Source organism: Tasmannia lanceolata, unplaced genomic scaffold (assembly GCF_043159265.1).
Source record: "Tasmannia lanceolata isolate RefF3 unplaced genomic scaffold, GAP_Taslan_0.1 ptg000037l, whole genome shotgun sequence".
In the NCBI taxonomy this organism is placed as follows: Eukaryota; Viridiplantae; Streptophyta; class Magnoliopsida; order Canellales; family Winteraceae; genus Tasmannia; species Tasmannia lanceolata.
The window spans coordinates 3,144,826-3,216,914 of NW_027518714.1; the positions used below are offsets into that span (position 1 = coordinate 3,144,826).

Sequence of the window (72,089 nt, forward strand, 5' to 3'; positions counted from 1 at the left end):
TATATTTGTCTGTTGTCTTTGTTTTTACCCAAATAGAGACTGATTTTCTTATTTGAAAACAAAATAAAGAGGACAATTTAGGATTTCTCTTGTGTAATTAGAAGAGAGAAAAAGAGAGACTATTGTTAATTTTAGGAGGAAACATAAGTATTTGAGATTTATGGTAAAACATTATAAGGGCATTTGGATAGATGTAATCAAGCACCAACATCAATATCCATTGTATTGAGAGAGATAGAGAGTGAGAGAGGTTGCAGGTTGTAGGATTTGGGATTAATCTTTGTGGGCAATTTCTACTATGGTTATGATTATGATGGTTGATTTATCAAAATGCACATCCAATAAGAATCATGTTTTGCTAACTATGATCGGGACCGTTGATCTTTGGACCATTGTGAGCCAACCCACATGATCTTCGCCCTACGCTAAGCAGAAGTTGCACATCCATCCATAAGATTAAGTTAACAATAGTCGAAAATTTAGCTTCTTTTAGAGAAATTCTAAACGAGGCCTAATAGATGAAACGGATCAAGGTAGGCTCAGACATTTGTTATCCGATTGGATCAACGGGATCAATCACCTCGTTAGGATTTTGACCCTAAAACCTCAACAACTAACTGCCAATCAGCCGTTGGGACATGTGTAATTGGGACCGTTGATCTGGTGGGCGATCATTACCTATATGGTCTTGGTCCAATATTGACTGGAGAACTCATCCATAAGATAAAATCCTAAAAAGGGAAATGTTATCAGCACCACTGTATTTTGATGAGGGCACTCCTCACTTTATTAAAAGTACTGTATGGCCTGCCCTATAGGATGATCCAAACCGTCCATTAGATGGGCCACAGACTAAATAGGTTGTGCCCCAAAAATTATTTCCACAGGTTGATCCTAACCCTCCAATCTAGAGAGTGTTAGGACTTAGGGTCAACCTATGAAAATGATTTTTGGGGCATAACCTATTTAGGCTGTGGCCCATCTAATGGACGGTTTGGATCTTTTTATAGTGTGGGCCATACTGTACTTCTAATAAAGTGATGAGTGCCCTCATCAATACACACTATTGCTGATAACATTTCCCTAACAACGCTTTTGCTTAAATAATCCTATACGATGTCTGGTAAACGAAAGGGTAAAATTTATCCCATCAAATTGGAGCCGATGATAAGATGTCAGGTACCCAACCTCTATGCCGGAAGCCATAGGATTGATAGAACGCGTTGGGCTTAGCCCTTTAAACTTGTGTTATAACATGCTGGGTCTCATCCAGTCTCATATCTTTCCAGAGCCCTACTTTGTGGCAGCTTTCACTCTTGGTATTTTTATTTCTATGTAGCCCTTTCCACATATCACTAATTCCGAAGCGATACACTCTCCGTTAACTTCACTTTTACGGCTTTTACTCTGGGTTTTTACCAAGTAATCCTCTCCACAAGTCAACCCATCGTGGTGGCTGCTTTGACACCAAATCTTATGTACCTTAAGCAATACACCAAAACCCCAGGACTAATCGAATGCGTTAAGCTAGACCCTTTAAACATGTCACGTATATCTAGCTGAGTCCCACTAGTCACATTCCTACACAGGCCTCCACTTGGGACCATAACATAATAGGCCGGACTTCGAGTTCACCGAACTGATCAACGACTATATCACGTCCATTTGGCACACACCTGACCCAGTACACATGGGTGTTAGAATGTGTTGGAAAGATCTGGCTGTTGGATTGTTGAGTGGTAGGGATTGTGTTTTTAGTGTTTTCCTCACATACCTGACACAAGCGTGTCTTGATATCATTTCCTATGTAAATATGATAATGAGTGCGCCCTAACGGAAGAGGAACGAGAGGCAAAGATCACCCAAGGGCAGTTTTAATAGAGTAAATGACCATCCTGTCCTTGATTTTAAAAAAAAGGGAGGCCCAGTGCACGCGGCTCCCGCCATTGCGGGGTCAGGGAAGAGCTAGATGTACTCAGTCTTACCCCTGCTTTGCAGAAAGGCTGCTTCCGTGACTTGAACTTGTGACCACCATGTCACAATGGAGCTACCTTACCGTTGCGCCAAGGTTCGCCCTCTACCGTCCCTGATACATTGCTAAAACATTTACCAGAGAAGGAAATGATATTCTCAATTGCTTGGCAAAAATCTTAAATCTAACGTTAACGGGTATTGAGGTCATTTAATAACACTAGGTTGGCCCTTCAAAAGTGCACGTTTGATTTTATTATTAAATTACGCATTTTATTATTAAATTCGCTCTATCACGTGGACCCCAGTTGCATTTTACATCTATCACACGGGACCGCCAGAAAGAAGGTTCTTGATCGACGATCGTGTATTTCTGTCACGTGGGGCCACTTAAACTTGCCACACCAAGAGGTGGTATTCTTATTCTGCCCCAGTTGGATGAAATTTTTATTAGAATTTTTCAATTAAAATTTTATTTTTATTTTTATTATTTTTTGCTCATTTTGTTTAAGGGAGAATGGGAATGGGAATGGGAATAAGATGTCAATCCAGATTCCTGATTCGGCAATCCAAATGCAGCCTATGCTTATTCAAGATAACCCACAGTAAGGTCCACCAATTAAAGAAACAACAATGAAATATTAAGTAGCACACTAGTGAAATAAAGACTAAACCCTTTTTATTTATTTCTTCCTAAAGAGGAATAACAATGGCAAGAAGAAGGGTTGTAGAGGTAAGTAGTAGAGAAAATCTTATTTATCGCAGCAACAAGCAAGGGGTGTGCCCGGACTGGGTGCAAGACAGTGGCCTCCCTTAAATCCCTGGCTTTGGCAATGCTGGTTACAATTAGTGTACCAACCGCATGGGCCTAGGCAGGCCGGATATGCATTCACGTTCACGTCCCTTGCTTAGGCTGCATCCACAACATCTCCTATGTTAATAGCTTATAATCTTATAAGTTATAACAGCATTTTGTACATTCATAGAGATTGTAATCCATTGTTTGAGCTTATAAAATCCAAGATTGTAATCTTGGATTATGAAATCCATGTATCCAAACAGCCCCTAGTGTGGTAAAATCTTTAGAGAGAGAATTGTAGGTGGTATGATTTCTTGGAGACATGATGGGTGAATTATCAAAATGCACATCCATTGAAAAAACAAATAGTGAAGAGTGAAAAAGGTTATGCATATGGCAAAGTAATTTTACCTGAAGACAGAAGGAAAGAGACCAATACAATTGCCATGAAAAATTTCTTCGCCAAGGATAATCCCCCCTTAGCCATTTCTCACCGTTGCTACTTTCCTTTCTTGGTTTTGTGGTGGGTTGGAGTGATACTAAAACGTTTTATTTATAGTCTCTACCAAGATCTTCAAACTCTCTTTCTTGGCAAATTTGGATTTTGTTACTTTACGAAGAAATCAATGGATAGATTTTTTAAATCTTTGGTCATTAATGTTCCTGATTTTTTTGTATTTCTCTAGATTTTGTCCTGATTCTTTTTAGGCTCAGGTGGAGAAGATTAGAAAATAAGTAAATTTAAAAGAAGAGTCTGACTACGAGGATGATCCCAATCAACATTTGAGTCCCACAGAGGGGACATGTGTGTAATCAGAACCATTGATATTTGAACCTTCGTGAGGCAACCCAAATGATATTGGCCCTATGCCAAGCAGACGTTGCACATCCCATCCATAAGATTAATAAGCTAACATTACTCAAAACTTTAGCATCTTTTAGAGGAACCCTAGACAAGGCCTAATAGATCAAAGGGCTAGGATCAAGGTAGGCCAAAGGTAATGGGTCAAACATTTGTAATCCGATCGGATCAATGAGATCAATCACCTCCATGTGTGGCTCGAAAGTGTTCGTTAGGGTTTTGACCCTAAAACCCTAACAACTGAACATCGATCAGCCTACGTTGGGCCGTGTAATCGGAACGGTTGATCTGGTGGACAATTATGAGATGACCATCATGGTCTTGGTCCAAAATTGACTCGAGAACTCTTCTGTATAATTAAAAGAGCCTGAGAAACACTTATGGTTAAATAGTCATAAATGGCGTCTAGTAAACGAAAGGGTAATGTATATCCCACTCCCATCAAGGTGGAGACAATGATAATATGTTAGGTGCCTAACAATATGCCAGGAAGCCCTAGGATTGATGGAACGTGTTAGGCTAAGCCCTTTAAACTTCTATTATAACAGGCTAGATATCATCATGAGTTGGCTTTTCCGGTTGAGATAGAATGAGCACTGTGAACTATCTGCTTCAAAAAGATAGTGGATCGAACCGAAACCAACGTCTATCAGCTTTGCATATTGGGATCCACAGAACTTTGCGCGGAGTTGTTCGCGTTGGAGGGCCCTCCCATACGCGGGAAGGGGGCCCCACTACTTCTTCATTCAGGGGGGGGGTCAGGGGGGGACTAGCCTCATTACTTCCCACTGGGCGAGGGCTCATATCTAGGCCGGCCCCTACTTTAGACTGCAACGTTTAACCATGCTTTTGCATTTGCCATCATCGGCAGCCCATACGCAGACCCTTCAACACATCACTCCTTCCAAAGTGGTCCACTGTATGTTAAATTCACTTTTACGGTTTTTACTCAGTTTTTTACTAGTTAGTCCTCTCCACAAGTCACCCCTTCTGTAACTTGAACCCATGACGTGGTGACTGCTCTTTCTTACTAGATAGTCCTCTCCACATGCCACCCCTTCCATGACTAGAACCCGAGATGTTGTGGCTGCTCTAATACCAAATGTTATGTAACTTACCAATACACCAAAATCCCTAAGGCTGATGGAATGTGTTAGGGTAGGCTCTTTAAAAATGTCCCATATGAGACTTGGTCCCACTGGTCACATAGGCAGGCCTCCACTTAGGATCGTAACATTATAGGCGGGACTTGAGTCACAGCAACAACTAGATTATGTCCATTTGGCACATATTCGACACACATAAGACCCGTAGTGAGTGTTGAGTCATGCAAATGATTTGAATACTACGAATTTTTTTATAATGCAAAATCCTTCGATAAAATTTGAAGTGGTAATCAATATGAAAAAGAACTGAGAAGAATTTCTTGAGAAAATAACAAGTTTTTTGTACTCCATTTATACTTAATCTTATAGTAGATTAATCTTCAAATTAAATGCAAATTATTGGAAATAAACTTAAATCTTGTGTAAGATTTGCAACTTGAGAAAGACATTGGACGTAAAGCTGAAGACGCACCTAACCATCCTTCCATGATTTTTACAGCAGTTTTTTTGAGAAAAATTGTATAAATTAAGTTGAAGTGATAAGAGAATTTTTTTTGAATATTTTCCCTGGCAGTTCATTCTCGAATCCAAATTTTGTAATTATGCACCTGAACAAGTTTAACCTTTTATCAGTGCCACATTTCATCACATGGCAAATATTTTTTTTTATGATTAATAATATCCAAAAAAAAATTCATGAACTTGAGCATAATTCTTAATAAATTATTGATTTAAAATCCAAACTGAACTCTATTACAAGCCTTCCTCCGAGATAATAGAAAAAAAAGTAGCAGGATAAAATCAGCAGCCCCTGTGTGGCTCAAGTCGGATGTTCACCATCTTGATGATTAAAGGCCACAAGAGATCAAGCGATCACATCTCACTGGAAATGGAAATTCATAGTTTGGAACATTGCAAACAGTAGATGAATATCGAAAGATGACTTTTGGCTGACCTGCATTGATGCCTCCGGTTAAGCAATGTAAGCTGAAAAGATTTAAACGTGCATTTTGGGTCAGGTTTGGTCCCCGAACTTACAGTAAAAGCACACCCCGAATTTCCAAAATCCGACCCGAGTAGCACCCCTCTAAAAGATGTGGCTGACACATAAAGAGGGGTCATGAGGTGTAGTTTTCTCACATCTTTTTCAAAGTGTGGCTCATTGAAATTACTACTTAGATACCGAGTGGTCACAGGTTCGAGTCACGGAAACAGCCTCTCTGGAAAGCAGGGGTAAGGCTGCGTACATCTAGCCCTCTCCAGACCCCGCAATGGCGGGACCCTCGTGCACTGGGCCGCCCTTTATACCGAGTGCAAGCAAACTTAAAAGCTGACTCGGAACTCACCCAAATCGACTCAGTATGAGTCATGGTGGTGACTAATGACAATGGGATCAAATGACTCGAACCTGTGATTTTATGGCAGTGGCTTCATACTGAATCCAGAATCAATACTCAACTCAACTCAAGTCAACTAAGCCTTTGTCCCACACTAGTTGGGGTGAATCCAGAATCAATATGAATCCAAAATACATTTTTTATGAAATCGGTGATATTCTCAATAAACCAGGTGGAACTGAACTAGAGTAGTTGGAAATTTATCTCACAACTACCACACACTAAATAAAAGAAAATTAGATTCAGTAGTCGTAATGACAGCAAAGAAAGGTTTCAAGGCTTCTTACCAGATGGAAACTATGCACCCCGCAGATACTCCAGCTCCTTGGTATTCTCTAAGAGCAACTGTTAATAAAAACAAAACATGAATAAAGATTGACAAGGTGGGTGGAAATTGCATGCTTGTAAAGGATCCAAATAAGTTTTGTTCATAGAATGCAGAGAAACATTGTAAGGGTAAAAAGAGGAGAATCTTCAGCCATAGGTTGATGGGTTTAAGAAATGTCAAAAAATCAAACTGGTCTCAGATCAGAACCTAACGGGATTTGAAGTTTCTTACATCTTGAATGTAACGGGCTATCGCCTTGCATCCTTCAGTTGCAAGTTGCATAACATTTTCAAAGATATCCAAGGGTAGTTTGGCATCCATCTGACATTCGAAGAGAATTTATCAAGAAATTTGAAAAAAAAAAAAAAAAAAACCCCAATTAGTTAAAAAGTTGAAAGAAAAAGGCAAAGTATAAAGAGCAACGCTATTCTACATCCAAAATTTGGTAGAGAAATAGTATGTCTGCTAAAGAGTAAATAAGACAAATACAGATGTGTACAGTAAATAATTGTGACTGTAACATGCTCAGCTAGAGCCCTCAAAAATAGAATAAGACAGCAAAACATCAGGCTAGATTACCATTAAAAAAACATCTCTAGATCTCGAAATGGGATTGTAAATCATACACTTTTTAAAAATTTCACACTATTTTTTTTTTATATGAAATGAATAGATGGGGTTGTGCCTGTAACTCAATGGTTGAGGCTTTGTATCTCAACCTTGAGGTCGCAGGTTCGATCCCAGGTTACCTACCAAAAAAATGAATAGATTTATACAAATACTCAGATAATATGGGGAAATAGGACATGGGTAATATTCCACACATATTTTCACACAATATATTGAATCCATGGTGTTTGTAATAAAAAATAATCCATCCAACTAGTTTGGAATAAAAAGTAATCTACTCATAATATAACCAATTCTTTCAAAAGTAATCTAACCAATACTTATGAATGTAATTGATAGCATGGTTACAATGTTCAAATTTGGGAATAAATCGGTAAATCAAATGTTTGGAAAGTATAAAAAGGGCTTGGGAAAAAATTTCCGAAAGTATTGTTCTATATTTACAAAATATATATCTACCATAGGTATACTTATTTTTTCAAAGTCTATAGGTATACTTATTTGTCTAAATAAGACAACAAAAAGCATGGAATAATGGTTTAGTGCATGTCTTTGTTAGACTAGGCTGTGAGTTCAATTTTCAGTATAATGTCTTTATCATTGGTTTTAAAACTTTCATGAGTTTTACAAACAAAACAATATATGAGAATTTGATGGATTATTTATAAGAAAGCATTGCAAGAATTTTGGAATTATTAAAAAAATCAAAAAAAAAAAAAAGAATTTTGGAATTATTACGGATTTTTTAAAGTTTCAAATGGAGTGCCAAATTCGGTATTTTTTCAAGATTTTTCATTTATTCAGAGAATTTTATAACTATGGTTGATAGGATGCGTTTACCAACAAATCCATAAGATGAGCTACACCCAGTGACAGGTGCCAGTCACTGGGCACATCCCAGCTTGGAAAAATATAGGCCTCCTAAATCCCTATTAACACCCACCAAACTGCCAGATTCAGACATGATGTTAGCTGAGTTCATGACCTTAACCAGTGTCATTATGTGGGATGCGTAAATTATGGGAATGCTCCATATTCTTGAGAAAAAACTACAGTAATTAGTACGCATCTTGTAGGGAAGTTGCCCAATCTTTGATGTGAAAAAGAAACAATTGGATAAAACCGTGCTTATAATGATCGGAATAGTAACATAACCACTAACAGCAGCTTAATTGCCTTCGAAGTTCAGTATCTACAGGGAACCATACAGAAAGAAAGAGAGTAAAACAATTGTTCACTTAGTGACTGGATTTTACGAAGACAACACTAACTGGTTCTTCACTGACTAAATATGGAAGATAACTACACTTAACCTAATCCAGATGACAGACTGTAATTTCCTGCAATCATTTCCATTCAGTTTGATTCCGAATTAAAATTTTGAAGTTCATAACAAAAATGAGATAGAAATCAAAACCCAACTTATCTTCTATTATCACAAAGCAACATAGAGATGATTATTGATTTGAAACCTGAAGAAGTGTCACTTTATCCAACTTTGCCAGGATTCCGACTGTGACATCTGGACCTCCAGCACTATCTTCTACGTAGTTTAGATCTGCTCATATAACAGACAATAGCAATAACTTTGTACTAAGAACATCTAAAACCTTCTATCTAATAACCCATTACGAGAAAACTATAAAAAAGCACGAGAGTTACCAAGCAAAGGAGTGCTGTTTAGATAACCAGCACTACAGGAAGTGATGAGATCTCGCATTGGAATTCCAGCATCTGCAAGGGCCAATGTTGCGGCATTGATGCAGGCAGATCTCGTTCCTGCAATAGAACAGTTGATTTCATAAGTTAGGAGGTATCAGTAAGGGGGAAAAAACAAAGCTACAACAACAATAATCAAACATGCAGACAACAGAAATCCAAACAGGTAAAAAAAAAGTACATTTCTATCTAGCAAGATCCTCCTCTTGTCAGAGCATGGTGGACTATGAGAGTTGAGTCATGCTCGGAATACATAGATAATGCATGTAATGTAAGTACTTGGATGCATACTAAGACATGTATTTACTTGCGCACATGCGCATATATCTACACATCCTTCTCAGAGAACCGTGAAGATCGACATTCACCCAGCATACATGCATAATGACAGCATTTACATACATATGCAGTAGTTCAATAATTTACATGCTGACGTACTTAATAGATATATAAAATCTGTGCATACTAAATGTTTTGGGATAAAGAAAGAGCACTACCACTTTGCCTTAATAGTGGATGCCTTAATAGTCGCGGTTTACCAAATTACGTAGTCCACCACAATCACCAGTCTGTAAACATGACAAGTGTATGATGATGGAAGTGGTCAACTACTCAACTGAGGGTGGGGGTAGCTGTTCAAAAATATCTCACTGAACATATGATAGTAGCCATCCAATTAGTGGTCCAAAAAGGGGCAGTTCAAACAAAATTGGCCATTCACCCAGATTCAACAAGAAACAGTCCATTGATCAGATGGTTAAGAATTGTCTCATTGGTGCAATAGATTGAAGGCCATCTCTGGTGTGATATTTGGAAGGGGCCATCCCTGGCAAGCCACACCAGATAACCAGTTCCAAACATCCAATCATCAACACATGCCAAATGTGCAGTCAAGATTGGGGCACCCAACTTGAATTGGTAGTACGAAATACAAAGACTAGCATATAGAGATGGCGAGAGGGAGAGAGATCCATTTCATTCCCAAAATATACAGAACTCCAACCCATGTACACCCTCTCTCTCATGATTCTTTTTTTTTTTAAACTAACTACCTCTCAAGAGAGTTACGTCTGAGGAGCTGTCATCTTTTTAAAAACGTAAGGGAGGATTTCCATGTTTCTCAAAAGTGCAGGGCATGGACCGTGTGTGTGTGTTCAGAGAGAGAGAGAGAGAGAGAGAGAGAGAGAGAGAGAGAGAGAGACCAAAGTTTCATATGAGACAAAGCAGGGGCATTTGAGAACCTATGCATTTTGCAAAGAGCTTCTGCTTACCTCCATCAGCTTGAAGAACTTGGACAAATATGTCGATCTGCAAGACACATTAAAGGTATTAAAACAAAAAAGATCACCCGCACATACAACGAAAAAATGAGGAAGCCCATACACGGAATCTAAACAGTTATGAACACAAAACCTGAGAGCGAGGCATTAGATGTGTCAAGATGCATGCTTCCATTGTTTGGCGAATGGCTAGGGATATTTCTGTGGATCGCCTGCCAAACAGAAATTTGAATCCATAATACATTTCAATACAATCACATTACTAAGATGCATTTATGCTCAAAACAAACCCAAGTTCAGATGCCTAAACCATGACACGTTATTACTGTTACCTCAGACAAGAAAGGATGGGTAACATAATCACAGACCCTGAATATAACTTAAAGCACTGATAGGTAACATAATCACAGACCCTGTTGTGATTTTTAATATAACATAAAGAATTAATTACAGAAGACATAAAGACCCTTGTTTAGGGTGACTACGACAAATGATCCTATATATAAGATGAATGACGAACAACCTTGGTGCATCCCATCTCACAATAGCCTTTCTGGAGCCATTGAAGAGCAAATGCGAGTACTCTGAAGTATTTCCAATCCAAGTTTAAAAGGGGCATCATTTCCTAGATACAGAGAAATGTAGAGAATCTGACCACTAAAAACTACTTGTTTTCTGCAGCTTTTAGAGGATTTGACATAATTTTTGTTTTAATGGGAACATAAATCTTAATTTTGAAGGCAACAGGTGGTTTCAGGGAGGAAAGAATAAAACTTCTTGGTTAGTTAACATGTGGTACACTATGCTTCTGGACTGGGTTGTAAATGAATCATTTTCTGCTCTAGAAAGCTTTAGTTTTTATTTTGTTTCTGTATATATCTCAAGTGTTGTGCAATGGAGTTTAGAAAATTGTTTTATCCAGCATAATGGTTGCAAGTGTCAATGGTCAAATCATCTCTACAAATTGTGCAAGGATTCTGGTTGTTTCATGAAGTCACCTACGTTACAGGTCTTTCTTCTTTTTTTTATCTAAATCACGAAGGTATTTTTCAAACTTATAGTGTACCACTCTTGGCTCCCTAGATACATTTCAAGACAATAGTACCATGCAGATACATTATCAAATGCTCCGAACTTGTTGAACCCTCATCCTTGATGTCAGCTCTTCTTCACCAAATGCTACCAACTCCGAGTCTCAAATTTTACCCAGCTTTGTTGGATGTTTATCATCTAGAATTACAGTATTTGATTCCTTTCAAGAGATGGCGCATCATTTGATTCCTTTCAAGAGATGGCACATCTTCTTTACCAGTTATCGAGTGCCCTAATCATGCCTCTTTAGATGGTCCTTTCAGCAAAGGCCTTTTCCTTGAAGAAATCCTACACAAACTATCATGGGCTTCTTTCTCTGCCTTAATTTTCTTTCTCCCTTTGATATTATCAATCATCTTCCATTAATAGAAAAAACGGCCTTTCCATGGAAAAAATGACCTGAATCTATTAAGTATTTAAATATATTCTGTGCCATACTAAGGTACAGTGGTACACTAGTAACACATTGATAAATTGTCATATACTATGCGAGAAGCTTGGGCATATGACCCTGCGACAGTCCCGAATTTCCAAAATGATGTTAGGCCACGTTTGGATACCCATAAGATTTAGATTTGGATTTCTGACATTTGCAGTTGAGATTTGGAACTGGATCAGATTGTTAGATTTCCAAATCAGCTACAACAGTGAAAAAAAAAATCCGATTTGCAAATCTGTTCAGCAAGACATTATTTGGAAATCAATATTTTTGGCAATTACCTTCACCCTCGCTGCTCCTCGACCTTGCTGCTGCAGCAGCCAGACGTCCCTCCCTCGTACAACATGAGCATGAGGATGATTGACGTATTTTGCATCCAAAACTCAAATCTAAATCCAAAACAAAAACATGAGTTATCCAAACGTGGCCTAATTTAAAGAGTTTCCAAGGAACCATAACTTCACCACTTGCCCAAGCAATAAAGTTGGAAGAGTATCCCTCCACTAGCTCTATTCATGACATTATGTGGACCAATCATTCGGCAACCAGATTCCAGACGTATTTGACAGAATCTGTCCACTAAAGATATATTCATAGGAAATCCGTAACTATTTCTAATGGCTGGGCTAACTAAATCCATAACAATCCCTCCCCCCCCCCCCCCCCCCAAAACAATCACGTGATGATACCTGAAAATCTCATGTTTTTTTTACCGACCTTCTGATTATTTTTAACTTTTGTAATTGAATGTTTACAGCTTGTCGAGTGTTGGAAGTTGTAACAGTCACTGAGAAGTGTAAAATAAAGGGAGGAATGAATATCAAAACAAAAGAGTAAGCCAGGCAAAAATGTTAAAAGAAGACAACGTTTACCAATGAGACACGTAAGATTCGGATCCATACTCAAAGCTAGTCAAAATTTTGTTTTGATACCAGGCATTTTGGCCATCAATTATTTTCTCATGTTTTTAACATTTTGGAGCTTCATTAGAATGGCTACATTTACAAAAGCGGCATTTTAAGAGTATGGTTTTAAAATCTCCTTAATCAGGATTCAGGAAGACAATCATCTATTCAAATTTTCAATCAAAATCCATAACAAGTGTGGGTGGAAGAAGGAAAACCTGTCACCCTTTGGTTTTCGCCTACGATCTCCAGTGCTGAAATCAGCAATGCTATATTCACAACGTACCTGCATACAAAATTAGCACAAAAGAGACAAAAGAAGAAATATGAGAAAATACTATCATTTTTTAGTGACAATGGTGAGAGAATCTTCATAGCATAGAAATGAAAAAAATAACTAGATACTGATATTAAGGACATTACCAGTGCCTGGTCATTAATTTGTCGGCCTTTATTCTGAACCTATCAAACACATAGAATTTCGATTTAGTCTAAGTGCTACATAAATTAGTCAAAGTACTCGTTATGCTAAACTCTGATAATACATAAAATGCAAACAAAATTGAATGCCTTATCCTGCATTCATGAACTATATGTGAGCATATGCTATACACCTCTATAATGAACAACCTATCATATTAAGGATACATTTTTAGGGAGATGATATTTTCACCCCCTCTGCGGTACCACCCCCACCCCCCATAACGTGAACAGCGGGCAACTTTAACGTTTTTTGACGTCAAATCACATTAAAAGGGGGGCAGATGCGTACTGCAGGGGGGTGAAAATATCATCGCCCTATTTTTAATGTTGAGCAATTGAACCCACACATCAATGTATTTTCCCACTGGGGAACATTTTGAATAGTTTGGGAAAAATAACGACTTGGAATTATATTGAAGAAAACAATCCAATTGCAAAATATGATGATTTTTTTTTTTTTGAATGGCTCAAAATATAATCATGTTATACACTACTACTATGTATTTCCTATTTAATTACCTGAAGATGAAGCACCACTACTTGATTCAAATGGTTCTCAAAAACTCCAGATCCCGGCCTGGGAGCCCCTTTCGCCTTTGGTACTTCAGTAGATCTTCAAAAAAAGGCGCTACTTCAATGCAGCCTTAACTACAACTACATTACGCAAGCCCCACCAATACCTACCTATAGAGTAGAGTCAAAGTACCAGTGACGGTGACTTTCTAGGTTTATGGATGAAGTAAGCTAAACTCCATCAAACTCCTCACTCGTGGAAGAACTGGGCCGTAATAGCGAAGCGAACTCTTTACATAACATAAAGTGAGTCAACTTGCTCGGTGGGAATAAAGCTTCTCTTTGGACTCCGGATTCGATCGATACCAGCCAACAGACAAGTAGCACCTAGGTGACTCCTCTCTCTCTTAGGTACTCTACTCTCTCTCTATGCTCGACTAATTCGATTGTCAGTGAGTTGTATTCCTAACAACAACCCCTCTCATAAGACATGACATTGCTTTCTCCAAAAAGGAAGCAGATGATCCCTCTCACGCTTTTTTTTTCTTTTTGTGTGTGCATGAATGTATTGTGTGCATGCATGTATTGACAAATAAATCCCTTGACCCTTCATTAGCCAAATAATCTGCAAGAGAGTTCGCCTCTCTGAATGTGGGACTACTCAACATTTCCACTATAAACAAAATGAACACAATTCCAGGCACATAAAGGGCAGATCATGCAATGGCCATCCCAATTGCAATGAGAAAGTTCTCATAAGTCATATCTACACTGTATAATATATACATGGAAAATCTTCTACGAGAATTTGGTCAATAAACATTGACCAACTGAAACCACGCTGCAGGAAAAAATACCAATGAGCTAGAGTTTTGAACAGTTATGCAATGGAGGCAACTGGCAAGCATGGATTCAGGTATGATTCCACACACACACACACACACACACACACACACACACACAGACAAGAATTTGGTCAGTAAACTTTGACCAACTGAAACCACGCTGCAGAAAAAAATACCAGTGTCTTCTCACATTGTGCTATGCTTGGAATAAAAACACATCTATGAGAAGCAATAAAATAAAAGAAAAAAGAAAAAAGAGAGAATTGAATACGGAAATAACAAAAACAGATGGTGAAATATAAAAAAAGAAAAACCAGCAACCAAATCTCTGACAGGGATTTCAAAATCTATTGCAAAATTGAAAGCCCTAATCTAAGAAGAAAACAAAAACATGAAGAAACCAAATCTCTAAAGAAAAGTGAAGAAATATAGCAGACAACCAAATCTCTGAAGAAACCCGAAAACCTAATAAAGAAAATTGCAAGCCTGAAGAGATAAAGCAGGCAGCGTAATCTAGGGAAAAAACTAAAACTAAAACCCAAAAGCTATTTGCAAAAGCCCTAAACTTATTGCGAAAACAAGAAGAAAACAGAAAATATAAACCTATTGCAAACTATTAAAATATAATAGATTAAATAACGGCTTCTCCAACAGCTTAAGCTTTTGGAGTAATTGGTTGTTTCACAAAAACCATCTGAAAAAACCATGAAGAAAGGAGAAAAGCGCATTCTCCATCCATGGAATGAAAAAAAAATGAAAAATGAAAACCAGACATACCTATGATGTGAGGGGGCTTTTCCCTGAGCTTGAGTTGTGTAGAGAGAAGAGGAGCCATCCGAATGTAAAACCAATTACTTTTGTGAAAAATCTCTTTTAAAGCACCTTAACAAGTGCCCTCTAAGTAAAACAATTTTTCAGCTAAGGAGATTTTACTCTTTTTATATGATGAAAGGCCTTAGCATGCGTTTGGATCACCGGAATCAGGAATCGATATCAGTATCAGATTCCAATCCAGTTCCAATCCCCTCTGTAAACGGATGACGATTCTAATTCTAGTGATTGTGTAAGCACTGGAATTTATCCAGGAATCATTCATGATTCCGATTCTAGCGTTTGGTATCGTCCAGACCAACTTTGGAATGGAATCAAATTTTCAATCAATGATACTTGTTTTTTTTTTCACTAAAATGTGAAACCATATATATTAATAAGACATTGACGCTACAAAAATGTCACTGCTAAGATAACAATAAAAAAAATGTCCACTAGAATCGTTAAAGATGAAACAACAAAAGTTATTAAAGCAGTAAGGGTGAATCAATTGATCACTTGTTTTTGCACTATAAAGTAGTAAGGGTTATATGGGGATTAATCTTAGTAAGTTTTGGCATCTACTGGGTATTCCCTCAATCAATCCCTCGTCTTTTGGAATGTTGGGATTTTGTCCCTGGAAAAAAAAAGGGAAGGTGTTGTGGAGAATCTGCCTATTAGCCCTATGGTGGTCAGTTAAATGTTGATGGTACATCTTTTGGAAACCCGGGTCCTTCAGGTTTTGGTGGTCTTTTGAGGAATCATGAAGGTGTTGTGGAATGGGATTTCTCAGGTCCAAACGGGATATGTGACTCGTCAGAGGCTGAAGTGAAAGCAGCGTTTTATGGTATTCTTCACCTAGAAAGGAATGTTCTGGATAAGGTGATTGTGGAAGGGGATTCATCTAATGCTGTTAGATGGCTCTCTGGCATCGTTCCTCCTCCATGGAGATTTCTTAGCCTTATTGACGAAATTTCTGATTGGGTGTCGGGGTCGGAGATATCTTTTGTCCACGTTAGAAGATCAGCGAATGAAGAAGCATATGCTTTAGCGAAATCAGGGGTTAATAGGCAGGAGTTGGAGTAGTTCGATTATTTATCGCCTTAATTGTAATTGTCTTTTATTTGTTTTTTTTCTTTTTCCTCCTTTTCCTATCTGTAATCTGTGGACCATCTCGGTTCCACTTTTTCTCTTAATATATATCGCCATTTCAAAAAAAAACAAAAGTTATTAAAAGAAATAAAAGACTTAACTACCAAACTAGCATCCAACTGAAATATAATAGGTCAAAATCTATATTTGACCAAAACCACTTTCCCAGTTTTGCAACACATTTGAAGCGCAGGATCAACCTCTAAATGTGTTACTTACATTCATTGATTTAGAGGGAAAAAATACCTCATAGTGACATTTTCACGTTTTGATTGAACCGTTCGAAATTGGAATAGTAGTTTCCTCATTATCTTTCAAATTGGTAGTTGATTTGCCTTGTTAATTTATGTGAAGGATTAGACAGCTATTCCCTAAATTTCATTAGAAATTCAGTGTTGCAAATAATTAGATCCCAGTGCTACACCAGCCCTTGCACAGAGGAAATGGATTCTGTCTGAAAAAAATTCGTGGAAGTGTCTGAACCGGAGCAAAACCTTCCTACTGAGCTTCAGCTAGTAGTTAGGTGTGGAGAGTGACAACAGGTAGCCTTGTACAACATAATTCCTTGTTGTTAAAATTGAAAGTCACACTCCTTGAATGGAAAAAAAGGTCCACTTATGAACAGCTGTTGGAGAAGAACTCTAAACTGATGGAACAACCTAAGAGGTCACATGACTTGAGTATAAGCTTCAATGACAGTTCATTTCAGGGGTTGTCGGTAATGGAACTACTTAAAGTGATCAATAGCCATCTAATCACAGTTGAGTTGAACCATTGCTAATTGTCGGATTGCCCTCTCTTTCAGAAAGACCCAACCACCTTAGCAGCTCACGAAAATTCCTTAAGCTACCCTAACAAGACTAGAGGTCAGCACCTCAGATATTTTCCATCCCAAAAACCACCACAAGGCCTAAAATCCTCAGGCTCAAGTGCTCAGCTTGTATATGGTTTTGTACTCAAAAACACAATTTCAGCTATCCAGCCCATGCATACCATCAATTGTGATGCAAGTAACTATGATTCAGTCAAACACAATTGCAGCTAAATGGAACAGGATAAGAACAATTGTAAACATAATTCATTCAGCACAAGGAAATCCATCTCATAGAACTTCTCAACAGAACTAAGCAACACCTCTATCCTCATATAGGTACGTTTTTTTTTTATTCAGTTTATCCTCTATATAGGCGAAAAATAAACCAAGGTAAGAAAAAAAATTATAAAGAGTTATCATCCTCAACATCAATATTATGTGCTGATGTTGACAAATCCATTCTAAACTACAAGCCAACCAAACCCCAACATAGAAATCAAAACCAGGAAAAGCAAATGAAAAAATAGTAAACCAAAGACTAATCAACATAACCTCTAATTAACTCATTCTAAAATGTAATGAATGTAACCCAACTCTAAAAAATTATAATAAGAAGAAAATAAAAAACGAGAAAGCAAGAAAGAAATGAACCAAGAAAAGTTGCCTCTCTGGGTTTCGAGCAGAAACACACACACACACACAGAGGGAGAGAGAGAGAGAGAGAGAGAGAGAGAGAGAGAGAGAGGCATACCTGGGTACCATGGTTTTGAGTCGCAGTTGAGACCCACCAAAGACCAGGGAAAGATGTCGATAGAAAAGGAAGAGAGGAGAGGAGGGATGTTTGAGAGAGATGTTAAACGCAAAACCGAGTATCGCCGGTTTTTTCTCTTTAGACTTGATTCCGAGAATCGGAATAACACCCCCTTGGGCGGTTAACAAAAGGCGCCACGGGAATCAAAAATACATTCCCATTCCACTTGGCAAACAAAGTCAAACGCCGGAATCGCCTAAATCGGTATCAGATACCGATACCGATTCCCAATTCGGGCGATCCAAGGGTGCCCTAGGTAAATGATATTCCCACTAATGGGGGGATTTTATCGGTCAGAGGGGGAATCATTTCCCAAGGCCTTATAGTCCATTATTTTTCAACCATGAATCAAAATCCACTCCAATAGGACGATGCTAAGAATTTATTAGGGGTGCAACTCGAGTCGGGGTGGATCGGGTTGAGGCCAACCCTGACCCAGCCCGAGATAGCATTCCCTAAACCCTAATCCGACCCAACCCGAGATAGCATTCCCTAAACTCAACCTTAACCCTACCCTTTTAACCGCATGAAATCGGGTCGGGTTGTCGGGTAGGGTTCGGGGTCACTAAGAGCCAAACAAAAAACGCAATAATTCAAAGAAAATAAAGATAAAATAAGAGGAAGGAGGTCGCCGAGTCGGGCTCGGGTTGCGAAGGCCTCAACCCTAACCCGAGATAGCATTCCCTAAACCTCTCAACCTTAACCCTACCCTTTTAACCGCATGAAATCGGGTCGGGTTGTCGGGTAGGGTTCGGGGTCACTAAGAGCCAAACAAAAAACGCAATAATTCAAAGAAAATAAAGATAAAATAAGAGGAAGGAGGTCGCCGAGTCGGGCTCAGGTCGGGTTGCGAAGGCCTCAACCCTAACCCAACCCAAAATGAAATCGGGTTGACTTTTCCCAATCCATCTTGCGGAAATGCCAATCCAACTCGACCCAAAATCAGGTTGAAACCATCGGGTTCGGGTTCATCCCGACCCAAGTTGCACCCCTTAATTTATATGGTGGACAGTTATGCATGCACGTGCAGCGCAAAAAGGCAGTGGCGCCCACACTGTTTGGATGATCTAAACCATTCATTTGTTGTGCCATGAATTAGATAGTGTGTGATTAGAAAATCTTCTCCATAGGATCATCCTAACCCTGCAATCCGTGGAGGCTTCTATATTGTGCCGCCCATTTTAAACCTCAAAAAACGGAGGGTTAGGATAATCCAATGGATAAGATTTTATGGGCACACCCTATGTACGTCATAGCCCGACAAAACGAATTGTTTAGATCACCCAAACAATGTGGGGCCCATTCAATTAATCTCTAGGCTGCACGTGTATGCTCAGCCGTCCACTGAATAATTTCTTGACGATGCAACCCTCCGATTGATTTTAGGCACGGGGAATGATATTTGTGCCACCCCATACCACCATGTTCCAATAATTTTGTGCCCTCATTAGTTAATAAGGATTAAGGACTGTTAAAAATCCTGAAAACCATACGAACTGTCAATGATAAAAGCATTTCAACAAAACTAAGTACCATTATCAAAACTGAGGATTGTAGTAACACGAAAACTAAGTGTCTATTCAATTAATCTCTCGGTTGAAAAGTAGTTTTCTCATTTTAAGCATGTCTGGAGAATGATACTCTGAAATGAGCATCATGGGCTCGACTGGCCCACCCACACGATGTCAATTCGGTCCAAGTCCTTCGTCTCGATGGCCCACCAAGAAGTGGAAAAAATACATTGTTTCCATGTAAGATCAATCAATGTCACTTAGCTTTTTACGAGTAAGACTCATAAACTATTTCATTATTTTATTTCTATAAGCTAACATATGGTCAACGGCGTTCTTAATTAAATATTAGTTTGTAAAAAGGATGTTGTCTTACCTTGGAGAGGAGAATCAATTGATAAGTGGGCTCACTCTAGTACTACGGAAAGGGAAGTGATATATTTGCACCTTCCCAGCAATTTATACTCATTTCTTCTAGGCAGATTACTGTCGATTTCCCTCTCATGCAGAAATCCCTTCCTAATTCTTGAATGTGATTCAATTACATTTGTATCGGCATATGAATTCTTAACCATAACTTGGGTGAAAACTTTAGAAGATTTCAGATTTGTTTCGGTATATGAATTGTGGCATGGTTGGAAAGAGATCTGTTAGGCATCTAGTAGCAATCCCAAAGTTATCCAAGCCTGAGCCCCTCCTTCCCATGGGATTCTCAGATTTAACCTTGATGGCTCAAGTTTGAGTCCGGGGCCAGCGGGTATTGGAGGTCTTTTAAGGAATGAAGGAGTTGTAATTTGGGCTTTCAACGGTCCTATTGGTGTGGCCGACGCTAATGAGGCGGATGTTCGTGCTATCCATCATGGCATCAAGTTGCCTCATAATACAGATCTTAATAAGATGGTCGTGGAAGGGGATTCACTCAATGTTATTAGGTGGCTAAAAGGATCTCGTCCTGCTCCTTGGAGATTCGGAGCTCTTTTTGATGAAATTCAGGATTGAATTGGATCTTCCTTGATTTCCTTCATTCATGTCAGGCGGTCAGCGAATGGAGAGGCTGACAATCTAGCTAGAGAGGATATATTTAGGGAGAGTATTGAGTTCTTTGATTTTCTTCCTCCCTAGTTGCTTTATTTTCTGTATTTTTTTCCAGATCTTGTTCCTTTCTTTTTTTGTACTCTCCGGGTCCTCCTCGGTCCCGTTTTCAATGAATTTTCACTTGCCATTCAAAAAAAAATTCTTTAGTACTGTCAAGCTTCCATGCAACATGAAAAATTTTGGTAAATCAGAAGGTGTGTTCTCCCCCATTTACCAACAAAGATTTTAAGACAATTGTTAGGGACTACAAGGATCTCTTCCTACATAGTTTGGTACTCTTCTACCTTTTAAGAAACCTGCAACTGCTTAGCAATCTTATTAATCGAGTATATCAAGTAGCGAACATGGGAAATGGAAGCTTTTGACCCCAGCTGGTTGGCTTACCCTGATAAGTTTACACTAGGAAGTACGCCTAAATCATTAGCAGCATTGGTAAAATTCCAAGGAAGTTTTTTGCTTTGGTTGAAATTAATAAAAAAAAACACTTTCTTTGGACCAATAGTGGCCAAGATAAACGAAAGCAATTGGTCAGTTTGAATCAGGATTGCAAACTTATCAGAGTCAATTGGGTTTACGAAAAATGGAGGATGTCAATACCGCCTTTTAGCGGAGCTATGATGGAGGACATTTCCAGATGAGGATAGCCCTTGACCAAAGGAGATTAAGAGATGCTAGACAGACCAAACATAGGATAAGATCTTTCTGATTAACCATTTTTTTATTTTTCCATATGCCAGGTGGAACATTTGGGAAGAGCAGGATAGACATATCTAAATAATCACTGTCCAGACAGCTAAAAGGGTATATCCATACAAGTATGCCAATCCTGCCCAGGTAGCTAAAAGGACATTTCAGAACATCAAGGAATTTTGTTAATTTAATACTTAAAATGAGTATGTGCCTCTTCAGAAGGTTCCATATGGTATAGGACATGTACTAGAATGAAATTGCAAATACCTCACAAGGTTGGCACAAGTTGAATTGGTGCCTAGAGTAGGAAAACCTAGAAAACAGGTAAGAAATATTAGAGATGATGGGGTTGGTTTATTAAGAAGGCTATTGATGCCCATATCAGCTCAATCTAATGCCATTGCAGAGGTCATGGCTCTGTTGCACGGAATTTAACTTGCAGGAATAATAGTTTACGCATATTAGTCATATATGACTCCTTGCTACCATAGCTTAGTTGAATCAAGAGAGTTCAGGGTCATAGGGTAGTGCCATTCTTAGGTATTGCAGACAAATGTGGAATTGTTACACAAAAGTAGAAAGATCAACATATTTTAGGAGGGGCAGTTGTTCAGCAAATTCGGAAGCTGGACAAGCAATATTAACTTTCAATAAGAAAATTTGGAATGAATCCCGCCCAAGACCTCTTGAGGATTTGTTGAAAAGAGATATAAACGGAATCCTTGCTATTAGAATCCATGTTATTTAGTTTTAGTTTGTTTTGTTTTCTAAACTAAAAATGTGTGTGTGTGTGTGTGTGTGAGAGAGAGAGAGAGAGAGAGAGAGAGAGATAAGAGTCGAACTACATCCAAATAACTCCCAAACGGAAGATAGTGGAGCAGAAAAGGAGCAGCCAATTCCTAGTCCTTGTGATGAAACAAGAATTCGAAGAATTGTAAAGACAGACTAATTCGACAAAATGTATAGACAAACCAATTCAAATTCCTACCTCTCTAGGCCCATATACTGCAGCAATGACTTTGGTGTTTCCCATCTCAAAAACAGCAGATCTGCACTTAAAAAATCCAGAAATTAAATCAAAACTGATTTATCAAAAAGGACATCATACTAATATTAAATAAAAGGTGTTAACTTACCAAATTCTCCAAAAGCTTAAGCTATTGGAGGAAGGAGTTATTTATCTTTTATACTTTAACACTTCCCCGCACGTGTGGCCCACTTGGCAAACACGTGGCACATGTGGTCCCACTTTGGGCCGACCATCGCATGTGGATTTTTGCTATCCGGGAGGTTTGAACTTGAGACCTTTGGCTCTGATACCATGTTAACTTACCAAGTTCTCCAAAAGCTTAAGCTATTGGAGAAAGGCGTTATTTATCTTTTATACCTTAACAAAAGGAAAAAGAAAAAGATAAAGATAAAGATAAAATACCCATCTGCCTTAGCCACGGCACCAATCTCTGCGCGAATCTGCCTCAACTGAAATTTGTGGGGCAATTTATTTATTATTTATTTTTATTTTTATTTTTATTTTATTTTTTGGGGGGGGGGAATCAATTAGAATAACAAAATGCCGTTGAGATGGAAAAACAGTTGAGAAATAGCAAGAAAAAACAGTTGAAAGAGTTACTTCCGCGGGTCGACGACCATCTAAGCGTAGACCTTCTGGGCTCACGTACTCCATCTCAGAGAGAGTGTGTGAGGGTTTTGGTGGAGACTGGTGGAGAAGGAAGCTGCCTAGCTTATACTAAAGTGGGGAGCGCACCTCAGCCGTCCAATGACGGATGGCTAAGATTGTCTTCTTTAAACAGAGTCTGTATAAAAAAGGGAAAATGGCAATCAAATCAATGACAATAACCCGATCCCAGGTCATCAATGGCCAATAATAAAGTAAATAACATCCATAGCAGTCAATATTAATATGTAATATTAACATACAATAGTAACAACCATTAAGAACAAATTAATAAAGCTACTGAAAATTTTCTCCAAATAAACATCCTTAGCAGTCAAATATTAAAAAAAAAAAAGCACTGAAGTTTTCCTCAAACTCGAAAACTCACACTCAAAATATAGCAATACACCATTTTGCATCTTTTTGTTTTAAAATTCCTCATCTTTGATTGATAGATTGAATAATATCGTTGGAGGATGTTAGGAGAGAATCATCTTGGAAATATTGTGTTGAGGAGAGCAGGAATACATTGGATTCGTTGCATGTATCATTCTAGTCAAATGCAAGTTCTAAATTTGTCTTCTCACATTGTGCTATGCTCGGAATAAAAACACATCTATGAGAAGCAATAAAATAAAATAAAAAAGAAAAAAAGAGACAATTGATTACGGAAATAACAAAAACAGATGGTGAAATATTAAAAAACAAAAAAAGAAGAACCAGCAACCAAATCTCTGACAGGGATTTCAAAATCTATTACAAAATTGAAATCCCTAATCTAAGAAGAAAACAAAAAACACGAAGAAACCAAATCTCTAAAGAAAAGTGAAGAAATATAGCAGACAACCAAATCTCTAAAGAAACCCGAAAACCTGATAAAGAAAATTGCAAGCCTAAAGAGATAAAGAAGGCAGCGTAATCTAGGGAAAAAACTAAAACTAAAACCCAAAAGCTATTTGCAAAAGCCCTAAACTTATTGCAAAAAACAAGAAGAAAATAGAAAACCTAAACCTATTGCAAACTATTAAAATATAATAGATTAAATAATGCCTGCTCGAACAGCTTAAGCTTTTGGAGTAATTGGTTGTTTCACAAAAACCATCTGAAAAAAAACATGAAGAGAAGAGAAAAGCGCATTCTCCATCCATGGAATGAAAAAAAATGAAAAATGAAAACCGGACATACCTATGATGTGAGGGGGCTTTTCCCTGAGCTTGAGTTGTGTAGAGAGAAGAGGAGCAGTTGTGGACCCCGATCCTGAGGACGGTGAGCGAGGGACGCGAGATTCCCTGTCAATCCTCTAAGATCTCCACAATGTGAAGGAGAGCTCTACCAAGGAACTCTCGAAATGATGTCACTCACAGCATGGGTGGCGATGTATATGTATGAGACACCTCTTGATCCAGAGACAGGAGCCTCGAAACCAAGATGTACCTAAAATAACTCAGAGTCGCCATCCAGGGGAGTCGGCTCTGGAGCCCCATAAAAATGCTCTGTCGCAACAGATAACCAGATATGCGAAGGTCCGTGCCTGGTGACGAATAAGAAAGATCCGAAGAGCACCCCCAATTCGCCCGAGTGCAAGCACTTGGTCTCTTGTGCCATTTTAATTAACTTTGAAGAGTTTTTGGCGAAAATCATGTGAAATGGGAATGAGTATTCCCAAGAAAACGTCTATCTAAGCATGCATGACCCGGGGGATAGGCAAAAGAAAATAAACATCCAAATCCTAACTCATCGCATCTAATCCTAACTCATCGCATCTAATCCTAACTCATCACATCTAGGAAAGCAGTAATGCCCGCATGCACAGCTACAGCTAAGCAAGCAATATTGCAGATATGATAAGCGGGAAAGCACTAAATAGCTACAACTAAGCATATGATCATAATAAGTAAGCAGATAAATACTACAGCTAAGCATGTAAATAAGCATGTGAAACTATATAAGAGACGAGCTAAAAAATGCAAGGAAAGAAAGGAATAAGAAAATCGACGGTATGCGAGAACCAAAAATGCCAGGAGAAAGAAAAGGGGACATACGATAGACTCAGGGAGCGATTCTAAAAGAATCAAGCTCGGCGATTATAATCCGCTGAAGATCGGACAAGTCTCGCGGTCGTCATAGCCTATCGTTGGGCTCGGCGAGGACAATCCCTGTGAAGGGGCCACGCTTCATCATCGCCCGTCCCAAAACCCGATAAAACGTCGGAAAACCGATGAAAACCGGAAAACCACGATCAAAATCGGAAATGGAATGTCTCTCCCTTCCTCTGTTTGAGTTCTCCTCCTTCTCTCTGTTTCCCTTTTTTCCTTGCAAATGAGAAGAGCTCCCACAAACCCTAATTCGTTGGGCTTTTTAACCTAAGGCTTCGTTCACTTGTTTTCTATGGAAAGGAAAGGAATCTGACGTGGCAGAAAGGAAAGGAAAGGAAAAGGAATCCTGTGCCTGTTCACTTGCGCAGGAAAATCTGAGAAATCCAGAGAAAAGGTTTCCTAAGCCTTTTCACTTGCCAAATAAACTGTATTGGGAAAATTAAACAGAAAAGTCACATTAAACCATATTTCATAATCTGACATACTTACAGGCCTACAAATTGAAAAGTATAAACACAAGAAATTATTTCATAGTCTGAGCAACATCAAACTACCAGGACATTATAACCGACCACACAAGAAAAGCAGAAAAAAACAAAAAAGCTCTACAAAACAAGCTGTAAAAGATCAAATTAGTACCCTAAACCAACAAAACAAGCTGGGGTTTTTTATGAAAACTAAAACAAAATGTACAACACCCATCCACCCACATATCACCAACACCCATCCACCCACAACCAAGCCATTATATCAGAACCCAACAACCAAGCCACCCACAAAAATGTACAACACCGATCCAATAACTGAAACCAAAATCGGTGAATTAACCACAAAATCTGCAACCCCATTGCAAATACCCCAAAAAATCCGAACCCAAATGTAGAAAAAGACCAAAAAAAACTTCAAAATCAGTTAAATAAGATCAACACCCACAAGTACCAGTGAAACAAAACACCCACAACCACATAGAAAAGATGAAATAGAAACCCAAAAACACAAAAAAATGGAAATCAGGCCCTAAACCCTAATACATGGGTCCGTTCTCAACAAAAATGAAACCCTAATCACAAACAAAAACTGGTAATAATGCTTGAATTGAATGACAAAAAATCTCTTCAAATCCGACCAAATGAAAGGGAAAAACCCAAATCCGATTTCGAGATGAGATCTGAACCAAATATGGTTCAAAAACCAAACACAAAACCCTACATTTTGAGATCTGCCAATTTTGAGATGAAAAACAGTAAAAAAAAATACAACCCTAAAGAGAGAGAGACAGAGAGAGGGAGAAGGGAGAGAGGGTTACCTAGCCGGAAAATGACACCTTTCCGTTCACAGAGTTCGCCGAAGGCGAGACACAGATGGATCTAAAACCTCAAAAAAAGCTACGAGTGAGAGAGAGAGAGAGAGAGAGAGAGAGAGCGAGAGAGAGAGAGCGAGAGAGAGAGAGCGAGAGAGGAGGGAGAAAGAGGTACCTTGCCGGACGGGAAGGAGGTTGCCGGAGTCGATGAGAATGGCAGAGGCTAGGGTTTCTGCTTGTGAAAAAAGTTGTGCCCGATGTATTTTCCTCCGCGGGAAAAGAACTGAAATCGCGCCTATTTGGAAGGAAATGAAGTCTCGTGTTAGCGATAAAACAGAAATTCCACGTATTTCTTTTCACATTAGCACATAGATAAATATACTTTCTTGAGCGAGCAAGTGAACATCCAATTGTAGGGTTTCTCAGGGGAAAAAAAAACGCACTATTCTTTTCTTTTCTCACCGCAGGAGTGCCCAAGGCTTCACTTCTTTTCCCCGGAAAGGAAAGGAAAGGATTTCGTTTTCCTTTTCTTTCCCGGTCACATGGAAGAAGGGAAAGGAATGAAGAGGAAAAGGCTTCGTTTTCCATGGAAAGCTTCTTTCCGATATATTTAATCGGAAAGCAAATCTCAAGTAACAGGGAGAGTCAATTTTCACGTCATTTTTAGCCTTTAAATAAGAAATTCCACATCTGATAATAGTTTTCTCAGGAAAAGAAGTGAACACAGAAATTCTATCTTGTCAAGGTCTTGTCAGGGAAAAAAAATGTTGTTTTCCAGGGAAAACAGCACCAGGGAAAAGAAGAGAACAGAGCCTAAGAGAAATAAAATATTAGTACCCCCCTTTTCCCCTTGGACAGCACCTCCCTAGTCTATTTATAATAACTATTAGGGATAATTTCATTTACACCCCCTCTAGTTTCTGACACATCCACTTCCACCCCTATAGTTTTAAACGTGACACATACACCTCTGTAGTTTCAATTTGTTTAAGGTTTGCCCCTTCAGCTGAAGGTTCGTCCATAGATTGAAGGGTTAGGATGATCCGATGGAGCTGATTTTTGGGCACACCCTATCTATGTCAGGACCCATCAAATGATCGCTTTGGATCATCCAAATAATGTGGGCCCATACCCGAATCCAAAGCGTTTGGTAGTGTTTGGATTCTGGTATGTGCCCACATTATTTGGATGATCCAAAGCGTTCATTTGATGGATCCTGACATAGATAGGGTGTGCCCAAAAAATCAGCTCCATCGGATCATCCTAACCCTTCAATCTATGGACGAACCTTCAGCTGAGGGGGCAAACCTTAAACAAATTGAAACTACAGAGGTGTATCTGTCACGTTTTAAACTATAGGGGTGGAAGTGGATGTGTCAGAAACTAGAGGGGGTGTAAATGTAATTATCCCTAATTATTATATTAGCAGAGGGGTGGCCCAAGTAGAAAACAGGGGGGATCTTTGCAAAATATCTCTCCTTCTTTTGATCACAACCCTTCAAATCACCTTTTTGCTCAAGGATTGGGATCAAAGGAAGCCTAACCACCTATGAAGCTTCCAAGATGCCCCCTAACTAATCATAATCCTAAACCTTTTACTAACCTAGCTTAGGGCCTAATGGTAACTTGGAGGGGAAGAAAAGCATCTTCACTATTTACAAAATTACCCTGCTCTCGGATAATGCACTCCCTAATTATGATACACATTAATCTGCGCGCTTACATATCCTCTTTGACAGCCCACCATAGTAAATTTGAACTGGTTTTCCAGGCTCAAGGCACTCCCCTTTCTGGCTAAATCGCCCCCCTTATTCCTACACTACACTATTCTATAAACTTCACTCGTTTGCTAGGCAAACCGCGACGGATTCAGATTAAATTTTATGGAGACTTAAATGAGACCCTAACCTACCTTATGAATAAATTGGGGGCGCTAAAACACTAGTTTGATAGGGTCTCTGTCCTAACTTAGCTTAACAGGGTTCGGTCAAAATGGAGTGTCTACAAAACCGTGTCAGGTTCGAGTTCACCCCGACCCAAGTTGCACCCCTTAATTTATATGGTGGACGGCTATGCATGCACGTGCAGCACAAAAAGGCAATGGTGTTATGACCCCGATCCGAGAGAGGCGGGGGACGAGCCCCCAGAGTCTCTCTGGATCATCCACGTGAAGGAGAGCTCCACCAAGGAACTCTCGAAATAATGCCCCTCACAGCATGAGTGGCGTTATAAGGTGAGATTACTCTCGATTCGGGGACTAGCCCGGATTCGAGACGTATCTTAAACAAAGAAGAGTCGCCATCCAAGGAAGTCGACCCTGGATCCCATACTATGCTCTGTTGCAACGGATAACCAGAGATCTAAAAAGGTTCGTGCCCGGTTACGAATTTGGAAGGTCCGAAGAGCACCTCATCCGCCCAAGTGCAAGCACCTGGTCTCTTATGCCATTTATTTATTAATTTTGAAGAGTTTTGGGTGAAAATTATGTGAAATGGGAACATATATCTCCGAGAAGACGTCTATCTAACCATGCATGTCTCAGAGATGAACAATAAGCATACACAAAATAAATGAAATAAGTGTCACCTAAGAGTAGCTAGGTTATGAGCGACATGCCTAATTGGCGTCTAAGTCCTGATGTGCAAATACATGCATGCTACTGCTAAAGGTATAAGGTCTGCACAAGAAAGTAAGAAAACACAACAAAACACATAACACAACTTGACTACACACGACTCGACACGACAAACCCTAGACTCTAATGTGATACTTGACTCGGACCAAGATGGCCATCCATCCCGGTTGCTCTATGTATTCCGGCCTCGAGAAGAATTAGAGTCGACGTAGTTCGGTGACCTATTCTAAACTACGATGCCTAACCATTTAAGACCGCTATCCCAGACTCGATCAACTAGACCTGACTAGTTTTTAAAGCTTCTTGTGCAATTGCTTGAGTTCAAGTGAATTATAATTTTCAAGACTCTCTATATGCCCTAACTAATGCAAGTTGGTTAGCCTTAAGCTAATGCGGGTGATTCTTATATCCTATGTATAACTAGGCATGTGTGTCATAAGATAAACCATGGGTTAACTAAGTGTTTCCTAGTCTAGCCATCGGCTCGACTAAGTGTCTACCCAACCACGACTCGAGGCCTCCTAATTCTAGGGACACTCGCACGACAAGACACACAAAGCATCAACAAAACCAAGACAGACTCCTAACTCTAAGACACCCAAATATCTAGGACAGACTCCTGACTCTAGGGGAATATCTTTTCGAAAACTAGTGTAAAAGATTTGTTTAAAGAATTTTTGTATTTTTTTAAGGTTTGAAATATTTATTTTGAAAGGTTTGACTAAACTTGGGATAAGGATCCCAAGCTGCCTGCGTACCCTGTGAAAAGGGATCAAGCCAACGTAGTTTTGAAACAGACTCTTCTAACTACTCCTAATGACTCGAGATTTTTGAGATGTTTTGGATTTTTAGATGTTTTGATGTTTTGAAGAGTTTCAATGTTTTTTTGAATTTTTAAAAGATTCTCCCTTCCAGCCAAAGGGGAAACAGAGAGACAATCAGAAGGAGAAGAACACTCATGTGATCCATAGCCTGGAGAAGTGTCAGATGAAAAGACGGAATCATTTTAGTCTAAGAGCTGTCATAAAAAAGTAAATCTGTAATAACCGGTAAAAAATATATATATATACATATATATACAAATAAATAAAAATGGCCTCATAGGTGGGTAATCATCGGCCATTACTCATTTTTCCCCGAGTTAATCGGGCATGAGGACATCTGGCATAATGGGGCGTACGCGATTCGAACCCAACGCTGAGCGAGGATTGAACGGCTTCCTACCACTAAACCACCGCCCCAGATGTCAACTGAAAATGAGTAGATACTTACATATATTAAAAATTACCAATACTCACTATTCATAATTACTATTCACAATAGTCACTATGCAAGATTACTATGCAGAAATACCACGTAAGATTACTATGCAGAAATACTATGCAAGTTCACTATTGAGATAAACTATTCAAAATTACTATTCACAGTAGGACCCACCGAGAACTATTCACAAGCGGGTCCCACCAACACTGGGTCCCACATCAGCGGGCCCCACACAAACGGGTCCTACCACCAGTGGACCCACAACAAGCAGGACCCACAAATAGCGGGATCCAACGCCAGCGGGACCCATCACTAGTGGGAACCACCACCAGAAGGACACACCGCAACCACTTTCATTAACTCATTGGTTAAGCGGGTCACTCCACAACCACTATCATTAATGAGTAGTTGCGCTTCACCGACGAAAATAATAATTAAATAATATTAATCATCCTGTTACTATTCAAGTAGCCTTTACTATTCATTTATTTATACCTTTACTATTCCTATATTTTTGTAAAAGCATTTAAGAGAGTAGTTGTGAATTTAAGACTGTAGTTGGAAAAAAATACCTATAAATAGAGGAAGAGAAGAAGAAGAAAAAAAAAGAGAGAGAAAAGAGAACGAGAGAGAAGAAAGAGTAAGAGAGAGAAGGAAAAAGAGAGAGAGGAGAAGGAAAAGGAAATCCACTTCATCACTACCAAGGTAAGTCTTTCATATAGATAGTTAAAGTATTTATTATGGGTAATATGGTTGGTTCTACCACCTATGTAAATATTAGGATAAAGCATGCAAAAGAGGCGATAACTCGCTATAGATTATGCAAGTTTTATCATCTTATTTGAACGGTGAAATGCTAGCATAGTAACCGTAAAGTAAACTTTAATCAAATAAAGGCGAACTGCTGAGCATAGTAGCCAAGAAATAAACTAAATCAAAGAATGATGAACTCTGAGCATAGTAACATGTGGGGTCCATATGAATAGTGCATGCTGGGCCCCATGATCTTAAAAATTTAATAGAAATAACACTGAACTCAGGGAACATTATTTTGGACATAGATGGATATTACCTGGACAGAAAGGACACTGCCTTAAAACATGAATTTGATAAAATTATAATATATTTACAGGTTATCCACTCCAAGGTGTAAGCTCAAACAAACCTATGACCGGAAAGATATATGTAAGGGTTTTCTTCCATTGATTCTCTTTTGCTATATGTAAGGGTTTTCTTCCATTGATTCTCTTTTGCTATATGTAAGGATTTTTTTCCATTGATTCTCTTTTGCTATATGTAAGGGTTTTCTTCCATTGATTCTCTTTTGCTATATGTAAGAGTTTTCCCCATTGATTCTCTTTTGATATACTGGATGTGAATATTTCATATTCCTTGATTATCTTTATACACAATTACTATAAGAGTTTCTATCCTTCTAAGATCCACAACTGATGAGAATCCAAGGGGGATCCTTTCTTTCAGACCCCATTCCTTTCAGATAAATGATTTTATTGATAAAGCTATAATTCTATTTTGTATCATCGAAACTTGTTTCCGTGAGATATGTTTATGTTTAGAGTTTATCTTGTGATACCCTAATTCTGAATATGGACTGAGTTATGATATGATGACGGGTGGACGCGTTATAGTCCTCCATGTGCACGTGGGTAAAGACGACTCTAGAGAGTGTAAATATAGAGGATTATGAGCCGAGGTATGGCTATGAATGAAAGCATCTATGCTTAATGAAGTCTATATATATAATTCTATATATAATTCTTGATATCAAGTTCTGTAAGTTTTCTCTATACGTTTGGAAAGTATGTTGTGCTTATTCTTTCTTTCCATGTTTATAATGTGAGATGTCCTATCTACAAAATATCATGTTCTTATGAGCTTGACAATTCTACATCACTTGTTGTTTATACCGTACTAGGCTATTTGAGCTCACCCCTTTTTTTTTCCTTGTTTTATTGTTCCAACCCCCAGGTGAAGTATAGATGAAAGATGAGAAATGCTAGAGTTGAATCCAGAACTGTTATAAAGGATAAATATGTTTTAAATATGTATCAACTATGTCTTGAATTAAGATGTAATAAGTTAGACCTAATTTCTGTAAACCCTCTAAACGTAGTTGTTGTATTTGAGATCTTGGGAATAATGAAAGTTTTTGAGAAAGATGATGTAATATTCTTCTACGCACCGAGTTGGTATTTCCAAAAATCCGGGGCGTTACAAAATCGGTGTCTCAAATGGATGATAGAATGGATGAAATCCCGAGAAGGTGTGAAAACCTAAGAAGACTGACCTAGACCCTAAGAGAAGGGAGAAGAACTAAATAAAAAAGGAATTCTTGCATTGCTCTTCTTTGAAAGAGTGTGCAGATGAGACAAGACATATCTCTCAAATGAAAATGGCCATTAAGATCAATGAGACATGGCATGTCCCCTAAAAGAGAAGAATCGACAAGAGAATGAGACTAGGTGCGTCTCTTAAAAGAAAATGATGAGACTGGGCAAGTCTCCCTAAAAAGAATGATCATCTAGTGAGACAAAGCATGTCCCCCTAAAAAGATGCGACGAGTAGAAGAAAAACGACAAAGCCTGTCTCCTAAGAGATAAACAACTAACTTTATGTGAGACACTGAACTTCTCTTATAGAGGGCTCTAAGTAACCTTATCATTGTCCTTGCAATGAGAAAACAGATTCTAATAGTTTCTAAAGATTAGACAAGTCTAAAAATAAAAGAGGGGAGCGCTACTCGGACTAAACAAGTCCCCTAATGATGGGCTTGGGCTAACGCTTTCATCGCCCCTTACAATAAATTGGGCTATGGTCTAAGGGTGTCTAAAAGGCTGGAAAGGTTTATAAGGAAAGAGGAAGAAAGACAAAGGGATAAAAGAACGAGACCAAAGTATATACAAATAGAACATTAACCTGTGAAAACCTAAACCAAGTCAATCCTACTATTGTAACACTTACATGCACATTTAAAACCAATTGAACTGAGATCGGTGTTATTCATAAGGGCCTTTCCCTAAATTTTCATAGACTCATTACAATCTAATCACATGGATAACAGAAACAATGAGAAACCAAACAATTTAATTCACATAAGAGACCAAACCACAATGAAATTACATGAAAGCATGTGACTGAAACTCTTAGTACAAGTACTATCATATATAGATATTATCTTAAACCCAAATCATTTCCCCTTTATCTTCTCTTAAACTTATTATAAACTGCAATATTTATGCAACAACCAAAAAACTGAAAGTAATATAAGTTTATCTCGGTACCAACACATGGTAGTAAGAATACTAACAACCTTTAGCAAGATGAAACTATACTCAGGTCTATAATGATTATATAGGGCTGAAACGAAACAAAATAAGCAAAATGAGCATATAGGAATTCAAATCAGATGTAGTTCCACGAATTCAAAACCACTAAATCATTGAATATTTAAAAAGATTTCGATCAGGCTATCACTATAGTCCAAGGGTTTTCGGCCTCAACACCATCCACTTATAGCTACTGGAATCATAACCTCTTGTTGGTCTCAAAATAACCAACACAATTTGATGGTACGCCCATAAACATTACAATGCTTCAATGCTTGTACTAACTCATCTCATCTTTTACATTTGAGTGTTCAACAGATAAAGATAACAAGTTGAACCTATATACTTGCTTGTACTTGATAGTATCAATTCCCAATGAGAGTGTAGGGGAACTAGGTCTGATACTCCCTTGCTTTGATAATCATATTATCACCAAACTGACCTTATTACTATGTATTGCAAACCCAATTTTTTGGTGATTGTCACATTACACTAGTATCAACACTAATGTATCAAATCGCATACATTACCACTCTGTTTTATCATTCACCCTAAACCTTATCCAATTCCTGTCCTCCCAACACTTCTTAAAATCCCTTTAATTTTTCAAACTACGAGCATCTGACTAAAAATGAGAATAACTAATTGACTTGACAATACTGATGCACCCATCTATTTACTTTCACTAAATAATATCACAGATAGAAGACTTTGTAACCCTTCTAAAAAAAATCAATCAAATGCCATATAAAACACTTCAGCTAAAGTATAATTATTTTATCACTTTAGCTCATTCTGTCTTTCACAATCGCTCAAATTTTGAATAATTTGTGACTCATCTATCAAGCACATACTCTAAAGAAGAGAAACCATTAACCAAGAGAACACCTCCAACCTGAATTCAACTCTGGAATTAAGCAAATGAATGGCATCTAAACAAGGTATATGAATATGACACTTATAACCATAGGAAGGACATCACATCATAACCCAACAATAACTGATTTTGTACAAGTTGTAATATTAACTGTGATAAATAAAATTGAGCTCGTGTAACTTTCTAACTTGTAGTGCCAACAGCTAGGAGTAGAACTAAACTTGAGAAACTTGTAGTGTTGACTGTAAAAAAAAAAAAAAAAAAAAAAAAAAAAAAAAAAAAAAAAAAAACAGAACTTGTGCAACTCTTTACGGAATAACTTTATATTCCTTAACCAACCTGAGCGATTCTAAAAAATGTTATGTAAAAGATTAGGATTTGAAAAGAGAAAAAACCATGAGCCCATTAGAACAAATAATGAGTGTCTTTAGTTAAAACAGGGTAAGGCTGATAATTTGCAAGTAAAATTTCCATTTTGAAAGAATCACATCATAAGTTTAAAGCTAAAAACTTTGCCAAATAATAAAACACTCAAAAATTTCAACACAGTTTTTAATAGAATGTATAGCAATAATCTTATGAGAAACTTATGAAATCTTATATTTACGATGGACTCCAATAGTATTTTATGATACAAAGGTAAACTCATTTCACTATATAATTAACAGTAAAACCATAGTTCTACAACAAGGGCTAAATTTTTGAAAAGCAGACAGTCACACAATTGAAACTATATATATATATATATATATATATATATATATATATATATATATATATATATATATATAGAGAGAGAGAGAGAGAGAGAGAGAGAGAGAGAGAGAGAGAGAGAGAGAAAACGGTTCCTACACATATGTGTAGATAAGTTATCTACACACTAGCTTAAAATACAGTGGGGGCCACATTATTTGGGTGATCCAAACCATTCATTTTTAAGACCCTCACATAGATAGGGTGTCCAAAAAAAATCAGATCCATAGGATCATCCTAACCATTCGAATTGTGGAGGCAAAAAATGGACTAATTTGTGAAGGTTTTAAAGACATCCATTTTACCTCCACAAATCGTAGGGTTGGGATGATCCTATGGATCTGATTTTTTGTAGACACCCTATCTATGTGAGGGCCTTTAAAATGGATGGCTTGGATCACCCAAACAATGTGGGCCCCCATTGTATTTTAAGCTAGCGTGTAGAGAACTCTCTACACATATGTGTAGGAACCGTTTTCTCGTGTGTATATATATATATATATAAGAACAAAGAAAACATGGTATAACTTTCTAATTATAACATAAAAATTATCTTGCATTGTAAAAGGTGATTATCTGTTGAAAATATGTAAAATTTCTAACCAAATAAGCAAAAGAATGATCATTTCTCTTGTAAAACTTACTGATCAAAAGGAGAATCAAGATATATTCTTGCTAATTCATCAAATCCTAAATGAAATCCTTACATAACTATGATTATACCATGAGTACTCCTAACAATTCTTATTTCACTTTTCAACAACTGACATTCTAAAAGGAATTTGGAGAAGTCCACTTACGAATATTGAGCTACTACAAATGGTTATGAGAACTCAATAACTTAACTCAGATAGAGAAAACTACTGAAAGGCGGAAGCTACAGGCAAGTACATGAACACAAAATTCCAAAGAAAATCTCAAATCTCCCATACTGTCAACTTCGCGATTAAAAAAAGTAAAATAAAAATCTCTATTTAGTTGTCAAAATATAGCATGATCTCTTGTCCATTGATTCAAACTCAACAACTCAAATTCATATAAAGGTAAGAATTGAAAAAAATCTTTGAAACACGATAGCTGTTAAAGACAAAATCTCTTTTAATGCAAGAGAATGCGGATCCATACCAGACTTAAGTGTTAATAAATGGAAAAAACAAATAAAAAAATAAAAAAATCTAGACTATATAGACCGTTTAAAAACAGATTGGAAAATCTCATAAACATGCAGATCTTATAATCATCCAGAAAAATTGATGATAAGAATAACTAGCACGAATGATTACAAAAAATAAAAATAAAAATCTTCAAAATTGACAAGTAAATAAAAAAGATTTCATAATTCCTGAATGAAATTGATAAATAAAGGCTTACCTCTTGTTGAGCTACCTTCTTTTCCTTTTTACTCTCTCTTATATGATCGAATTCCAGTAGAATCCCCAAGCCGAATGTTAATTTTGAGCCGGACTTAGGTTAAGAACCTCCAGATCTAAGTCAAAATAGAATCAAACTCCAGATGATCTAAATCAAGGTTTTAGTTTAAAAGCTAATGTGGATATGAGATTTTGATGAGCTAGGGTTTAGTGCTTATTTCTAGATCTAAAAGAGGAACAAGTAATGGATCTAAGGTTTCTCACAAAAGAAATACTGGATCTATCGTTTCTGAAGCTAAAAAAATGTAAAGAACAAAAACTTTGAGTTAGGGTTTCTAACTTTGAGGAGGAACAAATCTAAGATTTGAAGGAAGTATGAGAAAAATATCAACCACAAAGCTATCATAAAAGAAAAAGGAAGACTCAGACAGAATTTCGGGCGGAAATTTGACCAGAATCCGGTAGATTTCGCCGGAGAAGATGGAAGCAAGCTAGGGTTTCAGTTTGGAAAATCCCACTCTCTCTCTCTCTCTCTCTCTCTCTCTCTCTCTTTCTCTCTCTAAAAAAAAATTCTTAAGAAAACACTATTATTATTATTATTTTTTAAAATGATGGTTAAGTTGCTATTTATAGGTAAAATAAGATGCGGATATTGACACTACTATTTTTGATAAGCACGTGGTTGCGCGGAAAAATGATAAGGCGCACGGTTCAATCTTGTCTTATTTCAACCTGGTTCGGCTCTCTCTAGGATAATTCATCCCCCTTTTCGATTTACACTACGGTTTGAACTCTGCTTGTTCGCTAGGCAAATCAGCTCAGATTTCGATGAAATTTTACAGGGACTTAGATGGGACCCTAACCTACCCTAGGGTGAAATTTGGGGTTTCAACTTAATGATTTGATGGGGTTTATACTCAAACAAGGGGGATAGGGCCCGATCAAAATGGGGTGTCTATAGGCGCCCACACTGTTTGGATGATCTAAACCATTCATTTGTTGTGCCATGAATTAGTTAGTGTGTGATTAGAAAATCTTCTCCATAGGATCATCCTAACCCTGCAATCCGTGGAGGCTTCTATATTGTGCCGCCCATTTTAAACCTAAAAAACGAAAGGTTAGGATAATCCAATGGATAAGATTTTATGGGCACACCCTATGTACGTCATAGCCCAACAAAACGAATGGTTTAGATCACCCAAACAATATGGGGCCCATTGTAGTTTTGGGCTGCATGTGTATGCTCAGCCGTCCACCGAATAATTTCTTGACGATGCAACCCTCTGATTGATTTTAGGCACGGGGAATGATATTTGTGCCACCCCATACCACCATGTTCCAACAATTTTGTGCCCTCATTAGTTAATAAGGATTAAGGACTGTTAAAAATCCTGAAAACCATACGAACTGTCAATGATAAAAGCATTTCAACAAAACCAAGAGTACCATTATCAAAACTGAGGATTGTAGTAACACGAAAATTAAGTGTCTATTCAATTAATCTCTCGGTTGAAAAGTAGTTTACTCATTTTAAGTATGTCTGGAGAATGATACTCTGAAATGAGCATAATGGGCTCCACTGGCCCACCCACACGATGTCAATTCGGTCCAACTCCTTCGTCTCGATGGCCCACCAAGAAGTGGAAAAATATATTGTTTCCATGTAAGATCAATCAATGTCACTTAGCTTTTTACGAGTAAGACTCACAAAGTATTTAATTATTTTACTTCTATAAGCTAACATATGGTCAGGGGCGTTCTTAATTAAATATTAGTCTGTAAAAAGGATGTTGTCTTACCTTGGAGAGGAGAATCAATTGATAAGTGGGCTCACTCTAGTACTACGGAAAGGTAAGTGATATATTTGCACCTTTTTCACTAGGGACAGGCCCCTCCAAACTATTTAATCCGTTGTTTTTTAGCTTAACACTGTTGATCGAAATGGAAATGAAAGGCTTTCTATGCAATGGAATAATCAATAAATTGCTGAGATTAGTGTCTATAGTCGAATTTTCCTGTATCTTGGCCCACCCAATCTCATCGGTTGGAGAGGATCTGACCGTTCTTTTGGAGGACTTTAGCCCCACAAATAGGGGTTTAAACGAGCCGAGCCGAGCTTGGCCTCAGCTCGGCTCGTTAAGCTCAAAAGCTCGGCTTGGGCTCGACTCGGGCTCGAACCAGGCTCGGCTCGGCCAGGCTCGCGAGCCTTATCGAGCTCGAATTATATTAATTTCACACCCCTCATCTTCTCTGGACTACTCTATCTAGTGTTTTTTTACTACTCTTTTTACACTACGGGGGGTGGTCAAAGTAACAAATGGGGTTCCAAAAAAGAAGTGACGTATTTTGCCTCCCCCTTTCACTCCCTGGACAACCCTTTTAGTGTATATATTAATATATAATATATATATTTAAATATATTAAATTCTTAACTAACCTTAACGAGCCGAGCCGAGCCGAGCCGAGCCTAGCCTAACTCAGGATCGGCTCGTTAAGCTTAACGAGCCGATCCTGAGTTAGGCTAGGCTCGGCTCGTTAAGGATTCGAGCCCAGCTCGAGCCGGCTTCCGAGCCCCAGCCAAAGTCGACACCCTTACAGACAAAAGTGTACGTTTGTTTTTATTCTCTAAATTGCCCATTTGCCCCCACCACTCGCAAAAATCCGCCACTACTGATTACACGTACTTCCAGTTCACCGACAAAAAACTCCCATAACAACTTATTGATATTGACACCCCCAAAAACTCCACTTATTAGCTGGGTGGTAGTTTATTGGAAATTATATGTCATCAAGAGAAACCAGTGTCAGAACATCCATTCCTGACCGCCACGTTCGGGCTTGACAGTTTTACCAGACACGCGGCGTGCAAGGACTGGTCGTTCGCTCCTAACTCGTCCCTGACCCGTCTTCGTGCTATTATTACTTTTACCCCCACGTCAGCTTCTCCGGTTTGAATTCAAAAGATTCCTACATATGTCCACTCCTTTTGTTTTGGCCTCAATGAGTACAGTAAAAGTCAAAAAGGGATAAAATTGCTACAAGTGGAGAGAAAATGATTTCCCCCCGTTTTTTACTTTCCTCTACGAGAGAGAGACGGGAAAATCTTTAAAAATGGCAATTTCTTGGTTTTCCGCTCCTATTTTTTCAGCTTTCTCTTTTTTTGTGAGGCACTTTTTTGCTTTCTCGAGCTTAGAAATGGCGGAAATGTAGGGATTCCCCTTCCTGCTTTCTTTCCAGGTTTCTTTCCCGGTTTTAGCTCATTTCTCACATGCAAGCGCGGATTTTGCTTGTTCAAAAACACTAAATTTTCTTTTGAATACTTATCGAATGATTATTTTTCCTGAATCTGGATGTTTTTTATGCAAGCAAAAAACAGATCAGAAAAATCATCGAATCCGTTCCGCTCGAAACAAAAGGAAATGCATTCTTTTATATTGATTCTTCTTTAACTCTCTGGAATCGGGTAAAAAACGGCAGGATCTCGGTGGTAGAAGCTTCGAAGAGCCTTCTCTGTTTTTTCTGTACCGGAGCTATTTGACGAGATCTACAAAAGCAGTTTGACGAGATCTAAAAAATCAGGTGAGATTTTCACTGCGAGACTATAGTACTTATTCCGAAACAGTTCGATTTCGAAATCAGAAAAGGTAAACGAAGATAAGAAAAGCTCTCGTTATATGACGCATTGCAAAGCAAGAAATCTCTCTTCTTTAAAGCAAAGGCTCGATATTTAATGAGAAATTTCAGCAACGGCTCTTCTTTTAACGAATACTCTCTAGAAAAATATGATATTTAGAGTATTTTCCACTTCCACATAGTCCAATACCAAATAGTCGCTCCATCTCACAAAAACGACTGAAATCTTTCCTGCGGATTCAGAGAAAATGTATGTTTCCTTCATTTTCCCTGCGATTTTCTTGCTCGGATCTCTTTTCTCGTCTTCGATTTCAGATCCGATCGAGGATAAACGAGCTTTGCTCGATTTTCTAGGCCAAATCCCTCACGAACGCTATCTCAACTGGAAGGAGGACTCTCCTGTGTGCAAAAACTGGACCGGAGTGGCCTGTAACCCTAATAATACTCGAATCATAGCCGTTCGTTTGCCCGGAGTTGGATTGAACGGTCGGATCCCTCCAAACACCCTCAGCCGTCTATCTGCTCTTCAGATCTTGAGCCTCCGATCCAACGGCCTAACCGGTCCTTTCCCTTCCGATTTGTCCCAAATCAAAACCCTAACCCTACTCTATCTCCAGTTCAACAACTTCTCCGGCCCGTTACCGTTGGATTTCTCTGTGTGGAAGAATCTCACCGTCCTTAATCTCTCATTTAACGCTTTTAATGGTAGCATTCCTTCCTCGATCTCAAATCTAACTCAGCTCGAGTCTATAAACCTCGCTCACAACTCTCTTTCCGGCAAAATTCCCGATCTCCAGCTCCCTAATCTACAGCATCTTAACATAGCTAATAACAATCTTAGCGGAACAGTGCCTAAATCTCTCCAGAGGTTCCCAAATTCATCTTTCTCCAGTAACCCTAATCTGTCCATTTTAGATCTGCCACAATCCCTACCCCCTGTTAACCCTCCCTTACCTTCTACTTTTTTAAGACCGAGAAAGACCCGAAAGCTCACCCAATCGGCGATTTTGGGGATTATCGTTGGAGGTTGCGTTGTGATTTTTGTTTTCTTGGCTATTCTGATTCTTGTTTGTTACTCAAGAAGGAGAGATGAATTTAGGGATTCAGGTACGTTGCATAAAAGCGACAGATCGCCTGAGAAAGTGGTGGCGGGGAGCCAAGACGCGAATAACAGGCTTGTTTTCTTTGAGGGCTGTAGATATGTATTTGATTTGGAGGATTTATTGAGGGCTTCTGCTGAGGTGCTTGGGAAGGGGACGTTTGGGACAGCTTATAAGGCTGTTCTGGAGGACGCGACTACAGTGGTTGTGAAGCGGTTGAAAGAGGTGGGTGTGGGGAAGAGGGAGTTTGAGCAGCAAATGGAGATAGTGGGAAGAATTAGGCATGAGAATGTGGTTGAGATGAGAGCTTATTACTATTCCAAGGATGAGAAGCTCATGGTCTATGATTACTACAGCCTGGGGAGCGTCTCCTCCATGTTACATGGTACGGTACTCATTGCAATGTTGGTCTTCTAAACTATTTTGGCAGCTCTTTTTTACATTGAAAGTTTTGAATTTTCTCTAATTTGTTGTTCTTGTTTTATGGTATTCATGCAATTAATAGATAGATGGTGGAAAAGATATTAGGCTTTTAGGCAACTAATGTTCTAATATTGCATTGTTGGTTAGTTTAGTTGTGATCTCCTCCTGTCCTGTTTCTGATAGCTGATACTATATTACTATGATAGTGTCTTCAATTGAGAAGAGAAGGATTTTTTTTTGGTGCACGAATTAGGATTATACCTAACAGTGATCTAGTTGGCATTTCTCAATTTTGAAGAAACTGACAAAGAAAGTCTTGGGTTTTAATACTTTTAGTGCCATATGTTATCACTGCTATAGCTATCAGGTGTTGTCACTATATAATATCCCCGCTCTTCAGGAACTTGCATTTACTTTGTCATTTTTGTTGTTATTTTTCTTATGAGATCTTAGATTTCCCTGACTTGTTCTTCTTGAATGAAAGGTCCACTACTTCATTTAGCTTGTCTGTCATAGACTCAATATGTGATTGGCTCTATTAATGCCTTGGCACTTACACTTTTAGAACTCAAAACACATTGGCATTGTCAACTTGTCTGCCATATGTTATTGGGTCTGCTAATGGAATCCTTTCTATTTTTCAAACCAATGTTCTGAGAATTGAATGGGATTGGGCTAGAGTAAATTGAGTTGTTAGATCAGATTGTAGATCATATTATTACAAAATTGGGAAATTAATAAATATATATAGAGAAAAGAGTTACTGCGCTTGAGCGCAGCTAAGCTTTAGCTGCGCTCGAGCACAGAAACAGGGGGGTGGGGACATTTGGGTGGGGGTGATCCTAACCATTCATTTGGAAGGCCCCATCATGGATGGGGGCCTACCAAAAATCAGCTCCATTGGATCACCAATGGGTGTCCATTTGTGGGGCAAAAAATGGATAGATACTGTTTGTCCACAAATCTGTCCATTTTTTGCCCCTCAAATGGACACCCTAAGGTGATCCAATGGAGCTGATTTTTGGTGGACACCCTACCCATAAAAGGGCCCATCAAATGAATGCTTTGGATCCCACCCAAAATGTGGCCCCACCCTGTTTCTGTGCTCGAGCGCAGCAACTCTATCCTCATATATATAATAAGCATGTAGAAGTTAGGAAAAAAGGATAATGCTAGATGAACCAAACTGTGATTTTATAGTGCAAATTTGCCGCATCGACTATACAAAGTTACAAACTATGGTCCAGATGCAATCAAGCTGTTAGATCAGATTGTAGATTATAAGACTGCAAAATTAAAAAAATAATAAAAATATAAGAAGCATGAAGACTAAATTAATCACATCATGTACGCTAACTATGGTCTGCATGAAAATAAGATGATAGGAAGTCGTACAAGAAAAGTAAAGGGAAAATCAGCATGAAACATGGATAATCCCAACTCCAAATTGAAAATAGCTAAACCTAAAAAATAATGTTCTTATTTTTCTTGACAGACATACTAGTGTTTAGAAATTCAGACTTGACCTAGAACTTGGCCAAGGTAAAATCGAAATAGCTCGGGTGATTCAATGACCGGCAATTAATTTTTCATTGACTTGGGCAAGTCAAATGATTTTTTATTGACCAGCTATATCCAAACTCGGACTCGGAGGAGAACTCGGTCAAGGCATAACCTGGCATAACCTGGTCAACTTGGTGAGTGAATTATTGAATTAGAGAGTTGTTAAACGATGTAGACACTTAAAAACCTACCTAACAAACTCTTAAATTCAATCAACATTGCCAAACTTCCTCAAAATTAACTATAAACCATGATTGCAGAGTTTCAGCATAATCCTCTGTGGATAATTGCCAATTTTTTATGCTATCATCTATGTTGTTTACTTGGGTCTCTTCTTGATAGATCTTAGCCCTTCTATTGTCCTTGAGATTTTTCGTTTAATGACATCCATGATCCTCATCGCTTTCCTAGTTGGAGAAGATTTGCCCTTGATATTCAAATTTATCAATTCTGGTTAATTTTTGTCACGCATCATTTCTTTTTTTTGTAATGTATTGTGCAGAGTATCACAGCTATTCAAAAGTCTAAAAGAAGTAGCATTAGACTATTAGCTGGAATTTCATTCCAGCGCCCCTCAATTTATATAACAGGAATGGCTTATACCTCTATTGTGAAATTCATGGAATTCAATTTTTTTTCAGGAACTTCTGATTCTTGCACATTCTTTGTAAAATAGGATTTGGAATTGTTCCCTATGGGATTCAATGAGAATAATGAGGGCCATAAATCTTAGGATTGTAACAACACTCGTTTGAACTTTTGGACCAGTTGATATATGATGAGGGAAACTTCAGAGTTGCCTAGATCTTATATTTGAAATTTATCCAGAGACTGAGTCCTGGCCCCATGATTGCAGCATCAAAATGAGAGAGAATGTGATGTGTTGCAGTAGCTAAGGAGACTCATTACCATATGACTGGCTTTTCATTAGATAGTTGTGTCCTAATTGTACCTTCATATGGATTGAATTCATTGGCTTTTCTTATGGATCATTTGGATAGCTTGGGGGATTATGTTTATTCATGGAAATCAAAGATCTAATCTTTTGGGAACTTATTATTTGTCTGATTCTATAGAGAATCTTGATTAAAGATTATTCCAAAATCTTCAACAAAAAGCCTTCTAGATTCAAGATATGATCTTTAAGAGTCTAAGCTTATGATTGGATGTATGGATATTGGATACTCCACCTTTTGACTCGATTCAATCTACCAATTGTGTTTAAATGGCTTAGATTGTCTACGGAAGCTTTAAAAATCCTGGAAGGGCTATCCACCTCCCTCATGGATCTTCTGAAGTGGAATTTATGCTATTGTATGATGAGGTTGTGTGTGTGTGTTTGGAGGGGAGATGCTCTGTATCTGTGTGATTTGGAGGAATTGTGGACCTAACTCACGATTTAACCCCATTATTTGGAGTGATTAGTGTATAAAACTCAGTCCCCTCAAATATTTACTCACTTGGGCTATGTTTGGATGCTTGGACATCATTTGGCCAAGGTAAGAAGGAGACATGATTGTTAAACCAAGGTAGAGCCAGGTGCTTTACGATATTTGGATGCAAAAGGGGGGGGGGGGGAGAGAGAGAGAGAGAGAGAGAGAGAGAGAGAGAGGATTACCTATGAAATAACCCATTTTTTTGGGTTATTCCTCGTGAAGACGGCAGACATGCCAGGGTGCCAACAACCTAATAAAGCAATAGAAAAATACTTGCTGCAAAATGCAACCAAGCACAATAAAGCAGATGAAAAGTGCAATTTACTTTTTTTGCTTGGTAATTGCTTGAATATGCCGTGCATGTGGAATCCAAACAGGGCCTTAGTGACGTGCATGAGGGCTCTAGCAAATTGCACGTGTTTTGGTTAGGGAGTTATTTAATTCATGAGGTTCTTTTAAGTTGGGTTTTATGTTGGTCTTAAGACTAGTAAACAACAGGCATGCTGCGATGCTGTGCGCACGAGAGAGACTTGCTGACGTATTCGAATAAGTGCTAGATAGATTTGGACATTGCATCCATTTCCTCCATTTTCGGAGGGAAGCAAATGGAGAGGCTGAAAGACTAGCAGCTAGCCAAGTATCTAGCGGAGATCTTGTAATTAGAGACCATATGCCTTTATTTCATAGGTCCTAATAGCTCTCAAGGCTCTGTTTGGTGGATGCCACATGCATGGCATCTTCAGACAAATCCCAAGCAAAAAAAGTACCTTAAAATGCACTTTTTCGTCTGCTTTATTGTGCTTGGCTGCGACAAACACTTTTATACTGCTTTATTGGGCTGTCGGCTCCCTTTTGGTGATGTAGCATGTCTGCCGTTTCCATTAGGAATAACCCAAAACTGGGTTATTTCAAAATTAATCATCTCTCTCTCTCTCTCTCTCTCTCTCTCTCTCTCTCTCGGTTCCCCCTTTGCATCCAAGTATCGTAAAGCACCTGAGTTTTACAATCCTGTCTCTTCCTTGCCCTTTACTTTACCAAATGATGTCCAAGCATCCAAACAGAGCCTTATATTGCTGGTGAGATTATGTCTGTTGTAGTTTTGTATTGCTGTTCTTAAAGAAGATTGTGTCGCTACTCTAAAAAAAAAAAAAAAAGAACCATAAGGAGACGAACTACATACCTTGATAGTAAGGGCGTTTTCTTTTACTTCTTTTGAAAATGACGTGGGGAGAGAGAGAGAGAGAGAGAGAGAGAGAGAGAGAGAGAGAGAGAGAGAGAGAGAGACTATAATTTTCACATCTATGTAGATAGCATCTCTAGGAAAGAATTGTAAGAGGACCTCATATATAACTCTAATCTAGAATGTACTCGGATTCAATCCACTTTTGTACATTGGCGGGGACAACCTGTCCCTCCCTTCATTCAATTAAATTGTCAATTTTCAAAAATAAAAGAGAGAGAGGGGTATGCCGGTTTGTAGAGATGTGGGAGAGGGGTCAATGGTCAGCGCCTCCTAAGAAATTCAAACTTTAGGCTTTTCTCTTTGATTTGCCCCTGTAAAAAGTAGGAGGGGGGTTTTCTTTATAACATAGTACAGATGGGTTGTTAAGCTTATGAATTTTACCCATTTCAAAAAAAAGTAGTATAGGAATGTTACATATGTTGTTTGAAACAGTTTTTGTGTGATCTATCGTGGTAAAACGTGAAGTGTTTTAGCGTTTTAGAGGTGTGTTTATCTATTACGGTAAAACATGAAGTATTTGATACTGGATGACCATTCTTTTGATTTGGGTGTAATTCTTAAAAACATCTGGTTGCGATAAAACATTGTTCTTTTGATTGCTTTTGTAGGCTTTTTGCTGAGCATTCTTCTTGATTTGGATGTAATACTTGAAACATCCGGTTGCAATGTGATACTATAACAATTCTTTCAAACCTGTATCCATTGCTTAATATTCCTCATTTGCAGGGAAAAGGGGTGAGGACAGGATTCCTCTAGATTGGGACACCAGGCTGAGGATCGCTCTTGGAACAGCAAAAGGCATTGCACGCATCCACACAGAGAATGCAGGAAAGTTTTTCCATGGGAATATCAAATCTTCAAACATCTTCCTCAATCCCCAGAACTACGGTTGTGTGTCCGATCTCGGCCTAACCACCTTGATGAACGCGGCAGTGCCTTATTCTCGGGCAGCCAGATACCGGGCCCCAGAACTGACCGACACACGGAAAGCGTCCCAGCCGTCCGATGTCTACAGTTTAGGGGTGGTACTACTTGAGCTTCTTACTGGAAAATCTCCAGTACATGCCTTGGGAGGCAATGAGGTTGTGCACTTGGTCCGTTGGGTCCAGTCCGTAGTCCGTGAGGAGTGGACCGCAGAAGTGTTCGACCTTGAGTTGATGCGGTATCAGAACATTGAGGAGGAGTTGGTGGAGATGCTACAGATAGGAATGGCATGTGTGGTAAGAATACCGGAGCAAAGGCCGAAGATAGAAGAGGTGGTGAAGATGATTGAGGGTGTGAGGCGAGTTGAGACTGAAAACCGGCCATCATCTGAAGCCAAATCAGAAGAATTAAGTGGGCAAACACCTCCAACTCAGGCGAGTGATTCCTCCCCTAAAGAGTAAGGGAGTTCATCTGGTGTTGTTTGAATGTTGTGTTATTTTAATTTTAATTTATGATTCTTCTTTGGATGTAAGGTTTTGGCTGATACTGATGTTCTACAGGTGGTGTAGTGTTTTTGTGTTTGGGTTTACATGGTTATGAAAAGGGATTTGCTAGGCAATTTCATGGAAAGCCACTTCGCTGCGCACTTTTTCATGAGTACAGCCAACTCAGATGCATTAAGGCCCTGTTTATTTTGGATTATCAGAACCGATTGTGAGCCAAAACTGAGCATTGGACTCAAAGTTAATGTTCTGGATTCACATGGGTTCTCAAAATCCAAAAAAGAGGAGACCTAAATGAACGAGACAAAATCTGCTAAAAAGTGAGCCTGTGGCTGTTTGCTCTTGCAGAATGAGCCGCAAAATGGCTATCTCCAAATGGCCTGGCAAATCCCTTTTGACAAAGATGAAACCGTTCAGCTCTGTCTCTCTCTCTCTCTCGGAAAAATGTCATAGAACACTGTTCGCATATATGACTAGCACGGTCCAATTCTGTGTTCTTCTTCTTCTTCTTCTTGAGAGAGAGAGAGAGAGAGAGAGAGAGAGAGAGAGAATTTAGGTCCATTTGTGTGTATTTTCTCTTCATTTTTACCATGGTCTAGTCAATGGACCCATTGACAGACCACATGGAGTTTTTGCTGTTACAAATTTCTTTGGCCTTCTTTTAAAATTTGAAAGAAAACAAAGAAAACTGCCAGAGAAAAAAGAAAAGAAAGGGCAGTGGACTGAATGACCTTCAACTTCCTCAAATTGAAATTCCTTGACCATTTCAGCAGCAGCTTGGTATTCAAACCTGCACAATTTCGCAAGATACCGATCCTTAGGAATAAAAGAAGATCAGAATATCCTGGATACAGATAGTCACTAGTCGAGCATGAGATTTTATCCCTGACATTTTTACCCCATGAGTTATCAATTAATTTTACCCACAATGAGAAATACAAAAGATTATCTCGCTCAACGATGATGCAGGTGTGCTCTATTTTAGGATCTCTAGAAAGAGGTATGTGTAAAACCTATGATGCATGTGATCGCATGGAATACAAATAGTAAAAAACTAGCTTACCGTTTTGCAACCCTCACTACACCCATGACATCCCATCTTACCATCCATATCCACCCTTTCCTACCCTATAAAAAGGCTATTCCCTTGTGGGGATAGGGCATTAACCTACCAAGGTCCCAAACCACAAAAAAAGCCTTTACCAAGGCCCTAGTTGTTTTAGATTATGACAACCGATTATTGGACCAAAAAATTGCACTAAATTTGGGGACTCCACAAGCACAACCTGTTGTCATAATCTAAAACAAACAAACAGGCCCTAAAAAAAAAATCTATTTTGGAACATTGCAATCATATTGAATTAGTAGAGTGGGCCATAAATTTGGGTGTCCCCGTGACTTACCAAATCCTTCATTTCCTAATTTATTTTTGTCACGCGTAAAGTAAAACGAGTAGCGGAAATCAAATTAGGTGCATGTCGGAAAGGTAGAGGCTGCTTTCCAAACCTCTACTCTCATCCCTTAATACGCATTACGCGTATCTTAGCAAAATCAACCCCTAACAAAGTAACAATACATCCCTCGGCGCATATTACGAAACGATTCCCAATTTTAGCTAGAGTACGCGGAGTGCGACATGCGCAAGTAACAGGGTCGAGCGTCAAAAGATTAAAAAAAGCGTCAACCCAACCTTTTGTAATCGTCTATCCAGAAAAGCCATTGGAATACGATTCCTTTCTAAATAAAACCCCATTTATCACTGAACCCACATAATATAGAGAAGAAGAGAGAAAGCGAAGAGAAACGAATTTCCAAGGTACTTTTTCTTTTCTTTTCCAAAATTTCCTCTCTCCCCTTCGTTATAAATCCTCCCTAATTTTCATCTCCTGATGATCTAGGGTTTCGGGATCTAGGGTTTCGCCATGGCTTCTAAGAGGATCTTGAAAGAACTCAAGGATCTTCAGAAAGATCCTCCTACGTCTTGCAGTGCTGGTACCTTTCACCTCAACTTGTAATTGATCTCCATTTCATTTTCTATCTCCTGTATTTCCCCTCCATCTCTGCCTTTTATTGATTCTAGGTCTTTTTTCGAACCTCGATCTGTAATTTTTTTTCTTAATATGTTGCGTCTTTATGTTTGATTCGGGTAATTTGCTTAGTACTTTTTTTTTCCTGGACATGTTGATCATTTTTTATTGGTTGCAGATTGATTTAATTAAGGTGAAAAGCCAGTAATTTTTCTCTATAATTTGCAATTTCTTGTGATAGTTATTTTGTATGGCTGATGATTGTATTCCAAATCTGCTATATAAGTTGATAGGATTGATTTAAAAGAATGTAAGCATGTCCGATTTATTGACTTATCTATGAGGGATATAAATAGTTTTGTCCTTTTGAGATTAGGGGTTGGCGTGTTCTGCTCTTGGTTAGTGTCCTTTTATTTGGTTTGCTTACATGACATTTCTGAGGGAGCGACCCCAATGGGATGTCTTCCTTGAGGTATAGGAATCATTCTTTTGCTTTGATAAAGAATGGAAAAAGCGGATTTATTGCAGGAACTTCAGAAAACTTATGCTGTGCACACTCTTGAATTTGGCTTCTCAATGTTTTTGAACGGCATTAGGAGCAGATTTCATTAAGTTACACTAGAATTTTGTTGATGTGTATGAATAAATAATGTATATTTTGCAGCTTTAGCTCAGATTTTCGTAATTTTGCTCTTCTTTTGTGGTGTCAGATATGACTTATGATAGGATTCATCGATAGGATGCATATATCTTTCCTTCTTGATTGTGTTCTTCTTTTATGGGATGCTGTTAATATTGTGTATATAGGTTCCTTAATGCAATGCTATAGCAATTCTTTTTGAGTATGCTATGGGGATGTTTCTCATAAACTCCTATTGAGCTACTTATGAAGTATTTTACACATGCAGTGGATGAGAAAATCAAAGCAAACTGTGTTTAACCCACATATCTCTCTCTCTAATCTCTCTCCCCCTCCCCCTCTGTCATTTTTGTTATTATTATTATTATCATTAGTGCGGTATCTGAGCTAGCCACTATAAATACACCATCTCCCATGTTGTTTGACTCATCCAACCCATTCATTCCATAGAACTTGACATAGATAAGGTGTTCCTAAGAAACCATCTCCATACAATGATCATAACCGTTCGATCTGTATTGGCAAAAAATGGACCCATTTTCTAGCCGTCCATTTTAAACCTCCATAAATCATTGCTTACCATGATCCTATGGAGATGATTTCTTAGGGACACCCTATCTATGTTAGGTCCTATAGAATCAATATCTAACATAACCCAAATAACATAGGCAGCCACCCTATATAGAGTCTAGCTCAAATAAGCTATCTGAGCTTGAGCTCAGAAACATATAGAGTCTAGCTCAGAAACCATTTACCATTATTATTATTATTATTATTATCAAGGTTTTAAATTTCGGTTTCGGTACCTATTTCGGGCCCCACCGAAATCCGAAATTTGGTATTAAGCTTCGAAATTTGGGACGAAATTCTTAAATTTTGGACCGAAATTTTCTTACATTTTTTTTTATTTTAAAAAATGCCATTTTCTCGAAATTTCGGACCGAAATTTGGTAATTGGTATTTCGCTAATATATCAAATTTCGGGGAATTTGGTTTCGGTCCCCCCGGTCAAAATTCAAAACCATGATTATTATTAGGGGAATGATATCCCTCCCCCCCTGCCGACGGATAAAATCCCCCCCTTTAACGTTATTCGTTAAGTTTTAAAGGCAAAGAAAAACGTTAAAGGGGGTGAATTTATCCTCAACAAGTGAGCCATTCTCACAGAAACCTTTAAAGGGGGGGATTTTATCCGTTTAGGGAGGGGGGGGGGTATCATTTCCCTTATTATTATCACCATCTTTACAACTTCTCGATATATTTTCATTTTGCTATTAACATTTTTTTGTTTGTTTTTGTTTTGCTTTTTTTATTTTATTCTTCATCTCTGGAACGAGCAATTGATTTTTGGGAAAATTCTCAAAAAATTGTGATTTTTATATGAAAATCTCAAAAAGGATAGAGTTAGCTAATTTCTCAAAAGGGGTGAAACGCATCCCAATGAGTGTTTGAGGACAAAAATGCCCTTATGTTGCCTTTCCCTCCAAGAAAGTAAGCAACAAATCCCAATGCATTTCACCTACCAATTTGACTTTTTTACCTTCTTCTTCCTATGCAAAAATCAAACTCCATTGGCTATTGTAAAAATCCCAAACGAAATTCTATTGCAGAGAGGTGAAACTCCCCTCTCCTAAAATATAGATTTTATTGCATCTTTTATTTTTCTTTGGCTTTCAAACCTAAGCTTCTCAATTAGGTCAATTGTGATACATTTGCATACATTTAACATGTTCCTTACACTGCTATGGTGTATTGTCATAATCTCTCTATCTCTCTATTGCCCTCTATGTTTCTATTTAGAGTAAACCAGGATGAAACTCATGTCTATACAATTACAACCACTATTTAAATGTGTAGAAGCAATATTTTGTTCTCGGAACCACTGTTGATATCTGGGAACCAGTATTTAAACACTCAGAAGCAGCAATTATACCTAGGAACCACTATTTACCACTATGTAGTGGTTTCGAGGTATAAATAGGTGTTCCGAGGTATAGATAGTGGTTCAAGAGTAGAAATATTGCTTCACACAATATACCTTGGAACCTTCATGGTTCCAAGGTATAAATAGTGGTTCCATAGGAGAAATATTGCTTCAGACAATCTAATATTACTTCAGTGGATGTCAAAGTTGCAATGAATTTATGAACAATGGGTTAAATAGTTGTCTAAACAGTCAGATCTTATCGTGGTTCATAGTTTAGATGACCTAATACTTGTTCCGTTCCGAGAGTTTAAATTGTGAGATTGAAATAGTTATGCAGTCAAAACCACTATAAAAAGTGAGAATGACTGTATTTATTTGATTTTAAACACTCAGAACCACTAACTAGACCTAGGAATCACTAATTATACCTAGAAATCACTAATTTTACCTAGGAACCACTATTTACCAGTATTTAGTGGTTCCAAGGTATAAATAGTGGTTCCAAGGTAGAAATATTGCTTCAGACAATCTAATATTACTCCAGTGGATGCCAAAGTTGCAATGAATGTATGAACAATGGGTTAAATAGTTGTCTAAATAGTCAGATCTTATCGTGGTTCATAGTTTAGATGGCCTAATACTTGTTCGGTTCTGAGAGTTTAAATTGTGAGATTGAAATAGTCATGCAATCAAAACTACTATAAAAAGTGAGAATGACTGTATTTATTAGATTTTAAACACTCGGAACCACTAATTATACCCAGGAACCACTATTTACTAGTATTTAGTGGTTCCAAGGTATAAATAGTGGTTCCAAGGTAGAAATATTGCTTCACACAATCTAATATTACTTCAGTGGAAGTCAAAGTTGCAATGAATGTATGAACAATGGGCTAAATAGTTGTCTAAACTCTAAACAGTCAGATCTTATAGTGGCTCATAGTTTAGACGGCCTAATACTTGTTCTGTTCCGAGAGTTTAAATTGTGAGATTGAAATAGTTATGCAGTCAAAACCACTATAAAAAGTGAGAATGACTGTATTTATTGGATTTTAAACACTCGGAACCACTAATTAGACCTAAGAACCACTATTTACTAGTATTTAGTGGTTATAAATAGTGGTTACAAGGTAGAAATATTGCTTCACACAATCTAATATTACTTCAGTGGATGTCAAAGTTGAAATGAATGTATGAAGAATGGGTTAAATAGTTGTCTAAACAGTTAGATCTTATAGTGGTTCATAGTTTAGATCGCCTAATACTTGTTCCGTTCCGAGAGTTTAAATTGTGAGATTGAAATAGTTATGCAGTCAAAACCACTATAAAAAGTGAGAATGTCTGTATTTATTGGATTTTAAACACTCGGAACCACTAATTATACCTAAGAACCACTAATTATACCTTTTCACATGTTTTACACATGTCTGACGGAATGGTGGAAAGGTCGACCTGCAGGTCGACCTGTAATTGGTCTTCCTACCTGCTTGGTCAAATGGTGAAAAGGTTGACCTTTAGGTCGACCTATCAAGGCAAATTCCCACCTGTTTGTACATATGCTATAAAGGTCGACCTGTAGTTCGACCTATTATGGCAAATTCACACCTGTTTGTGAAGAATGTAAAAAGGTCAACCTTCAGGTGTGACCCGTACAATACTGCATTGTATTTCATTAGATCACCCTGTGGAAATGATTTTTTAGGCACAACCTATTTTCATTGTGCCTTATCTAATGGACGGTTTGGATCATCCTATGGTGTGGTATGGGTGGGCCCTACGTTGTTCAAAGATGGTGGGCCCTACGTTGTTCAAAGATGGTGGGCCCAACAGAAACCGTTGGTGGAATGGTGGGCCCATCTTTGCACAACGTAGGCCCCACCCATACCACACCATAGGATGATCCAAACCGTCCATTAGATGGGCCATAAATGTAAATAGGTTGCGTCCCAAAATATCATTTCGATAGGCTGATCCTAGCCCTTCGATCTAAATAGAAACTACATCTTATGCAACCTCTATAGATTGTAGGGTTGTGATCATCCTATGGAAATGATATTTGGGGCACAACTTATTTACATTGTGGCCCATCAAATGAATGGTTTGGATCATCCTATGGAGTTGGTTGTATAGTAACATTAAGGCCCGTCCACAATATAGGATGATCCAAGCCGTCCATGGTTTGGATAATCCTATAGAGTTGGTCGTACAGTAACATTAAGGCCCAATCGTTGGCCCCACCTATATGTTTCAAATTGAAGCGTACCGTCCACAACATAGGATGATCCAAGCTGTCCATGGTTTGGATCATCCTATGGTGTGGTTCGTACAGTAACATTAACCCAATTTAGGCCCCACCCATATTTTTAAAATGAAGTGTACCATCTAGACCATAGGATGATCCAGGCCGTCCATTTGATGGGCCATAACATTAATGGCTTGTGCCCCAAAAATCATTTGCATAGGATGATCACAACCCTCCAATGTATAGAGGTTTCCATAATAAGCAATTTCTCTTCATATCTGAGGGCTAAGATCATCATATGGAAATGGTTTTTTGGGACACAACCTATTTACGATGTGGCCTATCAAATGGACTGCTTAGATCATCCTATGGTCTGGACGGTACACCGTCATAGTGGGTTGGATTTGGGCACCAACTCACCAAGGAGGAGAATTTTGGGGGCCCCTCAATTGTTCCTGTTGTGGAGAGAGAGAGAGAGAGAGAGAGAGAGAGAGAGAGAGAGAGAGAGAGAGAGAGAGAGAGAGAGAGAGAGAAGGTCAAAATGTTAGGTGAAATGCATTGGGATCTGTTGCTTACTTTCTTGGAGGGAAAACCAACACAAGGGCATTTTTGTCCTAAAACACACCTTGGGATGCGTTTCACCCCTTTTTGAGAAATTAGCCAACTTAACCCTTTTCTGAGATTTTCAGATAAAAATCACATTTTTTTGAGAATTTTCCCTTGATTTTTTTATTGATAATGCCGTAGAGTTCAAGAACATGCCTGTAATAGATCGTAGCACGTCACACACAAACATGTCTATAATAGATAGGTTCACAGGTGGGCACGCACACACACCTTAGGCCACCTCCACTTTTATAGTACGAGCCAAAATCTGGGGCGGGTGATGTCATAAGAAGAAATGGTGCGTAAAGACTGGAGAGGGGGAGGGAAGAATCAATTTTGTTATGCTATTGATTTAAAGACTTTTCACTCGTTTTTTTAATGTTGTATTCTGAATTTTGAAATAAAATTTCTCACATTATTCTTGATCCTTTCTTCTTTTCTTTGTCTAATTGTGCACTTTTTGAAATCTTACAGGCCCGGTAGCTGAAGACATGTTTCACTGGCAAGCTACAATTATGGGTCCCCCAGACAGCCCTTATGCAGGGGGTGTCTTCCTGGTTACCATTCATTTTCCTCCAGACTATCCATTTAAACCACCTAAGGTATCATATTAACTCTAGTTGCTTCCGGTGTAATTTGGTGATGTAGTTTCTGTCTATGTCGGTCTTCATTTGATTAGGTTGGAATATCTCTGCAATTCTGAAATCTTTTTAATTTTTCCTTCACGAGTTAAGTTTGTTAATTAGTGAACCTAGTTTAATTGTCCGAAGTATTGTTCTTCTCGTATAAATTGATGACTGCAACATCCACAGATGACGGTAGAGGAAAACTAGTTGATAAACAAAACTGGCTTATTCTTGAGCCTTAGCGGATTTAGTTAATAAGTGGCCTTCCTTAAAATTATATGCCAATTTCTTGGGCAATGAAGAAGTCAACATAGAAATTTCTACTCAGAATCAACTGTTCTTGTACCTTGAATACAAAGGTTCTTGTTAGATGTTGTGTTACATACTTACGTTGTACTTATGGTCTAAGCCAAAGGTGGCATTTAGGACATGCCAAATGCTGTAGGTGTTGTTCTTATAGTTTAATGCAAAGCAATGACACCGATAGGATATCTAGCTTTATAAATGCATATTTTAGCCTTTTGAGGAGTTGGTGTTGCCTCCTACCTGCTTTGGGGCTTCCCATCCATTATTTTATTTTTGAACTTTTTAGTTAGTTCGTACAGCTCATTCTGAGGTGGTCTGAACCAATGAAAGTCTGGTAATAAAAAGATGGGTGAGTATTTTCAAAAAAAAAAGGAAGAAGAAGGAAAAGCATGGATGATCTCAAAACAACTCTATGTTGTAACCACAAGGTTGAGGGTTCAATTTGTTTTTTAAAAAGACAAGATGGTGGCTTACCAATTCCAGTCTTTTATTTGATGTGTGCAGGTTCTTTTATTTGCTCAAAAGTCTTGCTTCTGAGTTAAATAGTCACAGTTGAACTCTCAATTTGGACGTTTGTGTATAATATTTGTTTTCATTGTTTCCATGAAAGCAGCAGTTCCATTTGCAAGTAGCCTACATCTGATAGTGAAAGAGTCATGCCATCTCTTCTCAAACCAATTGATGATTTGTTTATAAATATAATGAGTTTAAGTCTCTCAAAGTGGCTTTAGGTTGCTATCCTGACTCCATTATTTTTTAATGGGCCATTTTCCCTCCTTTATTCCGTGGGCCCTCCAATTCCTTGAAGCCATTTCCCCTTCCCTTCCATGGTCTGCACAGGATAAGCCAGTGAGGCCCAATCAAATCCTTCACCTCTTTGCAGATCTTCAATTACCCACTAGGATAACTAGCCGTTTGTTCCTCCCTCCAATTCCTTTCTTGAGCCATTAGCCCCAGCCCTCATAGGGACTGATTAGTATAACTGGTGACGGCTTATCTTTTCATATTTACCTAGGGTAATCATTCCTTTATTGAACATTTTGTGGTTTCCAATAACATTCCATTTCTCTCACACCCATTGCTTTCCATCCCAAGGTTGTTTTTGACTATGTTACATAATAACATCCTCTTTTACTTGCACACTTCCCCAGAACGTAGACATGGGAATCGATTCTAGAGTTGGGAAATGGCATCTCCTGGGAAATGCAAGGGGAAATGTGATGTTATCTGTGTTGATCATTTCTTTCTTGAACACTTTCTGGTTTCCATTGGCAACCCATTTTTATCCAACCCATTACTTTCTATCCCAAAGTTGTTTTGGGATATCTTACAATATACCATCATCTTTTACTCTCGCGCTTACCCAGGACCGTAGATATGGGAAATGGCATTTCCTGGGGAATGCAAGGGGAAATGTGAAGTAATTAATTTTGAAAGAAATTGGAAGTAGTGGAAAATGGTGAAAAATTATTGTTTCCACTTACCATTATTTGGGAAGGATAGTTACTGTTTTTTTTAAAGCACCTCTGTTCAGACCCCTAGGAGCATACTCACTCTATCATCCGTTGTTAGATCGGCCAAATGAAATTAATGCGTATGATAGAGTATAAAAGATCCCTCTTTTCAAAAATGTCTCCTTCTGGGGAAGCAGGGTTCTATAAAAGGATAGTCATTTCTCAAATCATGTTTTCCATGTTTTCTTTAACTCTTTCCCTCTTAAACAAAAATATGTGTTTCCCCCTTTCCAATTTTCAGCTATCCAACTGGCCAAACCCATGTTTTATCCCAGCTGGCATGATGGTGGAACTTTTCCATATCTCATTTTTTGTTAGTATAATCAAACCTCGTGTGTACACCTGTGAGCTGTTGGTCTTTAACCTCACCTATGTGGAGAACGAAACCTCACTGTATTTACCAGTGTTTCTTGTGCTTTGGACAAGAACTAACACAAGGCAAACCGTGTCGATTTGAGCAATGTTTGACATGCCACTTTTTTATTGTCTCGATCTAGTTAAAAGAGTTTTTGATTGGCTATGTAGACCATCCCGAAGTTGGTTTCAGCAGATTTTGTCTTATTCATTTAATTCATCTGAGATGGATGTTCTCTCATGCAACAGTCATCTGAGAAATGGCTTTCCGTGAATTAGCCTACCAAATCCTATAGTAATATTATGCATTTTTAAAATTTGATTTGAATGAAAAAATTTCTAGTACCAGCGACTACTAATAATGAAATAATTATACCATTCAAAAAATAAATAAATGAAATAATAAAAATAAATAAATAAGAAACTAGAAAATAAGCCATTCAAAAAAAATAAAAATAAAGTAGAAAATAAAAAAATCAGAATTCAAATGATAACAATAATAATATAATATTATTAATTATTATAACATATCGTTAAGCGTGCTTGGGTGAGAGTAGTACTAGGATAGGTGATCTCCTGGGAAGTCCTCGTGTTGCACCCCTGTCACTTTTAATTTTAAAAAAAAATTATTATAACATATTAATTAACATTAATATTATATGAATGGAAGTTATTTAAATTTCATAGAATATTGCTTTGTGCTCGACTTAATGGGATACCATTTGAGAATTTGGCCAACCTGCTATTCGGAAAAGCAGACTCATTTGTGGTTTTAAGTTTTAACTAGTTTTAGGTCATTATCTTTACTTGAGCAATCATTAATGTAGATTTATAAGAACAGTGATACCACTACACAGGATGAATTCTAGCCCATGACGCCTTCTAGCCCAGGTCCTACTAACAGTCCGGACTTTTGTTTGTGAATGCCTCTTTGAACAGAGCAACTATCAAAGGAATCTCTTATGACAAAAAGGAGTCCTGCAATTGATTGAGAATTTCGAAAATAATAAAAAAGAAAATGAATTTCTCACCCTCCATCATCCGAAGAAACCCACGCCAAAGTTGTCTCCACCATTGTGATGGGCAGCCCCATTCTTAATCTTGCCCTTAGCTGTGGCATCCCAGACCTGCTGCCCTAGTTATCAATTTTGTCACTTCATTTCGCTTTAAAAATGTTTCGTCCAACGTTTCGTCGTGTTTCGGCTGAAACACTTTTACTTTTTTTTCCCTCTTCTTTTCTTCTCGGCTCTTCTTAGTTCTCTTCTCATCGTCTTGCCTCTTCTTAGAATTGGGTATTTACATGCAAAGTCATTTAAGTAAATGTCTACTTATTTACATGTAAATAGGGAAATACCCCCAATTTGGATTTATTAAAAATAGTTTTAAACCCAATTCTAAAAGCATAAAAAGTCAACTTTCCAGTTCTAGTACAACATTCAACCTTTTTCGGTGATTCTGGGCCGGATCAAAACCTTGATGTTATGATGAATTGGGTTGCATGGGTTGACCTTGTTCCAATTTTTAGCAATTTCTGATTTTTGGATTTTTTCAAAATTTTAACTACTAAAAAAATCTGATCATCGCAGCGTCTTTTCTGAAATGAAAACATTATTAAATGACAAAAGTTTGGATAAAGAATCTCATAATTTAGTCTCTAAAAAATTTTCATCTAGTCAGACACTAGTCAACATAGGCATTTTAGTTGTCAGTGAATTTTTTTCAGTAAATGCTGGATCTTTACAACCTTGATGTTATGATGAATTGGGTTGCATGGGTTGACCTTGTTCCAATTTTTAGCAATTTCTGATTTTTGGATTTTTTCAAAATTTTAACTACTAAAAAAATCTGATCATCGTAGGGTCTTTTCTAAAATGAAACGCTGAAATGGCCGAAACACTGAAGCGATCCATTCCATTGGTCAAAACGAAACACTGAACAAAATGGAATCGATAAATAAGCATGCATCAGATCCTGCTTAAAACATGGAACCCATTAGCCGTCCAAAAGTCACTTGTGGCATCTCCACTGATAGATAACAGTAAGCAGATTTCGGCACGAATCACGGATCGACCTTTTACTAAGTTTCATGCTGCCCTTGCGGTGGATCTTCGTTTGGCTTCTCTTCTACAGTGGCTGCAGTAACTGATGCCTTTTGCCCCACTAGCATGAAATCTTACCCGTTTTAGGACTGTTGTTGGAAACAATGTTGTGATTTAAGGGTTAATGAGACTGTTGGATGATGTAACGTAGCCCCTTCCAACCGAGAGATGGGCTCAAGCCCAATCAATTGTGACAATTATTCAAGGGAAATGATATCTCAACACTGCAATGTTTTGATATGTCCGCGCAAGTTTGTTGTCTTTTAGTGTTTAAAGGGCTGTCAAAAGGTTATTTACAGTTCCTAAAATGCTCTGACAATGCCAATTAAAAACAAAAAGACATGCTACTTTCACGACATATCAAAGCATTGGAGTCTAAAATCATTTCCCTTATTCAATTGATTTTCTTTTCACAAATGATATTAAAGGTTCCGGATCGCAGTGAAATTGATTTTCTTTTCTCAAATAATATTAAAGGTTCCGGATCACGGTGAAAGGATTGAACTTCTAGTGGATAAAATATAAAACTTACAATAACTGAAGAATAGCTTTGAAAGGCAGGAAGCCAACTACGTTGAAAGATGCGGCTCCAGAATCGTCATATCTAAGCTGATGGTAGCAAGGGCTGCACCTGCCCTTCTGATCATATTCTACTTGATAGTTTGCAATGGGTTCAATTGAGGTGCCTCAGTTGAGGTTGTGTGCCTGGAATAGGAGCTATTATCGGTTGAGGTACATCACTTTCCTTGAGGTGCGTGCTTGAAAGAGTAATTCTACCTTCCACGAGGATTGGTGCCCAAAGCCTACCCATTACGATACTGGTCTATAGTGACCCTTTTCCGTGAGGATCAGCATCCCAAGCTGACCCATGAGGACTTGGCCCTGCCTACCGAGACTTGAGCCACATCCAGCCCATTGAGGCAGCGGTCTATTATGATCCATTGGCTTTTATAAGCCTTCTTCGCTGCTCATAGTGGCGCCCTCTTTGGCAACTGGCATCAATCACCATCTTCAATTGACATTCGGCAACCGACGTCGGTCACCATCATTAGCGGATATTCACCATCACCTTTGATGGCGTGTATTTTTTTAAATGGCGAAGGACTTGTTAAGAAAGAAAAGGGAGCACCCCGCGACCGAGATGGTCAATGGAAGAGAAGGAAGATATGGAAGAAAAAGCCATACAGTTGAAAATCATTGCCTTCAAGAAAGGAGAAAATCAAAGCTGTGCCTACCGACTCCTGATTAGGCAATCTGTTGGTGTCATTAGTCTACCTTACGTGCTGTAAAGAGATGGAAGCACCTACTACTCGATCCTGGATCTTGTCAAGCACGTGAGCCAATCTCAAAGGGTGGGGTTGACTTCCATCCAGCCACCTGATTACAGACTTTACAGTGAGGGAGTCTCCCTCAACGATCAACCTGTCCACATCACTGCTATCTTTGTAATCAATCAAGATAACTGAAATCCCCCATGTGCTCTATCTTTCAATGTTTATCCCCTATGTGCTCTTTCATTTTTATCTTTATCTTTCAATGCTTATCCCCTATGTGCTCAGTATAAGCATTATTTAGGGTTCTGTGTAATTGATCAAGATTAGTGAAATCCCATCCTTTACACAACTCTTTCAGTTTTTCTATCCTTCAATGCCACCTCTTTCAATTAAGTCCTTGGCTAGCTATATTTCTCAATTTTGATTTTTTACTTCCTAAGGTTTTACAAGAAAACCTCTCCACATTGCCAACTGTATCAAAAATAAAATGTGACTACTGACAAGAAAAGCTCCTTACAATCACGTTTTTAAGTGCTTGGCTTAAGTTTGGTGCATTCCGACTTGTCATCTCTTTACAATCACGTTTTTCAAGTGCTTGGCCTAAGTTTGGTGCATTCCGGCAGCATTTGCATTGCATAAAACGTGAAATACAATTAGTTGGGCAATGTTAGTAGTGCGTATTTGCCAAGTTTTGCAAGTATATGACAGTTTTACAAGTATGGGCTGACTATGGTAAAAGGGCGGCCCAGTGCACGAGGCTCCCGCCATTGCGGGGTCTGGGGAGGGCTAGATGTACGCAGCCTTACCCCTGCTTTGCAGAGTGGCTGTTTCCGTGACTTGAACTCGTGACCGCCAGGTCACAATGGAGCAACCTTACCGTTGTGCCAAGGCTCGCACTATATGGGCTGACTCTGGTATTGAATGAAAATGCATGGGTAATTTCAAATGTCTCAAACAACAATCATTTCAATAGGAATGATTGACTGTTAATTCATGAGGACAAAAAGCCAAATCTTTTAAAGATTGTGGTTATGTATTCTGGGCAATTTAAGTTTTTCCTTATTATTGTCATTCTTTTATGAATGATGCACTCCTATAGTTTTGTTTGATCTTCTGAGTCTGAGAGTGCTGTCAATTGATCATGCAGGTTGCATTCAGGACAAAAGTATTCCATCCAAACATCAACAGCAATGGCAGCATTTGCCTTGACATCTTAAAGGAGCAGTGGAGCCCTGCTTTAACCATTTCCAAGGTTCTCATTCTATACCTTCTCTGTTGCCGAATACATTGTTTATATCTGCAGAGTAGGTGGGGGTGGGGGGTTAGGACAATTCGAAGTATTGGTGAAAATGGAGCAAAATTGGGGCCGACTCTTGCAATTAATGGGATCAAACTGATAAATTTGTTATAAACTTAAGAATTGGCGGGAAATGTTACGAATGTGGGGCTGACTGTTACAATTAGTGGGATTAATATAGATAAATATGTTAAAATTAGTCGTCTCTTTTTGGAAAGAAAGGAAAAAAGATCGAACCTTTGCCCTTTTCTACCTATTTAATTTGTCTCAAACCTTCTTGTCCTTATTCTTGCTCTGAGCAGATCCAAGCATGATTTAAAACTTCCACTGAAACCGACACGAAACAACTGAAATGTTTTTGTTTATATTCCACTGAACATTTTGTTTCTATCTCCATCGAAATGCATACCAAAAAATGACTGAAATGTTATTCGTTTCCATCTCCACCGAAACACATACTAAAACTGAAGCGCATACGAGTGTATCAGTAGTATAATACATGCTTCCATTTCTGTCAGGACCAAAACACTTGTTGAAACCAAAACCTAAAACCTTGGATCCAAGCTCGCACCAGTAGATTTCTGTTCATAGGTTTCTCGTTTTCATTTGAAACCTTTCTTCTTGTCCTTGCTCCTTTTCCAACGATTAGATCCAAGGTCCCACTGGTAGGGTTTCTAGTTCCAGATTTCTCTCCCAATCACCTTCCATAAATTTATATTTTCATAAAAATTTCCATCATTTTTTCCTTTATTAAGAATGGAAAATGATATGGATAAACTTGTTTTTTTTGTTTTGTTTTGGGATTGTCCCAACAGCCACCGTAATAGTGCCGCATGTACATAAATACAGGCGTGCTTGTCATTTTATCAGAAATGCCAACATATTCTCGTCATGGAAAAGTGTTTATTAATGTGGTCATAGAAAAGTGTTTATTAATGTGGTGCTGTATACGTGGTGTCTTCCTAGCAGCTTGCAAGGAATTGAGGAGGAAAGGAAGAAACTTGTTAGCATCACATAATGTGAAACGACAAATTACTCCAAAAGCTTAAGCTGTTAGAGTTGGTGTTATTTAATCATTTACACTTGTTATTTAATCATTTACACTTACAACACATAATGCGAAAAGATTTGCATGTGATGTGTTTAACAGAAGTCATTATTTGCAATGGGTGATATGGGGATATCTGCTGCATTTTTGTCCTCAAGAATTTGTGGGTCATTTTCACTAATTATTAGGAGGAATCCTGGAGGGAAGTTTTTCTTGTTCCATGTAATCTTATTCATTTTATAAATAGCTGCTGTTTAAGCGGATGGGAAAGGGCCTTTGTTTGCATTTTTCAGGTATTGCTCTCCATCTGTTCTCTGTTGACGGATCCGAACCCGGATGATCCTTTGGTGCCAGAGATTGCCCACATGTACAAGACGGACCGGAGCAAATACGAGACGACTGCGAGGAGCTGGACCCAGAAGTATGCTATGGGTTAGCAAACTGTATGTGTGTTTTCTGTGTGTTGGTGGAGAGCACCTTTTCGTTTATGATTTGGTCTTTTCATTATATGTATGAATGGGAAGTGATTATTCTCTAATTAAGGCCAAAAAGAGAAAAATGTCTTAAAAAGTAGGCTCTCCAAAAACGCATTTCTGCATTTGATAGCTTGTATTCGAATTTGATGGTTTAATTGCATGTGTTTGGTATGTGATTTCAGTCTTCACTACAATTTCTTTTTCAATAGTTTGGAATTTCTTATGAGATTTACAAATGGAGAATGATATTGAGTAAATTTGATGAAATTTTCTTTAATTCAGGTATTTTTCGGAAAATTTGGTTGGGTTTGATTCAAAGAATTTGCATTTAATGAAAAAAAGTGGCATTTTTTTTTGAATTGTGTGGGATTTTTAATGTTTAAAACATTCACAGAACGTTCGGGGCTCACCAAGAATTTTAAGATTATTTGGAAAATTTGCTAACAAGCTCCAAACATAGTAATTGTAAAGACTCGTCCATGGTGACAAAGGTAACAACCACAATTTAGAGGGGGGTAAATGAGACTTGCTCTTTAATAATTTTAGTTTTAGATATGTCTATAAAAGTTCATAGATAGAATGTCACCGTGTCCGGTTTAGGGGTTCAGAATGTCAATGTGGCTGAGGTAAGAGTGTTGCTTAAGGCCTAAGGGCATGAGGATTGTCCATGATGGATTGTTAGATAGATTGATAGTTGAGGGAGATTCTCTTCAACAGACAGTACCCCTGTCGATTTGCAGACTTGATAAGATGAGATCTGTGATCAGAGAAAAGGTCACAATGTCAGATTTCAACATGTTCGTCATTCAGCTAATAGTGAGGTTCATTGCTGAGGCCCTGTTCGTTTGAGATTGTGGCAGCCTATTGTAGCAGCCAATTGTGATTATTGGACTCAAAATCTGCCACAATCCGAAACAAACAGGGCTTTAGCCAGGGATGGGGTGAACCGGGCGGCTCTTTGGACATTTTTGACTTTCTTCTGCTGTGATTACCTTGATGATATCTGCACTTGTTTTATCCCTTTCTTTTTTGTATTTATGTGAGATCAGCTTGATCTTGGATCTTTTCTTTCAATTAATATCTCGTCATTTCAAAATAAAATAAAATAAAATTTCACCAAATCTTACACGAAATGATCGAAATGTTTTTGTGACCTCCGGCTAAACACATACCAAATTGAAAAGTGCATACTGAAACCAAAACTATAAGTATATTAGTAGTATACTGCACGTTCCCATTTCCGTCACGACCAAAATTCTCGTCGGAATGAAACCTTGCACGTTCCCATTTCCGTCAGGACCAAAATTCTCGTCGGAATGAAACCTTAAACCTTCGATCCAAGCTCGCCCTAGTAGTTTTTTCCTCCTAGGATTCTCACTCTCTATACATTTTTCGTCCCAGACCTACGTCTTTTCCTTGCTCCTTTTAAAACACACATACATGTGGCATTCATGTGGTAATCTCTAGGTGGCCCACTTGGATATCACAAAAGGATTGGTCCCACCTTCGATATGACATTGCCCAGAAGTGGAGTTAATAGTCATTGGAGATGACCCCACCTTGGATCTCATTTTGCTACAAAATAATGTTGATAGCCAGTGGAGATACATGGTCGGTCCCACTAGGCAAATGGTTTAGATCGATAGCCGTTGGAGATCCAAGGTCGGTCCCACTAGGTCAATGGTTTAGATCCATGAATTTGGTCAGAGAGAGAGAGAGAGAGAGGACAAGAGCATCTTCATAGTATGGACACACTAAAGATGGAGGAGAAAAGGTGTCCTCCTTTTCTATACAAGCTTGCCCCTCATACAGTTTTGGTGCTCACAACTCACAGACATGATGAGCCAGCCCCACTTGTTCCCACCAAATTCCATTTTCACATTCCTTGCCCATACAAACTAACCCCTCTTTCCAGAATTCTTTCCACATACATTTATATAAAACTAATCCCCTTTTGAAAACAATAATTAAAATTCGATTTGTCTAAAAGACTAATCTCCCACTTTTTCTTCCTAATCAAAGTCCAACTCCCATGTGTGAAGATGAATTGGGTCAAAACACAAACAGTTTTCCTCATGTAAAAGAAATCTTAGATCTGACTTTGGCAGCCCTTTTAGGCTTTTGGGTTTGGATCCTCTAAACTAATTACATAGATTTGATAGTGTTAAAGTCAATGTTTTAGCTACTTTAAGACCACTGGCCATTGGGCACTTGAGAGGTTGGTGAAAGGTGCCAACTATTTTAGTTCCACTGGATTTTCATGTGGGCCTTGTCTTGATTTTTCGCACTAACCATGTTTACATTTTAGGTGATTTCCTACTGATGAGGAACGCTTTGTGTAGGGCTAAACTCATTGTAGTTAATGAGGGTTGGCCATTAGGACAGTGGGACCCACCTATGGTTGATCTGAGCTATCTTTTTGGCTGTTGAATGTGGAACATAGCTTCTACCTTTTTTCTTGCCATCCACATTCAACCACCAAATCGTATGTTTGGTTGGAAATTATAATTGCTTCAATAGGCATGATTTATGAGCCATTGGATATTCAAAATGGGCATACCAGATAGTGGTCCAGACTCCAGATCAACCAAAAGATGGGCCCCACTACGGACGCGCCTCGTTGATTACAATGATTTTGGATTCCATTGATGCATTCGTCTCCTCACATCCCACATGTATGTTTTTTTTTTTTTTTTGTGTGAAAATGGTAGATTTATTAGCTAAATCACCCACGACCAAGATGGTCATGGAGCCAAATATGACAAAACAAAGAGCAGGAAAAATACAAGAACAAAAACCCTAGTCATGAGGGGAGAAGATCGAAAATATTTAAAGTTGCTATAAACACTCATGCGAGATGGTCCGCCTCTCCATTCGCCGACCTCATGAGGTGATGAAAGTTGACTGAGTGGCCCTCCACATGGTCTATGATCTATTTAAAGAAATTTGCAAATCTCTAGGTAAGGGAAGATCAACCATCAAACCATCTGATAACATTGAGGGAATCGCCATCCACTATGAGGTTATCCAATTCTCTTCCCGTCATCAGTCTTAACCCCCGGAGGATCTCCCTCAACATCTCACATATGTTGTGCCTAACCATCGATCAATATATAGGCTACTGATATCGGCACAACCATGCTTTGATCATGGGACGACTCACTTTGTTTTACTCATCTCTGATTGCCTACCGAGAGCTTTCTGAGAATCATAATATAGCCTTTTACAGCTTTAGTTAAAACATCTAAAACAAGGTGAGTTTGTTCAATTATCAAAACCTGGCCGACCCAAAGAAGTCCCCTCTACACTTTATTTTACACTTCTCTTATTGGCTGCTGAGAGTTTTTTAATTGGTAATCTTATTAGAGTTCTGATTTAAACATGTAAAACAAAGCGAGTTCGTCCAATTATGAAAACATGGCCGCCCCAATATCAGTCCCATATATATAGGGAAATGATATCAGCACAACCATGTTTTAATAATTGCACTAACTCATTTTGTCTTTTATTATATAAAGAGCTGTCAAAGCTTATTACAATTCCTAAAAAGCTCTCACAAGCCGAATAAAAAAGAAAAGACAACCTGATTTTGTGCTGATATCATTTCCATATGTGTGTGTGTGTGGGGATATATGGGATTTGTTTGCTAGGGAATTTCGAGGAAAATGATTTCGCAGCTGGCTTTTGCATGTGAGAACACCATGTCAGATGAATAAATGAATAAGACAAAATTTGCCAAAAAGTCAACCTGTGTAGCTGTTCTCAATTGCAAAAGCTAGCCGCAAAATGGCTTTCCGCAAAATTGCCAAGCAAATCCCTGTGTGTGTGAATCTTGATAATTACATTATTAGCATGTACATGCAGTGATACCTAGAAAGTAAGAGCGATATGATGTGCCGCGTTGTATCGGCGATACGTTAAGACATTCACCGATACTATAGATTATGGTGATGGAGAATAGAAATGCATGTTTAATGAGTTAATTGTAGACCTTAAACTAAGGACTCCTACTCATGAACTGGGTCTTGCTTTCCCTAGTGTAGTTGTTCTATGTCTCTCCATTAATAACTTTCAAAATATAAAAACAAGTCAAAAACAGTTGTTTTGAATTGAATATAATTTATGGGAAATGGGGACCCATGTCGTGTTTTATTTTAAGAACATTGCACTTGGTTGATTAACATCTTTGAAATTCGACCTGCTTCACAACATATGTATATAAAAATTACCTCCACAACTTAGGTATCTCCTTATTTTAATCACTTAATCCCATTTCCCTAGATATATAACTTACACGTGTGGAGTCCATATGCGTCCATGAATCTGGCTCTGACCTCTAATGCTTAAAAAAAAAGCTTCTGTAAAGGGGTCGTGCACACGAGTGGAGCGACCATGCCCCTGAATACCAGGTCCCTAAACCCTAAAATAATCACTTATTTTTACTTATAGGGCTTGTCTCTAACGTAGACATGTTCAAGAATCACTGGTTCACTTCCACTCAGGATCCCAGTGGATGATGAAGTGTACATTGTCGGGCCCACACATGGGCTAATCACAATTTCTGATTTGGATTTGTTTGGGGTTTGTTTTTTAATAACCTAATCATGGAACACTTTTATACTGTGAAGTACCATAAAAGATATTGCTAAATATATTTCATTTAAGTTATTAGGCAATGTGATACTAGAAAATGTAATTTTTAACCCTAATACAATCACTATTCTTTGCTTCATTATTTTGTTAGGGGTGCAACTCGGGTTCATTTTTGGGAATTTTGGTTGAGCTTTTAGCACAAAATTGGGTCGGGTTCCAATTAATTTCAATTCATTTTTTAGCAAAAGCTCATCCTGACCCGAACCAAATTGCACCCCTAGCTTTTAGGAAGGGAAGTGCTATATTCGCCTAATTTACTTAGTTGGGAGTTGGGACCCTGGTTTTAAATAGGTTTTAAATTTTGACCAAAATCTGACCAAAATTTCGGATTTCGGTCAACAACGAAACCAAAATTAAATTGCCAATACCCGAAACGGTACCAGAGTTCGGCCGAAATTTAGAAATTTCGTCTTCGTGTTTTTTATAAATTCGTCAGAAATTTCGAGAAATTCAACCAAATTCAACCCACAAATCAATATTTTTTAATCATATAGCCATTTTTCTGAAATTTCAACCGGCATTTCTGCCAAATTTCTGTATTCAATAAAATATTATTTTTTAATTGGGTAACCGATTTCAGCTAAAATTGCAAAATTTCGGTCAAAATTTCAGTTTCGGTGAGGTCCGAAACGCATACCGAAACCGAAATTCAAAACCATGCTTGGGACAACCCTCTCTTGTGCATTTATGACTACTCTTTTACACTTGAGGGGGCTGCTCAAAGTAAGAAAATGGGCAAATGTATAATTTCCCTTTTAGGAATTACACAGGACCAAGATTCGAAGCCGGGCTTTCCCTCATAATCCTAGTGGTTGATGATGACACGGCTAGCAATTCTTTGACACATGGAGACTTGTTCAGGGGTTTGACTTACCAATTGAGGGTTTGATCTACACATGAATGCTATGTGAGAGAAAAAATGTGTACAATATCTATCCTTCGATTTCGCAGATACTTCCAAGATATCGTTTTAATTACAAGCGTGATGCAGCTAAAATTATACTAGTGTCATTCCTCATTCAATTCAATGTACCTAACTTATGACCCTATGAGTGAATCCCTGACTCTAAGGAAGAATAGATCATGTGGCTTCATCTTTGAAAACCCTAACCCTAATAAAAACAAAAGATCTTATGACTTTGTATGCGAACCCTAACACTAGAGGAAGAAGAGATCATGTGAGTTGCGACTTATGTTTTGAAACTTTGAACCATGAATTCAGCCACCCTTAAAATCCATATGCATTTCACGTGTTCTCCTTAAAATACGCCTTAAAATCTATCCATTTTGGGTAAGAGGAAATGTTATCAATATTTTGATGAGGGCACTCCTCACTTTATTAAAAGTATGATATGGCCCGCACCATAGGACGATCCAAACCGTTCATTAGATGGGCCACAGCCTAAATAGGATGCGCCCCAAAAATTATTTTCATAGGTTGATCTTAGCCCTCAGGTCTATAAAGGGTTAGGATCAACCCTCTAACTTGAGATCGGAGGGTTAGGATCAACCTATGGAAATAATTTTTGGGGCACATCCTGTTTAGGCTGTGGCCCATCTAATGGACTGTTTGGATCATCCTATGGTACGGGCCATACCGTACTTTTAATAAAATGAGGAGTGCCCTCATCAAAATACAGTAGTGCTGATAACATTTCCCTGTCCGAAATCCCACTTCATTAAGTTCTCCACGAGTCCCAGTCTCACCACAAGACCCGGATGCCACGTCACGCGCACATGTGAAAAGCATCCAACGCTCACGAGCCGAGACACGTGTCGTAATCGGACGTGACGAGAGGCGCGAATGGGTGTTACCGGGTATTCAATAGAGAGACCGAATAAATGCTGCGGGGCCCACTAAGATAGCCGGTCATTTTCTGCCTACTAGTCTAGAGACAGAACCCGTACGGTCCGGTAAATGTTTTCATGGGCATTACCGAAAAAAACATTTTATTATTAAAATTAAAGAGAGAAAAAAAGGTGACATGAGCATTTCCCGAAAATGTCCATTTCTTTTTTATTTATTATTTATAAGAAGAAAAAGAAAATGGAGTAGAGGGCGGGAAAAAACCCTCTTTTTAATATTTTTTATTTTAATGGTTGTCTTTACACCACGTGTCAGTTTCCTGTTTTATGTTAATATTATTTTACTACGTGTCTCACGGTGGGCCCGAGAATCGAAACCGTATCCTATTCCCTTTAACACCTGTATTACACGATGCCTGCCGTACTTAAAAATATTATTAAAATAATATTCGAATTTATTTGAATTTCTCAAAATCGAGAAAAAAGCACGTGGGCTCACTTACTCAAGCCCATATTAGTCAAATAAACGAAGTTTTTCTTCTTTTGGTCGAAGAAACGTTTTTTCAGAAAGCTTTGTACGATGTCTAAAAAACGAAAATTTGAAATCTTGTTTAAATAAATAATCCACAGATCCAATGGATAGGATCATCCCTCATTCATGGCTATGTTATCTTAATGTTGGACCCACAAGATGAATGGTCTCGATCGGCACATATTGGTGCATAGCATTGCAATGTTTGTTTAAAAATTTAATATTATATTTAAAAAATGATATTTTCGCTCCCCATCCAGTACGCATCCGCTCCCCTTTGAACGTGATTTGACGTAAATAAGCATTAAAGTTGCCCACAGGCCACAGTTAATGTTTAAAATCTAGTACTGAAACTAACCATGAAAATCTACACTAGATGAACGGTCAAGATAGTGCTGATTTTACAATTGTGGGCCTTAATTGATAGATGGCTCCAATATAGGGGCATCTAATAGTATTATTCCCATAGATGGTGATTTTTTTTTAAAAAAATACTACCAAAAAAATTTACATCGCAATTTCATTTTTTTACCCTTGAAAAGCACTAAGGGCCCATTTGGGTACCTCCCATTTTGTATTTGGATTTGGAATTGAGTTTTGAATACAAACTGAATAGATCCGGCAGCTCATGTAGAGGGAGACAGAGAGGTAATTGGGTACTTCCCAGTGGAGGAGAGAGGTTGAGGAGCAAAGAGGGTGAAGGAAACTCTCAGATTTGTGGATTTCTAATTTCTTATTTCCACAGCAAACTTAGAAATCTGATTTTTTTCAGTGTCAGTTGCTGAATTAGAAATCCAAGAATTTCATCAAATCCAAATAACAGTGCAAAAAGGGCTGCTAATGTGAGAAATCCAAATCCAAATCTTATCGGCATCCAAACGGGCCCTTAATGTATTCGGGATTAAGATGAAAAAAAAGGCTACTTCCACACTGACTTCAAAGAAGAGGTTGGGCTTGATTTTCAGTGAAGATTTTTGGGTAATTTTATTGAGTTATTGAAGTTTTCATATCTTTATTCGATTTCATTAAAATTCGAGCTATTTTGTTTCATTCGTTGCATGAAAGCTTGAAAATTCATGGCTCTTCTTTTCACATGAATTTTTGGGATTAATTAGAAGAAACATAGGGATTAATCCTTCTTCTTGCCCAACCATCCCAATGAATTTATATTAAAATAATTATTGATAATAATGGATTGATTATATTGTTTATATAAAAACAATTGATTATCTTGTTTATATATAAAGCAAGCAGTTACCTGACCTTGTT

General features: G+C 38.2%; 3 protein-coding genes across 9 annotated transcripts; 2 read left to right on the top strand and 1 right to left on the bottom strand.

Moving 5' to 3' along the window:
- Positions 1-5,440: 5,440 nt before the first annotated feature.
- On the bottom strand, positions 5,441-26,722 carry RRP41 (3'-5'-exoribonuclease family protein). Of its 7 annotated transcripts, XM_077373332.1 has the most exons (16): positions 26,706-26,722; positions 26,499-26,618; positions 26,330-26,390; positions 22,883-23,066; positions 22,685-22,731; positions 22,241-22,301; positions 21,520-21,565; positions 12,952-12,990; positions 12,747-12,814; positions 10,226-10,304; positions 10,084-10,120; positions 8,756-8,872; positions 8,566-8,651; positions 6,695-6,784; positions 6,423-6,480; positions 5,441-5,725 (listed from the first exon to the last, which is right to left on the bottom strand). In XM_077373332.1, exons 5-15 carry the CDS (start codon positions 22,686-22,688, stop codon positions 6,433-6,435), a joined length of 675 nt encoding a protein of 224 aa, XP_077229447.1. In that variant the 5' UTR covers positions 22,689-22,731; positions 22,883-23,066; positions 26,330-26,390; positions 26,499-26,618; positions 26,706-26,722; the 3' UTR covers positions 5,441-5,725; positions 6,423-6,432. The 7 variants fall into 7 exon arrangements, with proteins under 7 accessions (XP_077229447.1, XP_077229443.1, XP_077229449.1 ...); XM_077373328.1 differs by lacking the exon at positions 21,520-21,565 and having other exon boundaries at positions 26,499-26,706; XM_077373334.1 differs by lacking the exons at positions 22,685-22,731; positions 26,706-26,722.
- Positions 26,723-39,622: 12,900 nt separating this feature from the next.
- On the top strand, positions 39,623-47,458 carry LOC143860894 (putative inactive receptor kinase At4g23740). Its single transcript, XM_077371742.1, has 2 exons — positions 39,623-41,686; positions 46,693-47,458. The coding sequence occupies exons 1-2, from the start codon at positions 40,450-40,452 to the stop codon at positions 47,349-47,351; spliced, it is 1,896 nt and encodes a 631-aa protein (XP_077227857.1). The 5' UTR covers positions 39,623-40,449; the 3' UTR covers positions 47,352-47,458.
- Positions 47,459-49,056: 1,598 nt separating this feature from the next.
- LOC143860191 (ubiquitin-conjugating enzyme E2-17 kDa-like) lies at positions 49,057-64,017 on the top strand. The gene is made up of 5 exons (XM_077370753.1): positions 49,057-49,209; positions 49,292-49,385; positions 55,310-55,437; positions 62,156-62,260; positions 63,647-64,017. Exons 2-5 carry the CDS (start codon positions 49,316-49,318, stop codon positions 63,788-63,790), a joined length of 447 nt encoding a protein of 148 aa, XP_077226868.1. The 5' UTR covers positions 49,057-49,209; positions 49,292-49,315; the 3' UTR covers positions 63,791-64,017.
- The last annotated feature ends 8,072 nt before the right edge of the window (positions 64,018-72,089 follow it).

Bases quoted from the DNA above. Each gene is read 5' to 3' on its own strand.
- LOC143860191 (XM_077370753.1), top strand. From the start codon at position 49,316: ATGGCTTCTAAGAGGATCTTGAAAGAACTCAAGGATCTTCAGAAAGAT. The intron at 49,386-55,309 runs GTACCTTTCACC...GAAATCTTACAG, and splicing joins TCCTACGTCTTGCAGTGCTG to GCCCGGTAGCTGAAGACATG. The intron at 55,438-62,155 runs GTATCATATTAA...TTGATCATGCAG, and splicing joins ATCCATTTAAACCACCTAAG to GTTGCATTCAGGACAAAAGT.
- RRP41 (XM_077373328.1), bottom strand. From the start codon at position 22,936: ATGGAGTACGTGAGCCCAGAAGGTCTACGCTTAGATGGTCGTCGACCC. The intron at 6,785-8,565 runs GTTTCAAATCAA...TTCGAATGTCAG, and splicing joins ATAAAGTGACACTTCTTCAG to ATGGATGCCAAACTACCCTT. The intron at 6,481-6,694 runs GTAAGAAACTTC...TTTTATTAACAG, and splicing joins TAGCCCGTTACATTCAAGAT to TTGCTCTTAGAGAATACCAA.
- LOC143860894 (XM_077371742.1), top strand. From the start codon at position 40,450: ATGTATGTTTCCTTCATTTTCCCTGCGATTTTCTTGCTCGGATCTCTT. The intron at 41,687-46,692 runs GTACGGTACTCA...CCTCATTTGCAG, and splicing joins CGTCTCCTCCATGTTACATG to GGAAAAGGGGTGAGGACAGG.